Consider the following 72,089-nt stretch of genomic DNA (forward strand, 5'->3'; position numbering starts at 1 on the left):
TGCCTCACTTTCTCTGCACGTTCATACCTATCTGAAACTATCTCCAAATCCTCATCTTCACGCCCCACCAGGACACAATACACAAACAAACTCCACATCCCACGGATCAATAGAACTAAAGCTGGTGGCCTAGGCTTCCCATACATTGCTGCCAAATCATGGAATGCATTACCCTCAGACATCAGAGTGGAGATCTCACTCCCTACATTCCGTAGGAAACTAAAGATCTCACTCCTTGCACAGTCGAATGTACCATGAACAATTAGAATTTACTCTGATTCAGTTCAAAATAAGAATGTAATTGCCGCCAAAACATTAACTCTCTGCAAGGGGGTTTATTGAGTCCAACATAAGGGTCTACAGACTGTTACTCTTTATGTGATCCATGTTTAACCTGTTGGTCATACTAGAATCCTACCCCCTGCAACGTTGGCATGTGTTTATTAGAATCTCTTATCGCAAAAGATACTTGGCATCTGTTTATGACATATGCACATTGGCAGTCTCTATGTTCTAGACACTTCGATTGGTTTATTAGAACCTCGGTACATGATCATTAGAATTTCCATTGCCATAGAGACTGGGCATCCATGTATTAGATTTTGACTTCTGTCTATTAGAAATCTTTTTTTTTTTTTGTATTAATCTTTTAGATTTTAACAAAGTCAGGTGCAGTAGATCGAAAAATGCCTCTTTGTTCGTTACAGTATTAGTTCAAACAGGCTTTAACAAAAGAAGGTTGGTGTTCACGTGTTCTAAAATTTTAAATGTAGCCAGTTGCCACAAAGTTCTATCCCCCGCCATAATTTTTGCCCAGCAAACATCTTGATCACTTAATACGTGCTCTGAGAAGATTTCTTTCAAATACACTGTTCTTATTCCTCGAGTGCTGGGACACAAGAGAAGCAAAAGGCAAATTGATTCTATCACTGATGGCAGATTGCAAAAGCGACACTCCTTTGTCGTTGACTCTCCTCTAATCGCCAGAATTTCATTTGTTTGTAGAAGTTTGAATCTTGCTCTCATTATTAATTCACAGGCTGGCCTGGATGGAAACCTTTTGATGTAAGGCTGCAATTCATTAAGTTTCCTGATGTTAAGTGGTAGATGATGTATCAGTTTGTGGTTTAGTGCTGTTTCTTTTTACAATTGACAGATGCAAGTGTGATTTATGTGGCACTTTTTCCTCAGATTAGAGGTTTCAAACCACCACGAATATAAAGGTGTACTCAATGTTTTTGTGTTTTTTGTTTGTTTTCTGATTTCATGCGATTATGTTATCATTTGGTTTCCCTAGAGAACCAAACTAACTTAGGGACCACTGCATATATTTGTTACACTGTTTTGTTTACAATAACATATATTTTCTCACAATACATTTTGCTACATGTGCAAGTGCATATAAAAGGACTTTTTTGTCTTATTACAGCCAATTATATTGGGCCTCATTACGACCCTGGCGGTAAGGGGTTAACGCCAGCATTAGCTGCGCCGACCCCTTACCGCCAATTACGAGGTCCCCTAGCGCCATGGTGCTTTTAACACCTGCTTTTAGCAGGTGTTAAAATCCATGGCGCTAACGGTCCATGGAGTTAATTACGCCACCGTAATTTACGGTGGCGTAATTAACGCCTTCCCCACTCCCATTATGCCCTATGGGGCAAAAATGGGAATGGGGAATGGGGATTGGGGACTTACCGCCCCGCCTAGGTCGGAATGGGGCGGTAAGTCCGCCAACCACCATGGCGTAAACATAGTTTACGCCATGGTGGTAAAGTCACGGCCCAGGCGGTAACTTACCGCCTGGGTCGTAATGAGGCCCATTCACTATGCAGCTTTTGTTTGTGGGTTCCTTACTGGACATTACTATCAGCTACATGCTTAGGGATATATTCCACTAGTAATAATAAGGTTCCCCTAAACTTTGTCAATAAATCTCTCTTTGGAGTATAATTGTGATGGGTAGAACCCCTGTGTAGCAGCAACCCCTCCTCTGTTGTTCAATGGTTACTATTGCCCAAGTCTGCTACCAGTCACCACGGGCAAACCCACTTTTTTGATGATGTCTATACTCGAAACTGTCCTGTAAATATGTACATTATCGCCTTACATGAAACATTCCTGTATAACCTTGTATATGTAACTAAGATATGTATGTAACAAGCGCCACGATGCCCCTGGGCTGCTGCGCGCTTTACAAATCCGAATAAAATAAAATAAATAAATGAAAAATTGCGAGGGTGAATGTGACTAAATGAAGAATGAATACTGTGTGAATGGAGCGTGAATGAAGGATGAATGATGCTGTATGAATTCTGGTGCGTGTGTTTGAATGTGAGAGTGAATGAGGATGCTGAATGAATGTTTTTGCATATTTGTCGCTTCTAAACAGCGATTCCACAAACCAACCCCACTAAACAATCTCACCCCTCTGTATACACCTCTCACACTCTACACAAACACAACCAGACCTCAAAAGCACTACAAACTACACGCATTTAACTACATCACAGCAACAAAACACACAAAGCCTTGCACAACACATGTCGGCTACCAACTGAAAAGCACACCCAAGCTCAGCGAACATTGTTAACCGAACTGAGGCTGCCAACAGCACATCACAGCTCTCTTGCTCTTCTCCCGCTCAGTCCTACTAAGCCATCCCACCCTCTTTCCTTTTCAGATCCGCCAGAGCGCCAGGGGACCACTACGGTGGTGATAGTGCACGGTATAAATATCCTATAACATAACATCACATCGGCGTTCACTTACCAGTAATCTTCATTACTCCTAGTCCTAATTTTCCGCATCCCAGTACTTACTTGTGAGGCAACACTACTTCACAACTAAGTACTGGGACGTAGAAGATGGACAATGTGGTAATGTTGGTATTACTTACCAGTCATCTTTATTACAACATGTCATATTCTTCCTTGTCCCAGTACTTACCTGGGGCGTAAGGTTATCTCAAAAGTAAGTACTGGGACGAGGAAGAGGGATGTGGTGGTGATATGAGAGTGAATGAAGAATTAATGATGCTGTATGAATGCTGCTGTGTGTGTGAATGTAACAGTGAATGAAGAATGAATGATCCAGTAGGAATGCTGATGCTTGTATGAGAGTGTGAGTGTGAGAATGAATGAAGAATGAATGATGCCATATGAATGCTGATGCATGTATGTGAATGTGAGAGTGAATGAAGAATGAATGATGCCATCTGAATTCTGTGTGTGAATGCTGGATTTATCGTTAATCTTCATAACTGCTACTCCTACTCTTCCTCTTCCACGTACTTAATTGTGAGGTAAACTCCAACCTCTTACTTGTGAGGTATGTTTATCTCACAAGTAAGGACTGGGTTGAGGAAGGGGGATGTGGAAGTATTGCTGTGATTACTTAGTGGTAATCATAATTACTCCTAGACATAGGCCCTCTTTCCGAGGTTGGTGCTAGCACCAATAACGGTACCGCCATCGACTTTGTAGTTTGGGGATTTACCGGTCCAGTCCGACCTTGGCGGGACCGGTAAGTCCCCATTTGAAAAGCCATTCCCCATTCCCATTTGAGCCCACATAGGGCTCAATGGGAAGGGGGACGGCGTCAATAACGGTACCGTAAATTGCGGTACCGTTATTGACCCCGGTATCCCTTTGCGGGTCCCGCCCTTAACGCCTAGTAAAACCAAAGGGAGGGACCCGGTATCCCTTTGCGCCCAGGTCGTAATCACCCCCATAGTCTTCCTCATCTCAGTACTTACCTATGAAGTAAGGTTATCTCACAAGTAAGTACTGGGACAAAGAAGACGGATGTGGAGGTAATGTGAGATGGAAGGAAGAATCAATGATGCTCTTTGAATGCTGATGGGTATGTGAATGTGAGAGTGCACGAAGAATGAATGCCGTATGAATGATGATGCATGTGTGTGGATGGAGAGTGAATGAAGAATGAATGATGCTCTATGAAGGAATGCAGATGTGTGTGTGTGAATGTGAAAGTGAATGAAGAATGAATGATGCTGATGCATGTGTGTGAATGTGAGAGTGAAGGAAAAATTAATGCCGTATGAATGCTGACGAGTGTGTGCGAATGTGAGAGGGAATGAAGAATGAATGATGCTGATCTGTTTGTGTGTGTGAATGGAGAGTGAATGAAGATTGAAGGATGCCCTACGAATGAATGCTGATGCTTGTGTTTGAATGTGTGAAAAATGAATGATGCAGTGTGGCTGACAGGTGTGTGTGTGAATATGAGAGGGATTGAAGAATGAATGATGCTGATGCGTGTGTCTGAATGGAGAGTGAAGGAAGAATGAATGCATTATGAATGTTGATTGATGTGTGTGAATGGAGTGTAAATGAAGAGTGTTGTACGAATGCTAATTCATGTTTGTGTGTGTGTGTGAAGGTGAGATTGAATGAAGAATGAATACTGTATGAACGATTATTGATGTATGCAGATGTGTGTGCGCCGGCTGGGCAGTAAGCCTTCTATTGGGGTAAGGAAGAGGACGAGGGTAGGAGGGCAGATAGTAGCACTTTTTAAAATTATTGGTGAGTTGAATATTGGTGTGTCCAGTTTGGTCAAATATTCACAGTGGCATTGTATTTCTTTATTTGGCAACAAGCGGGATGGCAGTGTAATGAGAGTTCCTACTGGTACTGACCCCACAGGTTGACTGGTCTATAGGGAACTCTGGAGATTTCCCAGTGTGCCTCTGCACCCTGGGCCTCTTTTGTGTGGTAGTTCCAAATGTTCTCATAGGAAAAGCATTGGGCTTGCTGAACATGTGTCATATGGGGCCACTTTGAACATTATTTCCAGGGCCTCTTTTGGTCCCCAGTAATTATTTCCAGGGCCTCTTTTAGTTCCCAGTTCACCTCTGCCTGACCCACATTGGTGGGTCCAGTATGGACATATCTTCTTATTTTGGCATGGCATTTGGTACTGTAAAAGCCAACAAGTGTATGTTCTTATATCGAAATACTGGCATATATTGGTGCAGTCTCCATGGACATGTATGTGCACAGATAACCTGGAAATGCTTTTATACTTGAATATTTTGTGTACAAAGGCATCATGAACATGAGGTGGAAAATGCTCCTGTGCAATGTTGATGACTTGCATCGATTGGATTTTATCATATGTTACCCTACGAACCCCATTGCAAACTGTGGCTTTTGACCCATTTGTGCTGTTAATCAACCGGTGCTACCAGCAGGCTGCTGGCAAACTGATAATGAGGGTCAATGTATATGTCATGTTTTCCATGCAGCGATACACTGTGATACATTACAAAGCCAAGATTGAAGATCCTTCCATTAACACTTTTGATAACAACACATATTCCCACTGAGTGCAAGCATTGTGTGAATATTGGGAGACAGGATAAACCTATGAATTACTGGTAGGTTTAATAAAATTCAGTGGCAGCAGTTACAGTGACCTATGGCTGACTGAAAAAGGGGCCATTCTTTCGATACAACTGTAGCTGCACAAACAATACGCAGACACTTTGCAGACCATTTCCCTCCCAACGTCCCTGAGTAGTTGAACCACTTTTATATCTGGACACTTTTGACAAAATATGCAATGGACAATCTTTTTGGATTATGTGGCGAATCTGGACAATTCATCCCTTCGTCCCAGAGGGGAGACAGCACCGTTGAGGCAGGGGAGGTGGTAAGCCTGCTAAGCAAGTCCCTCCCTGAGGGTCTAGGCAAGTGGGACCTTGCTGGGATTGACTCCACTCTTGGGGACAAGGCTTCCCACTTCGATAAGGAAGTCCCTATCCGGAACACATTATCCACCTATTTGGGAATCAGAAAGACTGTTAACCTTGTTTTGGATTTACTGAATAATGACATTTCTACAATCTCTTTGGCTTCAAGTAATGCTGGATTCTGTCTGAACGACAGAGTCAGAGAGGAAGAACACACCCCTTTTGTTTGTGCTTGCGTGTATAAAAACACAAGGAATTATGAATCAGGGAGTCTGGGAAACTCCTACAGAGTGGGAAGAGAGAATGCTACACAGAGGCAATGCTGTTACGGAAAGTCGTCCTGGAGGGGCGGTGCAACGCTAGACCATGGAGCCAGCAGTATAATGGAGAGCAAGAAAATCACTCGTAACCGACCGGGAAGCCAAGGTCGGAAGGGAGACGGAGATGTGGAAGCAACCGTCTCATCTGGTGGTGTCACCACGAGGAAGTAGTGGGGGGCCCGGAGCCCGACAACCGATTCTGATTCCATATTGCAGAGGGGAGCCCGGAACCTCGAGCTACGCATGAGGAGGGCATTTACCGCTGAAACAAGCAACAGAAGGGAAGCAAATGCTCCCGGAGAGAGAACGCAATTGAAAGGTATGAGTATTGATAATCAAGGCTGGGAAAGTCAACAAGGTTACGGGAGCCTGATAAACCTGAGTAGAACACAGCAAGTCTATCAGTGGGCTAAAGTTCCTTGGGGTGCGTTGGGACGCCCTGAGAAGCCAAAAGATAATAATAGTCCTGATTGAAGAAGCCACAGGGTTTATGGGAGCCCGGAAAACCCAAACAGGCTGACGCCATTCCGAGAACAATGGCCAAAGGGCTTTGAGAAGCCCAAGAAACCTGAATTCTAAGACACATAATTGGGAGGAAAGCGAACCTGGCAGATTCAAACCTGTAAGAGTAAGGCAAGGTTACTATCAGTCACCAAGGAGGAAATGGTGTAGTGACATTCAAGAGCCCTTGTTTTTCGTGAGAAGAAGGAAACCTTAAGTCAGGACTTGAAAAGCTGTCACCTAGGGCCTATGGAGAGGCCTGATAACTGTATTATATGGACATATTGAACTTTACCAACATTTTGATATACTTTTCCAAGAACTCTTTGGAACTTTGTGAAACTGTTAGAAATCCTGTTTCCTGGGAAGAAGGAATCCAGGATTGATGAACTTTGTAAAACCTCCTTGGAGGAGGAATCCCAGTGTTGGGGCAGGCAGAGGTCCCAGGTAGAGGCCATGTCCTGGTGTCTTTTTTTGTTGATATTCTAAAGTGGTAGGGCCAGTTATTTAAAAAAACATTTTTTTATTTTTAAAATCAACTTTTCAAATATCATAAATAAACACTACATTCTTTAACTTCTATAAAAATGAAGAACTCATCACAATACATTTCATACCAAAATATTAATGACATAACCAGACATAACCAAAACAACGGCTCATATATCAAAACAAAAACAAACACCTAAATCTTACTTGAATCATGACAATACATCATCAGATATCGATATTTATCTCTCTGTATCAGACAGTACTACTTCAAGAAAGTGCACAATAGTTACACCCTTGTAACCCTTATGTGTGTTTTTGGGAACTTGTGTGTTGCCCACAGAGCAATGTATGGGTTGGTGGCAGCTATATGCTGATTTGACAGTGGCTCTGAGTATCCTCCATTTTGGGATACCCAGGCCCTGCGAGAGGAATTTTTGTATTCCTGACAGAAGGAAAGATGGCTAGCCAAATTCTTAATATTACCAATGGGCTAATAGGCTATTCTAGTGTGGGCAACCCTCTAGCTCATTGTAATTTGAATGCAAATATAATTTCTTAAGAATGTTTCAAACAAACTGTAAATTCAAGAATAATGATTCAGATAACCATTCAGTGATTCAAATTATAAAACATTTTAATGCGCAATTTGCCCAACGCGTTTCGAGTGTTACTCTTCATCAGGATTAATTGATTTCAATTTAATCTACAAAGGAAAGTCAAAGTAAACTTGATAGGTCTCATGTTTATACTTATGCATGACTAATACATTTGTAATACATTAGCATTAGGGTTCTGAATTAGATTACACCGCCGAAATTGTATCTCAGCTCATTGAATTTGCCCCTGCTCCCTTACCCACGGGCAATATCCTAGACAGTGCTACATCAACATGTACGTCGCAGGTATCTACACAGTCCTACTAAGGACTATCCTGGACTTGCTCTTCATTACCTCCATACCACTACCTCACAAGTTCTTTGACTCCGCTAGGACACTCATCCCTAACTATCTCCCCCTGGAGATAGGGGGACCCACAACACCCACAACATGGACACCCACAACATGGACACCCCACGCAGCACTATAATCAGAAATCGAAGACTCCGTTCCAGACTACCGAAAATATTTGAACCTCTTGCCAGGTCCATAACCAATACTAATATTAGGAACTCCCATCCACCCATCAGCCACCACCAGAACCCAGCACCCAATGCACCTCTCGAAAGCAAAATGACCACTCTGGTCCCACCACTACAACCGACAAGTAAGACAGCTCCACATCTTAAGGGTTTTAATCAGTGCCTGCTCTCTGGTGCACACGCAACAGAAATAGCTGACATTTACAATCTGAAGATTATGACTTCCTAGCCATCACAGAGTCCTGGCCCCACACGGCAGCCGGCCCAGCCATTATGTTGGCAATCCCTGAGAACTATACAATTAGAGCTGACAGAACAACGGCCAGTGGTGGAGGTTTAGCCATAATAGCTAAAACCAACCTTGCTATGCGTCCATGTTAAATCATGCAAATCTTTGACCGCCAAACTACCCATCACCGGCGCCAACACCCTCACTATCCACCTACTGTACAGGCCCCATGGGCCCCATCGGCTCATTTGAAGATGACCTAACCACCATCATCTCAGACAATTTAAAGAACTCCTCACAAGTCCTTTTACTAGGTGATTTCAACTTAGGTTTCAACGACCCTAAAGACCAGCAGGTAGAACTTATCACTGGCTCCCTCACTGAGCTAGGCTTCAGCCAAAAGGTTACTTCCCTTACTCACAACAAAGGGAGAACCCTTGATTGGGTTGCTGACCACAATTGCACAGCCACCATCATATCTACCAACCCGCAATCCTCGACTGACCACCATTTTATAGCCTTCTCACAAGAAGCCATAACACTATCCCCCAAAAACAACCCATTGGCCCTCTAACTGTATTCCCACCAGGAATAAAAAAAACATAACAGCTGAGAAATTAACACCCCTAATACTACTAACTCTCAACTCTCTTCCAGACTATGCCGACCCCTCCACCTTAGTTGAGGAATATGATAAAATAATGACCAAGGCCCTTGACACTATTGCCCCGCTAAAAACTAGAAAGTGCAAACCTAAAAAACAGCTTAATACCTGGTTCTCCCCACAACTCAAACTATTAAGATTAGAAAAAAAAGAAGCAAAGCCACTTGGAGACAATCACCAACACATGATAATAGGACTAATCTATCCAATATATCCGCCCTCTACAAGAAGAAAATTCTCATAGCTAAACACAACACCTATGACAAAAGAATCCTGCAAGCCAATTCAAGCATAAAAGAATTATTCATAATACTCAAAGAGCTTGAATCTCCAATACCTGACAAAGACACCTGTGTAAAGGACAAACTGGTGTACCAGCATTCAAGAAGCACTCTCCAATAAAGTAATAAGCCTACAAGACAAAATCACCAAAAAGCAAAACAACCGCCAGAACCTAGTCCAACAACATCGCATACCCACTCTCACTCAGAAACCTACTGATCGCTTCAACTTCACCAAAGTCGCCACACTAGAGGTTGAGAAAATCATCCTCACTCTCAAGCCCTCTAACTGTCAAGGAGACCCTTGCCCAGCCCACATTATTATAGATTCAGCTAGAGATCTATCTCCCTTTATCTCTAAGCTCATCAACGCATCATTTGGCACCAGTACCACCCCTAACAATCCTAAAGACTCCCGGGTACTCCCACTACTCAAAAAACAATCCTTAGACCCCTTCATGCCCACATATTACAGACCCATCACCGCTGTCCCCTTCCTGCTCAAAATCTTGGATAGGGTAGCATACCTCCAAATTCAAAAGTACCTCGAACAACACCACCTATTAGGAGTCCGCCAGTCAGGATTCAGACCACAACATGGGACCGAAACGGCGTTGATCGATCTTACAGTGCAGATCGATGCCCTCAGGGACAATGGCCAAACCGCCTTACTGCTCCTGCTTGATCTGTCGGCCGCCTTCGACCTGGTTGATCACAAAGTCCTCTGCAATCATTTGGACTCGGCCGCGCACTTCTCACAGGATGCTATCAAATGGGTACAATCCTTCTTGAAAGACAGGACCATGCAGGTCTTTACACCGACAGCATCCGCCGATCCCATTCCCATCACTTGCGGAGTGCCTCAGGTTTCATGTGTGTCCCCCACTATGTACAACATATTCACCAAGCCCCTTTTTGATGATCTAGATGGTCTTGGTTTCACCTACACTAACTATGCAGATGATACTCGGATCCTCTTACCTTTGACGGGAGATTGTGGCAAGGATTTGGCCTTGGTTAATGGTGTGTACTCATCCAGGCATGGATGGCCACCCACGGTCTATGCCTTAATGATGATAAAATGGAGCTTATCATCCTTGGCACCACCACCAACATCAATAAACTCAGCCACAAATACTCAAGTTTTGACATCGATAGCAACATAATCAAAGTTGCTAAAGAAGTTAAAACACTTGGCTTCTATCTAGACGGCACCCTCTCTAAACAGGTCAACTCCCTGTCCTCTGCCACGGCCTACACATTTAAGCTTACCAGAGCGGCCAAACCCTTCCTCCCAACACTTAGCTGTATTACATTGGCCAGAGCCCTGATCCTTTCAAGATTGGACTACTGCAATGCCCTATATCTGGGTGCCAACAAACAAATCATTAATAAAATCCAGATACTACAAAATAACGCCCTCAGAGTGGCATTGGGTATTTTTTAAAAAGTTCATATCTCTGTGACAAGGAGACTGAACAATTGGATCACAACTAATGACAAAATCAGTCTGAAGACAGCTTCACTCACACATAAATGCCTCAATAATGCCGCCCCGCGTTACCTCACAGAAAGATTCACGAGATAATGCTCTAACCGCCCTTCAAGACTGGCCAACTCAAACCTTTTAACAACACCCAGATTTAAATGAGCCAAAACAGGTGGGTGCAGCTTCCCAGTCAAAGCAGCCCAGCTGTGGAATGCCTTACCGCCTGCCCTTAGAACAAACCAAATCTATCCTCCCTTTCAACAGAACATCATTAATTGGTTCAAAGAAAATGGCCATTAACCTATAATGATCCACCAACGGACTTCCATGACCAGCCTGCATTGTACATAGTCAGCCATTGCTTTGTACATCATATCCTGTCTCAAATGTTGTATATTATCTCCACCTGTATATGATTTTTGCATATTATCTCGACCTGTTTATTATTCCCTATTTGTGTCTACTGTTGCACATACCTATGACTACCGCCCCATTGTATATATATGTACAGCACTGTAACCAAGCTGACAATTCTCCTGCCTTTTTCTGCGCCCTGATACCCTCAGGTCTGGCGCGCGCTATAAATAATAAAACAAACAAACATTAGTTGCTGAGTCTGGCATTCTCGAGTTGAACCCAATGCTAGTTCTTTAAAAAGGGAAGGAGAACTTAACATCAAAGATTAATAACATTTTATCAGATTCTTGTTCACAATGTTCCCCCTTTTGTCGTGTTTGTTACCTAATTTCTCGGTGAACAGTTTGTAACTGAGTACACTTAAATTGTAGACAAATGCCTATTAACCTTAAAAAAGAGAAATATATGAGTGTTTCTTTAAAACGCCGAAATGGGCTAGTAGTTATAATTGCCAGTTGAATTTTCAAACTGGTTGGTCAGTCATTCACCAACGATTTACTTTAATCTGAAAACCATTACAGTGTCCTAAAACTCAGATTATCGGTATGCGGGTCATCTTAGTTTTGATAGTGATAATATTTGTGCGGAAATCTTACCAAGACAGAGACTTGCTGTGTTAGAAGTGATCCAGTGTGTTCAATTGAAGTCAATATCAGTCTAGACAGTGGATCTGTTCTTTTTATGATGAAAGGCTATCCATAGGACTTCTAGATGCCAATAGGGCATCTGAGTAGTTCTAAAACAAATAGAATAAATGAATAAGGTTTTATTGTTGTAAGCTAAGGTTTAAGTAAAAAGGTAGAACAAGGGGACCCCAAAGATCCCTTTGAAACTTAAGTGGAATCACTGTGTAATTGGACGAAAAAATAGAGGCCTGGCAGTCCATGAATCACCAAGCTGATTGTTTTAATTTATAAAACAATTGCCGCGTTTTGTATCTCTCAGGTACTTGTGATGTCATCACGCGCATGTGCATCTGACGCTTGTGACGTCATCACGTGCATGCGCGTCTGACGTCACAGATATGCCGTGGAGTTTTTATTTATATACTACATGAAATATTTTGGGCCAGGTTCACAGAATCTGGCGCAGAAAAGGCGCAAGGGTCGCACGGCGAGAAGGTGTCTGCGCCAGCTGTGGCAGAGAGAGATCTGTGCATTGCACGCATATTCATGGATTTCCCGAGGCATCAGTAGACGTGACGTAAGTAACAGCAAGCTGCGTGAGTAACGCCCCCAACATGCCCCCACGCACAGTAAAAAGCAAGTGAAATGTCTAATACGGCGCAATCCTCCGTGCCTTCCCTGGGCCAGCATACAGACCGCCTAGCAAAATCGTGTGAAAACACCCTGTGATCCCCGGCTGCACGCCAGTGTTATCATGTGAAAACACCACACGATCCCCATCTGCACCCCAGCGTAATCGCGCGATAACCCCTCGCAATCCCCGCCTGCACCCAAGCCTAATTGTGTGAAAACACCCCATGATCCCTGTCCGCACCCTAGCATAATCGTGTAAAAATACCACACGATCCCCGCTGGCACCCCATGTAATAGTGCAAAACCCCTCACAATCCATGACCGCACCCGAGCGTAATTGTGCGAAAACACCACGCGATCCCCGTCCGCACCCCAGCATAATCGCGCAAAAACCCCATGCAATCTCTGGCCACACCCCAGTGTAATCACACCAAAACACCCCGCAATCCCGACCGCATCACAGCGCAATCGCACGAAAACCCCTCGCAATCCCCGCCCGCACCCCAGCATAATTGTGCGAAAACACCCATTGAACCCCATGCACACCCCTAGAAAACGTGTGCCCTCCCACGCAAGGCCTGTCCCACCACCAGCCAAATGGCGCACCAACACTCTCGCAATCCACGGCATGCAGCCCCCTCTAGACAGGACACCCCAGCCCCCATCACCCATGACCCCACTCAGCATGAAGCCCCCTCCACATGGGACACCCCAACCCCCACCCCAGCCAGTAAGATATCTCAGCGGGTTGAGCGCTCGCTGCTGCAATCTGAGCGTGATCTGCAGGTCGCAGGTTCAAATCCCGGCAAGGCCAACTCAGCCTTTCATCATACGAGGTCGATAAATGAGTACCAATTTCGGTTGGGTAATATTGTATGTGAAAATGTGCTCTGTAAAGCTCTTTGGATTAAGGCACTATATAAATACCACATCATTATCATTTATGACCCCACCCTGCAGGCAGCCCCCTCCCCCAGCCCCATCACCCATGACCCCACCCTGCAGGCAGCCCCCTACATATGGGACACCCCCACCCCAGCCCCATCACCCGTGACCCCACTCAGCATGCAGCCCCCTCCACATGGGACACCCCCACTCTAGCCCCATCACCCATGACCCCACCTGCAGGCAGCCCCCTATACATTGAACACCCCCACCCCAGCCTCCATCACCCATGACCCCACCCTGCAGGCAGCCACCTCCAAATGGGACACCCCAGCCCCCATCATCCATCACCCATGACCCCACCCTGCAGGCAGCCCCCTCCACATGGGACACCCTGACCCCAGCCCCCATCACCCATGACCCCACCCTGCAGGCAGCCACCTCCAAATGGGACACCCCAGCCCCCATCATCCATCACCCATGACCCCACCCTGCAAGCAGCCCCCTCCACATGGGACACCCCCACCCCAGGCCCCATCACCTGTGACGCCACCCTGCAGGCAGCTCCCTCCACATGGGACACCCCCACCCCAGGCCCCATCACCCACGCCCCCACCCTGCAGGCAGCCCCCTACACATGGGACACTCCAGCCCCCATCACCCACGCCCCCACCCTGCAGGCAGCCCCCACCACATGCGACACACCAGCCCCCATCACCCATGACCCCACCCTGCAGGCAGCCCCCTCCACATGGGAAACCCCCACCCCATCCCCCATCACCCATGACCCCACCATGCAGGCAGTCCCCTCCACATGGGACACCTCCACCCAGCCCCATCACAGAATAATGTCAAATTGCATTATACAGTCTCCCCACTTCGAATCAACTGCTTTATTGACTATTTCGTAATCCTGCCATGTTCCATCTGCGCATACTCAGTTCACGAGTACCAATCTGTCTTTAAGGGTATTCTTTCCAACAGTGTAGCAGATGCCTATGTGGTCAAAGCAGGTGGAAGACACTGAAGTCAGTCATTATCTTCAGGAGAAGTATGCATGAAAAGGACTCTCCACAAATATTTATTGAGTTATCTGACTGATAGTTTAAAGAAATACCTCTGTCCGAGTTTTGTTAATGCAATCCATGGTTTGTCATAATAGGATTGTATCTATAAAAGTAATGTTTAGTAAAATTGTAGATGTAAGTAACATTTGATTTTTCCCACTGTATTATTTGATTTTTGAGGTCTATCGTTGTTACTGAGAGACATGTTTAGGTAGTGAAGAACAATGGTGCCCCAGTGGTAATAACATGATGTTAGATTTTTGGTTTTGTTATAGCAATTTAAAAGGGAGGTTACACACTCTGGATACCCAAATGTAACCATCATTGCAATCATCACTGATGTTGTGTGGATTAGGACCCACATAGTGAACTCTTCTATCCAAGATTAGATGTCTATGAAAAACGAATTTGCCATCATACTGTTGGTTCAAATGATGTAGTGCCTTTCACATCAAAGATTGGATGGATCCAGAGGCAGATTGTTAATGGGGTGCTCTGTCTACAATAGAAAATGACTATGTTTCCTGGAGCAGGAAATCCAGTGTGAAATCTGTACAGGAATATGAAGCTTCCATGAATACAAGACAATTATTATCAATGGGACCAGGTGGAGTTTCCACCACTACTTCCGAGATACCATTCGGATCACCCACTGACGTTAAACATGTTTTTGATCCATTTGAAATGATTTGTGGGCAAGGCTTATTACAGGCAATTATTGCACAACTAATCAATCATCAGGAATTCAACTAACTGACACGCAAGTTGGTGAGTAAACACACATTGTGATACAAGAGATGGAAGGTGAAGTGATGGTATGTAACTCGCCACTTTGTCCTCTTTCTAGGTAAGTGACGACGGCTTACAGCCCACTTACTTTGGTGTGGGAGCAGGGATTAACAGATGTGCTGTGACCTGCGGGGCCATACTTGACCGCAAAATTAGGTAAGGGAACCAGCTGACATATTTTTTTTTTTTTATTTTTTATTTTTTTAAACTTTATTTTTGGTATTTAACTCACGATACAACTTCACACCCACATTAGGGTGGACTTAAACTTTGCGCCTCGACCCGGGACCCCTCAACTGTCCCTCCTCCCTCCCCCTCATAGCTCCGTCCCCCTGCAACAGTGTCCTCTTTAATTGGGATATAGCCCCCTCTAGCCATCGCTACGAGGATGTGGAGATACCCTGTCCCAGCCCTCACCGGGTGGTGTCCTCTGAGTCTGATGATGCAGATGTGGGTTCTGTCGCTTCGCCCATCAAGAACAGTGTCAAAGGCCCCCAGATGTCTGGAGGTCTGGCATGCTGAGGGAGTAATTTAATGAAGTCTGTTTCCACATCTTGGTAGTATAACAAATCTTTGCGCCAGGCGAGGACTGACGGGGGGGGCCTCTGCCCCATGCCATGGCAACCCTCCTGCGGGCCAAAGTCAACATAACCCCTGCCAATTTCCTTATTGGAGCAGAGAGCAGCCTCGTCATGCCCAACAGGGCTGCTGAATGGCTTGGTTGTACTGGTTCTCCCACAACCGCCGCTGTCGTCTTCAGAACTTGATTCCAGAAATGCGTAAGCTCGGGGCACGCCCAAGCTAGGTGAATGAAGTCCGCTGAGATGACCCCACATCTGGAGCATTTTGATTCTGTGCCTGGGTGATGTTTGTTGGTTTTCGCCGGTGTATGATATGTTTGATGGAGAAAGTTGAAGTGTATAAGTTTCAGGCGTGAATTAAGCGCCACTTTTTGAGTTTGTTTCAGACTATAGAGCCAATCTTCCTCAGAGATCTTAACCTGTAACGACTTTTCCCATCTAACCTTTGCACCTGAGATGGCGAGAGATGTGCAGGGAATGAGGGCTTTGTAGATCTGCGACACCAGCCTACCCTCGCCCCGCGCCTGGATGACGCTATGCAATAATTGCCATGTTGGTGGCTGACGTGGGAAGTCGGGCAGTAGAGCCTGCATGGTGTAGCGAGTTCTGAAGTAGAGGAATACATCTAAGGCCGTGGTTCCCCCCTTGCTTTTTGCTTGCTCTGGTGTTAAGAAACTGTCTTCTGTGAAGAGATCCCCCAACGTTTGTATGTTCAGCTTGTCGACCCACTTGTGGAACACCGTTTTCGAGGTCAGTGGGACTCCGGGAATGAACTTGACAGGCAGGAGTGGGGAGTACCGTGTCTGTACCCCCAGTTTCTGGGCCAGCGTCCTCCAGACTTTGTACGTCGTGAGCATCACGTTCATCGTGTCGTTGGGAGCTGGCATTTGACTGAGGACGACTGCAGTTAGGAAGTTAGGCGTTGCGAGGGCACGCTCAACTTGTACATGTGGTCGAATCGCTTGGGAGGCGTACCAAAAGCTGAGGAACTGTGCTTGAGCTGTCCAGTAGTATCTTTCCAGGTCTGGAAGTGCCAGCCCCCCTTTGGTTACCGGGATCGTTAACGTGGTATATGCCACTCTCGCTGGCTTACCCGCCCAGAGTAGTTCGAGGACCAAGCTTTTCAACTTTTTCCAGAAGGATTTTTGCAGCAGAATTGGGATATTGTTGAATAGGTATAATAATTTGGGTAACACCACCATCTTCACCAGGGAGATCCTACCCCAGAGGGTTAGTGGAAGAGACCTCCAGCGCGAGATCTTGTCCTGAAGTGATTTGACCACTACCTCATAGTTATCTCGGAACACCTCCTGGCGTTTCAGAGATAATTGTATCCCGAGGTATCGAACTCCGGAGCACTTCCATGTGAGTTTGAAGTCGTCTGGGAACTGTCTTGTAGCTGGTGTTAGAGGGAATACAATGGATTTTGACTGGTTGATTTTTAATCCAGACGCAGCTCCGAACCTGATGACTTCCCTCATGACAGGATTGAGATTATCTTCCGGGTTTCTGATGAATAGTGCTACGTCGTCGGCGTAGAGAGAGATGATGAGTTTGTGAGGGCCTATGATGAGTCCCCTCTGCTGTCTCTGTTCTCGCAGTCTGGAGGCTAGCGGTTCCATCACCAGAGCAAATATTAAGGCCGATAGTGGGCAGCCTTGTCTCGTGCCTCTTTGCAGAACTATTGGGGCCGACTTGGCTGTTCCGACAATAATGTTGGCACGGGGCTTGGTGTACAGTAGAGAGACCAGGTTGATAAATCGGGCTCCTGGGCCCATTCTGGTGAGCACCGCGAACAGAAATGGCCACTCGACCGAGTCAAATGCCTTTTCGGCGTCGAGAAGCCCCGCCACGGCCTGCAGAGAGGGGTCCAGAGCGGCCATGACACCGAACATTCTCCTAAGTCCAAACGTCGTGTTGCGGCCAGGAATGAAACCGGCTTGGTCCGCCAGAACAAGGGCGGGCATTAATGGCATCAACCTCCTTGCCAATACCTTGGCGAGTATTTTATTGTCTAGATTGAGGAGCGATATTGGTCGGTATGAAGAACATTCTACTGGAGATTTGCCAGGTTTGTGCAGTAGAATAATGTTTGCTTCACAGGTGGTAGGAGGCAGATGCCTTCTTTCCAGCGCTTCCGCGTATACTGCCTCCAAGAGCGGGGCCAAGGTGCCCGCGAAGGACTTTTAGAATTCTCCAGTCAGTCCATCGGGGCCCGGCGCTTTGGAGCTGGGGAGGGACTTTATGGCTTCCAAAATCTCCTCTTGCGTTATCATCTCATTTAGTGGTTCTCGGAGAGAATGCTCGACCCAGTAGAGTTCCGTGTCCTCAAGGTACTCCAGTGGAGCAGTCGACGACTTACTGAGTTTGGCACTGTATAGATCTTGGTAGAAGATCCTGAACTCCTCCGCTATCCTTTCATCGGTATAGACTGCATCACCCAAAGTAGTCCGAATCGATTCGATGTGTGTAGATCTGTTGTCGGCTCTGATTAAATTTGCTAGCAGGGCCCCGGGTTTTTGGCCTTCTCCATACTGACGAGCTTGGCAATTGCGATGAAGGAACTTGATTTCGCGGTCAGCTGCGAGATTGAATTTCGTCAATTCTTCCTTCAGGGCTGCTGATATTTTGGGATCCGCCCCACAAGTGGCTTGACGCTCAAGATCCTTTAGTTTTCCCTCGCTGCTTGTGAGCTCGCGCTTGATGAGCTTGTGGATGCCACATTCCTTGGCATGGCAGACTCCTCTTATAAAGCATTTTAATGACTCCCAAATTGTGCTTGCGGATGGAACTGAGCCAATGTTGGCATCTAGGAATACCTTGATCTCGTCCCTTAATTCGGAAGCAAACAGTTCATCCCTTAATGCGCCGTTCTTGAAGCGCCAACGCTGTAGCGGCGGCGTCGGGGTAGATGGTTTTAAGTTGAGGAAAATCGGGGAATGATCGGAGAGAGTCCTCGGATGTTTGCAGCATCGATCACCTGTCAGAGGACCGGTTGCCGAAACGAAGAGGTAGTCCATACGAGAGCTCGAGTTGTGTACAGATGAATGAAATGTGAATTCACGTGAATCACCATTCGAGACCCTCCAAATGTCTATCAGGCCGAAGGCATTACATATTTCTTTTATTTGGAGTCCAGCTTTGGTTGGAGGCAACTGAGAAGCCCTTGATCTGTCCTTCAGTGGATCAAGTACAGTGTTCATGTCTCCTCCCCAGATTATGGTTGCAGGATCCTGTTTGGACAGCTGGGTGAATACCCATCCGAAATTGTCAGGGCCGTCTGTGTTCGGGGCGTAGGAGTTGACGAAGGTCACCTTCTGACCGGCTACGATACCGCTCACTATGATTGCTCTCCCCTCTGCATCTTTCGCCATGCGTATCAAGCGGAAGCTCATCCTTCTGTGTATGAGTAGGGCGACTCCTCTGGAGTATGTTGAATAGGAGGAGTAGTATCTGTGACAGCCCCAGCTCTTAGCCCATTAGTGCTCCGTCCCTGGTAGAAGGTGGGTCTCTTGAATCATGGCCACGTCGACTTCGTGACGCCTAAGGTATTGGAGTATTTTCCTGGTTTTGGCTGGGATATTTCCGCCTATAATGTTCCATGTTAAAACATTGAATGGTTCGGATGGGGTATTCTAATTGACCATTTTCTGTTTACTGCAGCTGGCCGTGTGGAGGCCCTGAGAAGAGACTTGCTGGCCCTGTTGCTGATAGCTTTGTGACTCATTTGCTTGGACGACTTTGGTATCTGCCTAGGAGACGGAGAGTGAGGGGAGGCGCTGTGCTTTCCTGCTAAACCATGAGGGTCGCGTCTGAGGTCAAACCCCCCCAAGCCTGTGGTGTATCTCTCTTCCAGGTGGGCAACCCCCAACTGGCCCACAGAGAGAACCCACTCAAACCCTTTAAAACAATCAGCGTAACAGGTGGAGACCATGTCGCTGTAGACCTGAACCCCTGAGAAACTCAGCCACGAGACCTGTTGGTAGCCGAGTGAATCCTGGGGGGGTGAACTGGTGCTGTGCTAGGGGCGCCTGGGGCCCTCCAAGCTTCCCTACCCCGCGTTAATCTCACTGTGTGTTGAGCCTGTTTCCGATGCGTCATCTTGCGAAATTTTCCGGCTCGCCCCTGGCCGGTCCGGTTTATGGCGGAATCCTGATGTTTCTGTCTCTTTGGGGCCTAGGCCGGTTAGAATTTGGGTCTGGGCAGCCTATCCGGTCTAGAAACATACGTGCGTCCTCGGGTGATTGGAAAAAATGGACCCTTTCTCCGTGCTGTACTCTGAGTCGTGCCGGGAAGAGCATCGAATATGGTAGTTGATTGGCTCAGAGCCTTTGTTTGATGGCAGTAAATGATTTCCTCTGGGTTTGGACCGTGGGAGAGAAGTCTGGGTAAACGTGAATCTTGTCCCCATCATGCAGCAGTTCTCCTTTCTCCCTTGCCATGCGGAGGATAGTGTCCCTGTCTTTGTAGTTAAGCAGCCTGGCAATGATTGGTCTAGGTGGTGCGCCGGGGACAGGACGGGTCAACGGAATCCTGTGAGCCCTCTCCACTATGAACATTGAAGACAGTGATTCTCTACTGAAGAGTGATGTACAGAGTGATTCCACAAACTCCTCCATTCTACCATGCGGCTGCTGTTCTCTGACCCCGATGATTCTTATGTTGTTCCTTCTTGAACGACCTTCGAGGTCTTCGCATTTAGCTATTGTTGCCTTCATTTGGGTCTCGAGTTCCGAAACTTTGGATGAGAGGGATGATGTGCCATCATCTAGGTTTGACACTCTTTGCTCGACCTCGTCCAGACGTTCCGTGTGGGTATCGATGCGGTGTTGAAGGAGGTCTACCTTGGAGGCGAGGCCGTCCATTTTGTTGTTGAGATTTCCGATGCCGGCCTTCAGGTCTAACAGGATATCCTTTATTTCAAATGCATTACCCTCTGACTCAGTCGGGGGCGACCCGCCGGGGGCGGGAGCCTGGTCTTCCCGCTGAGCGGGGGCTTTTGGGGTCGCACCACCTTCGAAAGTTAACTTCCTCTGGGACTTGTCATTTTTCCCCATTGCAAGTATGGATCCGGGGGGGGGCACTTTGTGCTGGAGTCTCTGTATATTGTGGAGTGTTGCCTGGGCAGGGTATTAGATGTCCGGCTGTACGATTCTGGCAGGGTTGTTGTTCGCTAGTAGAATGGGCTGCGTTCTGATTGCCCTGGGGGGCTGAGATGGTTTGATTTAGGCGTTGGGTGATTTGCAAGGGGTGCCTGCTGCTGGCCTCCCCCAGGAGTGGTGCCGTAGTCTCAGGAGGTAGCAAGCGCTGTGCTCGGTCTGGAATGGCGCCGTAGTCTCAGGAGGTGGATGAAGTGGCATGCGACCCAGTGCTGGCCGCTCTCCCGGCAGGCAATATGGCGACCATCGAGGTGCCGAGGATTCGGAGGGGTGCAGGATCAGAATCGCCCCAGTGCGTCGGGCAGAAGCACCAGACTGAAGCAGGGGGGGGAGCGAAGGGGCCGACGCCTCCGTGTGCTGTGGAGATTCCTCTCGCCCTCCAGCTCCCCGTCGCGGCCGGGGCTGCTGCCGCGACCCGGGGCCGAAGCGGCAAGTGGACGGGGGGTGGGTCGGGCCGGGGCCAACTTCAGCGCGGCACGCGATCCCCCCCCGGTACCTGGTGCCGCCGCTGATCTTCCGGCCTCGCTCTCCCAGCGCTGGTGGCTCATCGTGGGGCCCAGCGGGGCGTCGGGCGGCTGCCGATGATGACGTGGAAGCTGGACCTCGTAGCCCGCTCACGCCCCGGGGGAGCGGCGCTCCGGATCTGGCCCTCCCGCAGGGCTCGGCTCAGGCCGAGCGGAGGGGGTCCCTCAGCGGCACGGTGTGGCCAATGTGGTCCGCTGGCTGGATGTAGGCTACGGCGCCACGCTCTTTACCCCGGCAGGTCAGATGCTCTGGGCCCGGACCTAAGGCCTCGGGGGGCTCAATCCGGCGTGGTATGGCCGATTTTCGTCCGAAAAACACTGGAAGGCAGCTGGACAGACCGGTAAGTCAGGGGGCGAGGAATTGGGGCTGAGCAATGCAGAAACAGCAGGATTATGAAGGATTGATGCGGGGTGCTTGCGGGAGCTCAGGCCAAGGCGGCCATCTTGGATGGCCCTCTAGCGCCCTCCAGCTGACATATTTAACAAGTAGCATGTTAAAACATGGAAAATAGGGCTCATTCTGTGCCTCATCTTCTCTTTTCAGGCCTCTGTAACTGATGTCTAGGAGGGCTGCGGATTCATTCCTACGCTGACACTCCCCCCAGAAAATGTATTGGTGGTGAGTGCCAGCATGCATATGCATTATGAATGTATACACATCAGTAAATTGTGTTTATTAAATTAGAGATTGGACTCACCATATGATGTTATACTGTGTTTGTTTGCAGATATATGCTAGATGACATCCCCCACCAGATGACACGCTGGGGCCAGGTCCTACCTACCCCCCATCCTGAAGAAGGTCGCCAACTACTGTGGCTTAATTAGTAGCCATCAACAGCCGACCAAAACATATGTCGATACCATCAAATAAGCAGAATGCTATTTGATTTGTTTTTGGACACCTACTGAGTGTAGACATGGGTGTTAAGAATTGGTGAATTATATGAGTTTGGCAGGGTTCTTAATTAACCCATAGAGTGTGAAGATGTATATTTATGAGTGTATGAATGAATAGTGGTATGACTGGTGGAATAGATGTGCAGATGTTGAATAAGCATTAAATATGACAAAAACTGTCAAGTTGAGTTCAAATAAATATATTTTGTGATATTAGTCACAGTGTAGTTGTTTATGCTAGAGAGTCTCCAATCTCACCTGCCGACGTCCATGTTATGTTTATTTCTTATTACAGGCAAAGACTGGTGCTAATAGTAAGTGATTTAGGTTTTCTACCTCTTTCTTGCTGCAATAGGCTTAGAACTACAAAATACTGGAAAGAGAAACTGGCGCTGCAATAGATGTGGAGGAATGGGGAAAGATTTGGGTTAGGCTACAAAAGAGCACACCATGCATTACAACAGGGAAGGAGGATATAAACACTATTACAGATACTACGTCACCCCAGCTCAACTGAATAAAACCAATCCTGAAATTCCCCCAAATTGTTGGAGAGGCTGTACATCAAGGGGCTCTCTGTTCCATCTAGTGTGATCCTGTCCAAAAGCAGATGTATACTGGAGGGAGGTGACAGACCACACTAAGGCAAATCACTGGCCTGGCAATCCAGTGGGATCCCGGAATTATACTCTTGGAGGAAACAGGGGGAGGGGAGTTCCCACTAAAGGGGCAGATTCCGCTGCTATGCACGCATCTCCTATTGGCTGCAAAAGTTGCAACAACATGGCTTTGGAAAAACACTGACGGCCCATCCATTCCACTATGGTGGTCAAAGTGTTGGGAAATTGTTGTGGCTGAAAAGATAACAGCTATCCGTACGTGAACCTTGAACTACTTCCTAAACACATGGGCGCCCTTCATGGACTACTCGGATAAATTCCCATGCCTAACCAGAAGACCTCCACTAATGTGCTGGCTCCAAGGCGAGGCAAACTAAAAGGCGGGGGAGTGGGGCGGGAGGGGTTCTGGCTTGGAGGCCCCGGAGGAAAGCCCCATGAAGCAATAGCACGGACAATTTTATGCTGCACGAACTTGTATCTGGCCATTTCTAATGGATTGTATTAAGAATGCTATACTGTGTACTTATCTATGAAAAACTCAATAAAATGTTTGGTTGAAAAAAAAGGATGTGAACCAGCCTCCTTAAATAATTTGATAGTGTGATTTATATCCAACAAGTGGAAACCAAACTATGTGAAACTTGCTAACACAGTTCAACAAATCAACAAATCCTCTGTGTGACCCTTCGGTCTCCCCAGAATTATTACAAAAAAGAAGATGCAGTTATTTCTCAATTCGAAATGTGCGTGTATATCCAAAAATTCAAATCTTATTTACTGATATTCTGATTTGTTGTAATAGTTTTACACAAACATTGCCTTGGTAGAGTTATTTGTACTTTTAAAAAGAAAGATCTTTCATTAGGACTCTTACACATCCATATCCTTGCTGCAAAAACGTTATGCAGTTGCATATATTTTTAGAAAAAATACCTTTCTTGGGTGCCAACATGTGGTTCACTTAGGATGACATTTCTAACAGTGATACTTGTAATTAAAGCCTTTGGTAAAAATTGACTTCAAATATTTGGCACTGAAATGGATTCACGTAACTAAACTAAGGCTTTTGTGCCAGAAAAATCAATTGAAAAAAAAAACCAACGGAATGAGAAGAAGATAAAATATATTGTTAAAACATAAATTTACATAAAAAAGATACTAGCACAGAGCATCAGAATCCCCAAATGTTTCATTATTGCATGCCCCAAGTTATAGTTGATTCAATGAGTGATTCATTCATACGTTTTCATATTAATGAGCGTTCTGTACTGGGATGTAGTTAACAGGAGCAAATATTGCTATTTCATCTATACTACATGCTTTTAATTATCTTCAATTTCAACTGAGCATCTTCTAAGTGCAGTGATGTACTAGTGGGAGTGGTAGTGGCCGATGATGTGGGTAATGGAGTGTGTTCTGCGGAGTTGTCTGTCATATGTTTAATGTAAATGTTGTAGTGTGTGTTGAGAATGTGGATGAGTATTCAAGATGTGCTCAGGCTGTGCGTATGGGGATTGTGTAAATCTGAATGGAATTGGCATATGAAGCAAATGGCTGTGGCATGCTTTACATCTTCCCAGTGCAGGACTTCAAAACATGACCACGCCCAAAAGTGCAAATCTCCCATAGGTACAGCCTGGCTGATAATTGTAAGCTTGCATGTAGGTGTGTGTGGTGGTTGTGCTAATGGTGAGTGTGTGAGTTGTGTCAGCATGTGTTGTGGGACTTTCAGTGGGTATGGTTCTTCTGATGTGTGAGTTTGTGTTCTTTTCACTTTTGTGCATATAGTCACATAATGTAGTATGACGATGTTTTCTTATTTACATAGACCAATTTTGCTTTGTGCGCTCTATGTTTTGAAGGCAGGTATGAGTAGTATGTAGCCCACTCCATACACCACTTTCATACAGATTTCCACCCATCCCTTCCCTTATCTGTGCAGTCCCAACTTGTGGAACTTTCATGTGGAATGAATTGGGGAGGTTTGGGCAGTGAGGTTGCATGCAGGGTGGTTGGAGCTGGATTGGAGATTGAAGAGGTTGTGCTGTATTTGGGAATTCATTATGATAACCCTCATGTTGTCAATCAATAAACCGATATTTTAGAAGTTGGAGTTGCTATATTTGTGCCAGGGCCAGATCACAATACTGGCGACAAGAGCTCTGGACTCCAGGAAACACCAACTGTGTAGCGTAAGAGAAGAGTCCAGCAACCCGTAGAGCTGCAACAATGCTGTGCCACAGAAAAGGCACAGTCTTGCTACGATGGGCGGAGCATTTGTTTGAGCAGGTCTGCTGAGGTCGCCACAGCCAGGGTGGTGCTCAATTATGCTAGAGCCATACAAGCAAGTGAAAGAGTGGCCCGTCCCAAAAACACCACTCTGAGTTGAGGAACAGCTAGATGATCTCTCAGAAATCATGCTCACAGGCAGAGTAGCAGAAGTGCCCTAAAATTCCGACAGGCATTAGAGTAAGGATCTGTGCGAACACCAACATTGAAATAAGATTATGTACAGTGGTAATGGCCATTTTAAGACAGAACCTTTGCTAAGTTCATACGGCAACTGAAACCATAGCAACGCAACTCTAGATAGGTCAACCAGCATTGTGGTTACCACAGAGCACTGTTCAGCACTTCACCGAAGCGAATTCCTTAACTGTCCAATATAAACTAGCTATATCGAAGAAAAATCACCAACCTATAAGAGAAAAGCTGGAAAGTTGAGTAATCTTCCACCGCAGTTCTTGTCATTGCTAGGGGAGCCTATAATTGAGCGGCAGACATGGAAGAAAGACGTCTACGACTATTTGTTGGCTATGCATGGTCCTACCTACAGTATAGAAAGGAAAGATGCTATTTTAATGCATTCTCTAGATTTTGAAAGAAGACAAATAATCAAAAGCCTACTTGACTACAGGGTTAGAGGGATTGTGAAGGAGAAGAAGCCACTGGTGTTGAGGCACTAAACGCATACAAGATGGTTCAAAAGAAAAGGCACCTGCACTATGAGAAAAGAGTTAATATCGTTTTAGAAAGACATTATTGAAAGGATGGAGGCACAATCCCTACGTTAATGCATTTTAATACCGCCTTCAAGTTGTACAGCAATAAATCCCCCACCCATCTGCCTGCATCTGTAACTCCAACTGTCACCTTCTACAAAGCAAAACACCTCAACATTCCACCAGAGCGTGATCCTTTCACATGCCATAACCCTTTTCCACACTCCAGATGAGGTCCACCTTGAAAACAGACCCACAAGCACAACAATGAATTGTCCACGCCCTGTCCCCATATCCACTGGACCTTATATATCCAAAGCAATCTCATTCCACACCTTTTCCGGCGTTTCCACCTTCACAACTGGCTGCAACCGTGCCACCACATTCTTTCCCGACACCTCACAATCTTGCATATTTAAGTAACTTTGGGTCTCACCCTAAGTTACTAGGGGAATCCAGACGTGGACCCCTTGTTCACTATTCTTAGAGAGGCACAGATCCACCCTACTGATGAGGTCCAATCAGACCGAAACACGTGTCTGGGGTTTCTGTTGGTACTCTTGTTCAGAGGAGAATTGCCTAGCATTTTGGTGCTGGACTGCCCCAGGGCAGAACAAAGACTGATATGTTTGGGATATTTCTTCTCTGTGTAAGATAGTGAGCTAAAGACTCTTGGTAAGTCTCTTGTAACCAGGACTAATGTCTGGCAGAGGGACTCCCAGGACCCCCTTTGTTAATTTGCATATTTAAGTAACTTTAGGTCTCACCCTAAGTTACTAGGGGAATCCAGACGTGGACCCCTTGCTCACTATTCTTACAGAGGCACAGATCCACCCTACCGATGAGGTCCAACCAGACGGAAACACGTGTCTGGGGTTTCTGTTGGTACTCTTGTTCAGAGGAGAATTGCCTAGCATTTTGGTGCTGGACTGCCCCAGGGCAGAACAAAGACTGATATGTTTGGGATATTTCTTCTCTGTGAAAGATAGTGAGCTAAAGACTCTTGGTAAGTCTCTTGTAACCAGGACTAATGGCTGGCAGAGGGACTCCCAGGACCCCATCTTGTTAATTTGCATATTTAGGTAACTTTGTGTCTCACCCTAAGTTACTAGGGGAATCCAGACGTAGACCCCTTGCTCACTATTCTTAGAGAGGCACAGATCCACCCTACTGATGAGGTCCAACCAGACCGAAACACGTGTCTGGGGTTTCTGTTGGTACTCTTGTTCAGAGGAGAATTGCGGTGCTGGACTGTGAGGGCAGGTCAAAGACTGATATGTTTGGGATATTTCTTCTCTGTGAAAGATAGTGAGCTAAAGACTCTTGGTAAGTCTCTTGTAACCAGGACTAATGTCTGGCAGAGGGATTCCCAGGACCCCCCTTGTTAATTTGCATATTTAAGTAACTTTGGGTCTCACCCTAAGTTACTAGGGGAATCCAGACGTGGACCCCTTGCTCGCTATTCTTAGAGAGGCACAGATCCACCCTACTGATGAGGTCCAACCAGACCGAAACACGTGTCTGGGGTTTCTGTTGGTACTCTTGTTCAGAGGAGAATTGCCTAGCATTTTGGTGCTGGACTGCCCCAGGGCAGGACAAAGACTGATATGTTTGGGATATTTCTTCTCTGTGAAAGATAGTGAGCTAAAGACTCTTGGTAAGTCTCTTGTAACCAGGACTAATGTCTGGCAGAGGGACTCCCAGGACCCCCCTTGTTAATTTGCATATTTGAGTAACTTTGGGTCTCACCCTTAGTTACTAGGGGAATCCAGACGTGGACCCCTTGCTCACTATTCTTAGAGAGGCACAGATCCACCCTACTGATGAGGTCCAACCAGACCGAAGCACGTGTCTGGGGTTTCTGTTGGTACTCTTGTTCAGAGGAGAATTGCCTAGCATTTCGGTGCTGGACTGCCGAGGGCAGGAAAAAGACTGATATGTTTGGGATATTTCTTCTCTGTGAAAGATAGTGAGCTAAAGACTCTTGGTTAGTCTCTTGTAACCAGGACTAATGTCTGGCAGAGGGACTCCCAGGAACCCCCTTGTTAATTTGCATATTTAAGTAACTTTGGGTCTCACCCTAAGTTACTAGGGGAATCCAGACGTGGACCCCTTGCTCGCTATTCTTAGAGAGGCACAGATCCACCCTACTGATGAGGTCCAACCAGACCGAAACACGTGTCTGGGGTTTCTGTTGGTACTCTTGTTCAGAGGAGAATTGCCTAGCATTTTGGTGCTGGACTGCCCCAGGGCAGGACAAAGACTGATATGTTTGGGATATTTCTTCTCTGTGAAAGATAGTGAGCTAAAGACTCTTGGTAAGTCTCTTGTAACCAGGACTAATGTCTGGCAGAGGGACTCCCAGGACCCCCCTTGTTAATTTGCATATTTGAGTAACTTTGGGTCTCACCCTTAGTTACTAGGGGAATCCAGACGTGGACCCCTTGCTCACTATTCTTAGAGAGGCACAGATCCACCCTACTGATGAGGTCCAACCAGACCGAAGCACGTGTCTGGGGTTTCTGTTGGTACTCTTGTTCAGAGGAGAATTGCCTAGCATTTCGGTGCTGGACTGCCGAGGGCAGGAAAAAGACTGATATGTTTGGGATATTTCTTCTCTGTGAAAGATAGTGAGCTAAAGACTCTTGGTTAGTCTCTTGTAACCAGGACTAATGTCTGGCAGAGGGACTCCCAGGAACCCCCTTGTTAATTTGCATATTTAAGTAACTTTGGGTCTCACCCTAAGTTACTAGGGGAATCCAGACGTGGACCCCTTGCTCGCTATTCTTAGAGAGGCACAGATCCACCCTACTGATGAGGTCCAACCAGACCGAAACACGTGTCTGGGGTTTCTGTTGGTACTCTTGTTCAGAGGAGAATTGCCTAGCATTTTGGTGCTGGACTGCCCCACGGCAGGACAAAGACTGATATGTTTGGGATATTTCTTCTCTGTGAAAGATAGTGAGCTAGAGACTCTTGGTAAGTCTCTTGTAACCAGGACTAATGTCTGGCAGAGGGACTCCCAGGACCCCCCTTGTTAATTTGCATATTTAAGTAACTTTGGGTCTCACCCTAAGTTACTAGGGGAATCCAGACGTGGACCCCTTGCTCACTATTCTTAGAGAGGCACAGATCCACCCTACTGATGAGGTCCAACCAGACCGAAACACGTGGCTGGGGTTTCTGTTGGTACTCTTGTTCAGAGGAGAATTGCCTAGTATTTTGGTGCTGTACTGCCCCAGGGCAGGACAAAGACTGATATGTTTGGGATATTTCTTCTCTGTGAAAGATAGTGAGCTGAAGACTCTTGGTAAGTCTCTTGTAACCAGGACTAAAGTCTGGCAGAGGGACTCCCAGGACCCCCCTTGTTAATTTGCATATTTAAGTAACTTTGGGTCTCACCCTAAATTACTAGTGGAATTCAGACGTGGACCCCTTGCTCACTATTCTTAGAGAGGCACAGATCCGCCCTACTGATGAGGTCCAACTAGACTGAAACACATGTCTGGGGTTTCTGTTGGTACTCTTGTTCAGAGGAGAATTGCCTAGCATTTCGGTGCTGGACTGCCCCAGGGCAGGACAAAGACTGATATGTTTGGGATATTTCTTCTCTGTGAAAGATAGTGAGCTAAAGACTCTTGGTAAGTCTCTTGTAACCAGGACTAATGTCTGGCAGAGGGACTCCCAGGACCCCCCTTGTTAATTTGCATATTTAAGTAACTTTGGGTCTCACCCTAAGTTACTAGGGGAATCCAGACGTGGACCCCTTGCTCACTATTCTTGGAGAGGCACAGATCCACCCTACTGATGAGGTCCAACCAGACTGAAACACGTGTCTGGGGTTTCTGTTGGTACTCTTGTTCAGATGAGAATTGCCTAGCATTTCGGTGCTGGACTGCCCCAGGGCAGGACAAAGACTGATATGTTTGGGATATTTCTTCTCTGTGAAAGATAGTGAGCTAAAGACTCTTGGTAAGTCTCTTGTAACCAGGACTAAAGTCTGGCAGAGGGACTCCCAGGACCCCCCTTGTTAATTTACCTCACAATCTATACATTTCTCCACCATCCTCTCCATGTCCCCAATCAAAAAACGGGCCACAAATACTCGCTTCTCAAAACAGCTTTGGTTTTTGTCACAACAATGTGACCTATGTGGGCAATGTCAACCAACTTCCTCCTCAAAGACCAGGGCACAACTGCCATATCTCACCTGTACAAAATACACCTCTTCACACATAGCTCAGATCTCACATCCCATAAACTCCTCTCCTCCCCACTGAGCAACCTTTTCTCTGGACAACCATCTTCCACAAACCTCATAACTCGGACAAAACCGTCTACCTCCCTCAACGTCCTCGTCCAGTCCTCACAAGTGATTACTCCATCATTAGTAACAAACACAGTGGGCCTCATTACAACTCAGGCGGTAAGGGGTTTACGGCACCGTAAACAGCGCCGACCCTTACCGCCTGAGTACGAGGTCCCTTAGCGCCATGGAGATCTTAACGGCTGCTTTTTGCAGCCGTTAAAATCCATGGCACAAAGGGACCATGGAGTTAATTACGCCACCGTAATTTACGGTGGCGTAATTAACGCCTTCCCCACACCCATTATGCCCTATGGGGCAAAAATGGGAATGGGGAAGGGTAAATGGGGATTGGGGACTTACTGCCCCGCCAAACTCGGAATGGGGCGGTAAGTCTGCCAACCACCATGGCGTAAACTACGTTTACGCCATGGTGGTAAAGGTACGACCCAGGCGGTAACTTACCGCCTGGGTCGTAATGAGGCCCAGTGTCTGTAACAACACAGTGGCCCTCATTACGACCCTGGCGTTGGACCATGGTGCTAGCAGCACCATGGTCCATGCCGGTAACTTACCGACTCCGCCATGGCGGAATGGGGAATTATCGCTCCATTCCGAGGTTGGCGGGGCGGTAATTCCCCATGCCGCCATGGCCCTTCCCCATTCCCATTTTTGCCCCATAGGGCTCAATGGGAATGGGGAAGGTGCTAAGTACGGAGCCGCAAATTGCGGCACCGTACTTAGCACCAAGATCCCTTTGCGGGTTGGTTTTTAACGCCTGCAAAAAGCAGGCGTTAAAGTCTCCAACCCACAAAGGGACCTCGTAATCAGGCATTAAGGGTTTAACGGCGCCGTCACCTTTTACGGCGCCGTTAACCCCTTAACGCCTGGGTTGTAATGAGGGCCAGTGTCTGTAACCACCTTCTCCTTGTACTACTCATCCTTACCTTCATACTCACTCAGTCTCAAAACATGATCCGCTAATACATTTTCCCTCCCAGGGATAACTTCCATGGTGAATTTGTGCCCCTGCATCCTTGTCACCCAGGTAGCCACTCTCCTCTGAACTTTCTCAAGTCCCTTCTTCACAAAAATGACTTTCAATGGTCTATGATCTGTCTTAATGACAAACTCTGCACCCCACAGAAAAGTTCTAAACTTTTCCACTCCCCAGTGACATGCAAGAGCCTCCTTCTCCAACAAAGAATAATTCTTTTCTGCTCCTCACAACATCCTAGAAGCATGTGTTGCGATCACCTTCCATCCACTCTCCTCAATCTGTGCCAAAATGGCCCGCTCCCTGAATCACTGGCATCAACCGCAATAATGCTCTTCCTCCTAGTGACAAACATAGCCAATGGTCTCGCCATATCAATCTCGCTTTTTATCATTAGAAATTCTTTCTTGCAATCATCATCCCACACAAATTCCGCATCCTTCTTGCGTAAGCTCCTCATCCTTGCAATCTTGTCCGAAAAATTGCATACAAGTTTTTGATAAAACTCGAGCACCCCTAAAAAGGATCTCAGCACTCCCTTTTTTTCAGGCGTATTAACCTTCTTGATCCCATCCACCAAATCTTTCTTGGGTTTTAGACCTTCACTAGATATCTCATGTTCAAGATACTCAACAACTTTCTTGCCGAAAACACATTTCTCTGCTTTCAACGTAATACCTCTCTTCTCTAGGATTCCCACGATCTTCCTTACATTCTCCTCATGTTTTTTCCCAACTGTCCCCACATACTAGTATGTCATCTTGAAAACAATAGACACCAGGCAGATCTTTCAACAACCTGTCCAACCTGTTAATCCTTTAGAGCGCTCATCCAACCTTATCTGATGATACGCAGATGCCATATCCAACTTTGAAAAGAACTTTGCCTTGCCTATCATTGCCAGCAACTCCGTCATATTGAGCAGCGGATCTCTCTCCGCAATCATACATTTGTTAAGTTCCCTTAAATCCACACACAATCTCTAATCTCAAATCACCACTGCTCTTCTTTACTACCACAAGGGGAGAGACCCACTCAACATGGTGCGCAGGTTCTATTATCCTGGCATCCCTTAATTTCCTCAACTCGTCCTTTACACCATTCCTCAATACCATTGGTACCGGACACAATTACGCTGCTACAGGCATACTCCCCTTCTTAAGCACAATTCTATGGACCATCCCCTTCATACAACCAATGTCCTTAGAAAACACCTTGAGGTAGCTCTCTACTATGCTAATATCTTCACTCACATGTAACACTTGCTCATCTGCATTGGGATCAAGTCTTATCCTCAGACCCTTTTGTTCTCAACACCCCAACAATGTCTCACCACTTTTAGAGACATATACATTGCCTTGAGTTTCCCTTTCTTTGAATTGTAGGTGGGCAACAAAACACCCTATAACATCAATCTTACCCAGATTGTATCCTCCAGGTTTCTTATCAGACAGTAATAACTCACTCACCCTTCCACATAGCACATTCTCATATACTTCTTGCAACATCAATGACAATTTTGCACCCAAATCAGCCATCATCCGCACATGCTTCCCATCCACACAGACATCGGCAAATGGACTGTCACAATCATCCTCACTACATATCACCATATTCACTGTTACTACCTCAACCTGTTCTTCCTCTTCACCCGAAGACTGATGAAATTCCTCATTACCATAAAACACTTTTCTCCCACTTCCCAGTGAATAGTTCTTGCAACAATTGGCATAGTGACCCCACCTCTTACACTTGCTACATGCTACTCACCTACCGGGGCACACCGGAGAACTCGCAAAGTGGTTGGCACTCGCACAGCTAAAACACAGGTTCTCATCTGGCTTCCCCCCTTTCATTTTACCACATTTACTATCCGAGGCTTCTCTTGACCTTTGATTATATGCTTTGTTGTTGTTCTTCTTCACTCTGTTAATGTCCTTTCCTGCATCGCCAACTCTTAATATTTCACTGGGTAGGTTCCTACTCTCCTTTTTGTTCCGTTTGGCGACACATGCCATAGTGTGTTCTACCCGTTTTGCAATTAACACAACCTCATCCAAACTCGGTTAATCTTTGAGACATATTTCCTCTCTTATTTTGTCGTTGCAACAGTGGATCATAAATTGGTCCCTTATATGTCCATCCAACTTATCCCCGAATTTGCAATTAAGAGACAAGTGCTGAACAGCCATTAAATACTCTTCCACGTATTCTCCTTTTGCTTGTTCTCTAATGCCGAAGTTGTATCTTTCGAGAATGGTGCTTGTTTTGACAGCGAAGTGGAGATCTAGTTTATGCAAAGCAGCATCAAATTCATGCATGTTACCCTTTTGATATAGTTCAGATGTCTCAGAGTTTCAAAAATCCTTTGCCCCTCGTGCCCTAAAAAGTGCGTAAGCAGCAACATTTTCCGTTCTGCAGATATTGTGTTGCCACAGGAAGCACTTACATAGTGCATAAATCCATTCTTCCATACTGCCCACTTAATTTTCAAAGGACCTGGTTTAGCCATGCAGATCGGGGGACCCGGTATTTGTGACATTGCCATTCTGTGGCACAAAGGAGCAACTTCCCACTGAGGTGGGTAAATATAGGTAGCAGTTCCTCTATGTTTTAGTAGTTAAACGCCACACTTCTTTTTTTTTGTGTGTTGCCCAGGATTTGTTTTCAGGTTTTCACTTCCTCAAATCACATGGATTTACATTGGATATAGCGTTGTCTGTCTCTCATTTATGGACAGTGTACCACTGAACCATATTCATTGTCTATGGTGCACACGCTTGTGCTGTGTGCATTTTGTTTCCTTAGCACAGACTTGCACTGCTTTTTAAACCTAGGAACTTCAATGCTTTGGAGGCTCCCTCCTGGGAGCCACGCTCCGATGCTGCCTGATGCGCGCTTTCTAAACTTAAACACTTAAATATTTTGGAAGCGATGTAACAATAGATATAGGAGGAAAGCGGTTGGTTAGAACAATGGGCAGAATATTGACCCCTACCAACTAGGCACAATTCTGTGTGGAGATCCCCCCCCCCGGGCAACCTGTAAATTAAAGATATATCACAAGCCCAGTCCATATATTGTTCTATAAGTCTCATTTCCTTCTATAAGGTTTCTACCCCCCCAATGTACTTGGTAGAGCAGAGTTCTTCGATGAGGCGTCGATGGATCCATCTTGAGTGACTCCCTTTAAAGCAGGAGCCATGGATCGTCAAGAGGCATTGGAGAAGGTGAACTTGGCATCGACGTCCTGCGAGGATGAGGTGTGCAGGGCACCTCGGTGTTTGATAGTTCAGGACCACAAAGAGTTTCTGAAGAACTGTGGCCCGACAAGGGCGTTGAGTCGTCAAAGTCTTTTTGGTCTTCGGGTGGCGGGAAACCCACCGGCTGATGCGCCTCAGCGCGTCAATGGCCTGGCCTTCTCTGGTGGGATAAGGTGGGCGGCAGTGCGGACGAGCGCATCCATGAATCAAAGGTCTTAGGCAAAGGAGCGTGCAGCTCCGGTCGTCGGCGGCACGGCATCAAGCGGTCCCCTCTTCTGGGCAACCCGACTTCGACGGGCCTCCAGAAGAGGCGATACTCCAAACCCTGGTCGACGGCAATGGACTTCGACGGCGTCAATGTCCGGGTGCTTTACTTTGTTCTCCTCGGCGGTCCCCATCTCTGGTCGGCAGACTTTCGAAGGTTTGACTTCCAGGGAGCTTCGGTGAAGGTTAGCGGTGCTCGATGGTCCATTGGAACGCACGGGAAGAGGGTGCCTAACCGGGTACTCTCTCGGATCAGTCCTTGATGAACTCGACAGCTTTCGGATTGGGTCGAAACAAATGCTGCAGCAGTTCTTCTTCTTATAGCTGGGTGTCAAGGATAAGCAGTTCCAGTTACTCTTCAAGTGTCAACTCAGCTTCTGAACAATTTCCAGTGGGGAGAGGTCCCCAGATATACTAATCTGTCTCTCATTCACACTGCTGGGTCATACTCAGCAGTCAATCATACAGAAGGGCATTCATGCAGTCAGTCAGCTAATCAGAGGCATACAGTGCATTCAGGCCATACACCTCCCTCTCAGACATTCACAACAAAGTATGTGTATTGGGACAAGTACCCAGCCATTCAACACTACACACTGCATTCATACCAGTTTTGGGCAGGGCTATCTCAGTCATTGTGTCATACACCAGAAACCAGACATCCACAACAAGAAGTGCATATTGGTCACACACTCCATTCACCCAGGTCCCACCCACAGGGTGTACCCACAACATACAGTCACTGGGAAGGCTCCAGCCAGTCTGGCCTGGACTTCACTACAACACCATATTTGGAACTTCCACCCAACAGCCAGTCAGGGGGAATGGACAGAGTCAGGGCTTCGCAGGACTTTGGGAAAACAAGGTAACAGGCAATAGAAAGCAAGAGGCCACAGAGGCCATCTTGTTTCCTATCAGGAATCAACTGATTCCAATGGCAGGGCCTGGATATCCCAAAATGGAGGATACTCAGAGCACCTATCAAATTCAGCATGGAGCTGCCACCAGCCCATGCCATGCGCTGTCGGCCACACACAGGTGCCCAAAAACATACACTAGGGGCACAGGGTTGCACCCCCATCCATGGGTGCCATAAGGGTATCCCATGGGTCTGTACACCAAACCAAAAACAGAAAGAGCTGCACTGCCAGGAGTCCCATATGGACTCCTGGGCAGAAAACAATACAGAACACAAATGAAAAAGGACTACAGGACAAGGACAGGGAGGCCCTGTCCCTCCAATGCATTTCCAGTATCACAAGCGACCCTCCTGGAGCCGCGCTCCAATGCTGTCTGATGCGTATGCTGGCCCTTGATGCGCTGCCTGACTTCCTGGATGTATTGTGCCCTTAATGCGCTGCCTGACTTCCTGGATGCGCTGCCTGACTTCCGCCTGATTGTATCTAGCTCGTTTTACACGCGCGTGGGTGTACAAATATTTTCAGACCAGTGCAAAGTTCGTACAGACCCTCCCCAACCCCACCCTCAAAGCTCCGAACCTCGAGGGGAGCACAGAGCTGACTGTGACGTCTGGGGCTACTTCCAGGCATTGACACCAAATCGCACTGGTCCCTCTTCAGCGGATGTACGGTGTGACAGCCGTGTTTGGGGATCGGCAGAGTTAGCCTCACATCTCATCTTGCAGGGGCACAATACTGCAGCACAGGGACAGCGCCATTGGTGGGGGTTGGCTGTCCTCGTCGCCAGTAAAAGGATGAAGGCACATGGTCTTGCAGGTACACTAATGCATTTTAATACAGCCTTCAAGTTGTACAGCAATACATCCCCCACCCATCTGCTTGCATCTGTAACTCCAACTGTCACCTTCTACAAAGCAAAACACCTCAACATTCCACCAGAGCGTGATCCCGCCACATTCAATAACCCTCCTCCACACGCCAGATGAGGTCACATCATAACAATCATTTTCGGATGCGCAAGCTGAGACCTGCTGAATCGATTGAGGACTATACACTGGCTTGAGGAAACAGGTGAACAAATGCAATTTTGGAGACTCAAATGACAAGCACATACATTAGCAGTTTATGCGCAAGGTAAAAGAACGTAACATTTGGGAGGAAATTTGGAGCAAAGGAGACCCCAGAATGGAAAAAGTGATAGATCTTGCCAAGAAGATGAAACACGTGATGACATGTGTGAAGGAATTAGACAGGAAGGAAGGAAGGGAGGTTGTAAGAAAGGAATGTACAGGGTCAAAGGGGGAAGTGAAAGGAGCATATGCAAATGTGCAGTTACAGGAGGCAAGAGAGATGTTGTCAGATGTTCTGTTCCCGGGCCTGCATGCAAAAGTCAAGGGCTTAACAAACAGGCCAGTGGGAAGTTTGAGAAGAGGCAGGAGGAGAATAGAATCCTAGGGAACCGGTATATAGGTGTGGAAGTAACATCGCCAGCACCCCAGTGTTTCCCCCGGAATGGATGCTGAGTGCAGGGAACATGGTAAAAAAGGTCCTTTTGCTTGCTGTTGGGGCATCAGAGAGATTTTCGGAGGCAGTAACGAAGAGTGTGTACGATATGACAACAAAGGTGTGGTTTTCTCAGTTACTGAAGTGAGACACAGGCACAGCAGGGCTAAGAAACTGCATGTTGATCTATCAATTAACAGCAAAGAAGTATCTACGTTGGTTGATAGACTCTGTGGCTCTGATTATAACATAACTGACTGGAGAACGTGAGAAGAAAAAGTCAAGTGTGCTGGCATCCCTTTAGGCAAAACAGACATTCAGACCAGCGCCTATGTGGAGGATGTACATGGACATTTTAGAGACTTTCCCGGCAATTCTGGAGTTCATGAGTCGAAAAACCAGGGCAAAGGTTTATGAGTCAAAGGCTGGGGGGTGTCTACTTGACTGGTATGAGCAAAGTGGCGTTCTAGATCCCAGTGTATCAGGCCATATTTCTATACTTAATGGTAGCCATGCCAAGAGAGTAGAGGACAAATACTCGGGTGTCTTTGCAGACAGTTTGGGGGTTTCACTATGCGATGAAAGTAAGAAGCCAACTGTGAGCCAGTGGCTGCACGCGTCAGGAAGATTCTCTGTAAGGAATTTCTAGTGGTGCTAAGCAAGTTGGAAAGTCAAGGGATAATCGAACCGGTGGAGGAATCTGAATGGACCTCACCTATCGTCTGAGTGTGCAAAACCATGGGGCAGGTGCATGTCAACCGCAATGAGAAAGTGTATGGCGAAAGACAGATTTCGTCTAGCGAGAAACGCCAACGTTTTTTTTTTAGCACTTTGGGCCTTGCTTCTGCCTACCACCAGCTAAAGCTCCTTTTACCCTCATGTGCATTCACCACTTTCATTATACCTGAAGGTACTTTCCAGTGTACAAGGAAGCCTATCAGGCCTGTTTCCATGGATCCAGAGTTCCAAAGGATAATGCCCTTCCTTTGGAAGGTTAAAAGGTGTATCTTACCTCCAGGGTGACATTCAGCTGGCATGGAATACTGTAAAAGAACATGATGAGAGATTGGGACCAGTACCGAGAATACTAAGCGGCAGGCTTGACTTTGAAGAAGGAAAAGGGCCGGTTTAGGGTGAGTTCTATAGACTACCTATAATATAGATTGAGTGGTGAGGGCTTGGAGACCAAGACATTTCTTGTTAGCTCATTTGAGGAGCTCTCTGTACCCCAAGGTCACCAGGGGGTGATGGCTTTTCTTGGGTTGGTCAAGTACTACTCAATGTTTGTGCCTCGTTTTGCTGCCAGGTGGTGGAACCTTCGCCATTTGTGCAAGAAGGATGTAAAATGGGTATGGTCATAGGAGTGTGAATGTGAGGTCAAAGACATTACGCTTTTTACAGTCCAATCATTGGCCTTGGCCCATTTCGATACACAGGGTGGGCTGTGTTGTTATGACAGATGCAATTGAAACTGGTTTAGGTGCCATTCTGTTGCAGGACCAAAATGATATGGAGAAGGTTGTCGCTTTTGCCTCCTGCATATTAAAGGATAGTTCCGGGACTTTTTTTTTATTGTCCCTACGGTTCGGCCATGTGTTTTTAAGCATAAATCGGTAGATCGTAGAAAACTTTCCTATGGACCTTACCCGACTTTTCGTCCATTAACGCACTCGAAATCAGCCGCCCTTTTCTGATAATCCTATCATTTCCCCCCCATCGCCCTGGCTCACCTGCTTTTGCGGCACTAAATCAAATCCCCCGCCCCTGAGCCTGACATCAGCAGACGCGTACCGCCCATTTCCCAACGCCAAAGCACGTTTCGTGTCAACAATCGCTGCGCCTCAGCTAATGAAGTGTCGCCATGGAAATGGCAGGACGCCTCTTTCCTCTATAAGTATAAACACACCGTTTCACAACACACAGCAGCAGATTTTTGATTCCATTACTCTCTCTGTGTTACTTTGAGTATTCTGTGACTCGTTTCTGTGCTCTGGTCAGCTACCTTCGCCGCTTCTAGGCCTTGTGAACACCTGTACCATCTCTGTAAATTATTTTACTTTCTTTACCACACAATGGCTACAATAATGCCGTATATGTACGAGCCCGAGTACACCGAGCAAGAACTACTGGAAAGGCAAGCATGCGAAAACGATGGGGATTCGGACGGCAGTTGGGAGGACCAGTCAACGGATGAAGAGCCTGGACCATGTCACATGGACGGCGTCTCCACCTGGTGCACGTACAATCGGTGCAAGCTAATGCCAACTGAGGAGGAGAACTGCTGCTGCCGTGAAAATTCCAGGTGCTTGGCCTACATTTCGGAAGGCGAGCCAAGTCCGCAATACATCACCGAGCTGCCAGAGTTCAGGGAAGCCTGCCTCTCACGGACCGTGTTGAGGATGATGATGGTGCTTATGCACAAACTTCGCGGCACTGTTCGTCCGCGTAATCCGAGTAACGAGTAAGTATACTCTGGTTGTGATGTCAGTGATGCCACTACTATTTCATGGTCGTCTCCCACATATAAAATTACATCTACATATCATTCGAATGCATGTAAATTGGTTCCATATTGTGCATTTTCTAGATAGAATTTTTTTCAAAGCAGAATGACATTTTTTACCTGAATCGACAGTGATAAGAAAGTTTTGTCATTTTAATACAGTTTGCATCTTTCATTTTCACAGGTGGTACAGGCTGGTGGCCTATCGTTGCTTCACTTGGTGGCTTCACGGGAGGCTCGGACACCGCATTCGGAGAGTAATACCTGCCTGTGCGGTACTTGCCATTAGACAACATTTCCCCAGCGACAGTGGACAATACCGCGGATTTTCCCTGGATGTGCTGCAACCGGAACTTTACAATGTGTAATGTTTATTATTTATGTTCAATTGAAATTAAGATCTAAAATAAAACCCAACATATATTTTAACAATGGTTGTTTTGATTTTTTAAATGAATCTAGTGTGTCTCCATTGAATAGTCTTCCTGTGCCTTGTCTTGTCACACCACATGTCTCCGGCCAGCATCCTCCCTCACGCTGGCCGCCCACCTTCAATCCACATAACCGTTGAACCCATATGCAGCAGACATACATATGTTATTTTGCGGGTTGGCATCAAGCCTCCCGGCCTTGCCTCCTCCCCCAAAAATACTTACCACACCACTTTGTTCAAGCGTTGGATTTTAAAAGGAAGGCCGTTGGATTTTATTGATACAAAACATGGTTATAGGTAAATAATCCATATGGTTGATCGTAATAAATCATCCTTTTGGGCACCGGGTACAGAGATGACCCCCTCTGGCCCGTGCCGCCTTGCTACCACAGGCCAGCCTGCTGCTGATTAACTGCCTAGGCATCCAGGGTCTCCAGGGTGCACTGCACCCATATATTCTCCTGGGAGGGTGAGATATTTATAAACTCACACCCCTGCCTTCCATGTACTAGATCCTGCAGCCTGCCTCTTACATGCAGTTAGATGGCCTCTCCTTTGTGAGGCCCTGCGGCAAACAAGTCTTGTCTGCACGACCACCGCCCCAATCCACCCCCCCCGCCCTATCAAAGGCAGTTCGCACCGGGGTACTTGTGCTGGCAAGTGGAGCTGTCAGGGAGCGATAAAGGCCAAGAGGTGCCAAAGACCATGTACACTTCAAAGTGGTCTATAGAGCATGGGTTGTTGTTCCCATGTCTACCTCCAGACCCCGTGTCTCCTGCCAGGCAACCCCCCTCACGCTGGACGGCCCCCTGCAATCCACATAAGTGTGTCTCCATTCACGAGTCTTCCTGTGTCTTGTCTGCACGACCACCGCCCCAATCCACCCCCCCCCCGCCCTATCAAAGGCAGTTCGCACCGGGGTACTTGTGCTGGCAAGTGGAGCTGTCAGGGAGCGATAAAGGCCAAGAGGTGCCAAAGACCATGTACACTTCAAAGTGGTCTATAGAGCATGGGTTGTTGTTCCCATGTCTACCTCCAGACCCCGTGTATCCTGCCAAGCATCCCCCCTCACGCTGGACGGCCCCCTGCAAACCGCATAATGCCACGACATATACATGTCATTCATTCACAAAGACACCCCTGTTTCGAATTCTTTATAACCCACTTCATATTCTAATGAGAACTTCTTTGCGCTTTGCTAGTCAACCCACGAAGGTGCTGGTTATCTGCTCTTCGTCTCTGTGAACTTCCGTGACCACTTTGAGGAAACTCGTCAGTTTGCAACCTGTGAACTGCTCCCTGTTCTACGACAAGAAACTACTCTGATCCCTGCATCTAACTGTTTGTTCGTCAAGGTAAGGCCATGTACCATAATCATTTTGCGTCCAATTTCTTTTCGTTCAAGACAGTACATGCAAGGAACTAGTCACATGTTCTGAGTTTAGTCAAATTATCTTTCTATTTTTTTTAAAGTTATTCAAATACTTATCCGCATGTGAATAACGTGTATAGTTCCAAGAACCAAAACAAACCTTGCATTGAACCTTTTATGTGTCATTTAATTTTTTAACACATTGGTATTCATAGAGAATTGTTGATCTTTACTTTTCAGAACTTTCCACAATGCCTGCCTGTTCCATTGGCGGTTGCCCTTCCAAGACCCATAATAAATCTGAAGGTACTATAATGCATGTTTTCCCTAAAACAATAGATCAGATAAGAGAATGGGTCCGATATTGCGGATATCCACCGTCTGAGCTTGAAAGTAGAGTCCTAGAAGTCTTTGCGGACAAGAGGGGTGATCGATACCGCATCTGCAGCAGGCACTTTAGCTCAGACATGTACTCCACATCATTGCTAATAAAGAAGAACACACCGCGAGCGAGGCGAAAATTGCTCTCAACCGCTATTCCCACTCTATTCGTCCACATCGCTCCACTGGTGAGTCAAGTTTACGTATTTATCTCTCGGCCTTGCGGTAGTGTGTAGCATTAGCTAACAATAATTTCGCCATTTATGTATCCACTCAATATGAAGTTGGAAGATTCTCCATCCGTGTCGTTATTGCAGTCATCAGCCACTTCAAGCGCCTATCGGGTAATCTTACTTAGCTATTCTGCCACTGACTTGTTTTAGGCATGTAAATCAATAGTTTTAATTTATCGTGTGATTATTTTACCTAATGGTACACCCTTGTACTCGTCCTCTAGTCTTTGTTTTCAGTTATAATTATTGTTATCCAAAATAATGCAAGTATTGTCTTTCAGGGAGATGCTGAGGAGTCCAACGTATTGACGACAACCGTTGATGTCACTCAGATGCTCGAGGTACGTTTCCGGACAGTTCCATCGGTGGAGATCATCAGATCTTGCATTCTTGTAGCGTGATTGTTACACACAATGTTTCTTTCGTTTTTAGCCATTGATATGTCCTTCTGTCGTCGCCCTCCTATGTGTCTTCTTTTTTCAATATTGTGTTCATTACTAATGAAAGTCCTATGTTTCAGGGAGTCGATGGAGCATTAGTCCAAGAAGAAGGGGGAGCATGCAGTTACGGGTCGGCGCAACAGCTTGCAGAAGTGTGCACCGCAGTTACATCGTCCCTTGATGTTCTTATGCATTTCGAGGTATGGATACTGACAGTTCGATCAAGCGAAATCATATGACGTGATTACATCCGCTATACTTCCTTCTTTATTAACGCAAGTACTATGTTTCAGGGAGATGACGGAACTTCTTCTACAAGAACATCACCCCTAGTAGTTGATGCAGATATCTGGGTGGTGACACTTCCAACGATCGAGCAAATCGAATCATATTTAGATATCCATTATTTATTTTAAACAACTGATCATTTGTGCAGGTCTATTTAGATGAGCCGTTGACGCCTGCACAAAGTGTATGTTCTTTTTAACAAAATAGAAAACTATACTAATGCAATTACTGTGTTTCAGGGAGTTACTGAAGCATCATCTTCAATAATATCATCAATGGAAGTCTATGAGGAGCCCGAGGTATGGATCTTGACAGTTCCATCTAACTAGATCAATAATGCATGAATAATTGTCGTTTGAATGTTCTACACAAAGTGTTCATTCGTGTTTTGCTATTGATATGTACGTGGGTATTGGTCCCCAAGTACATTTTGTGTTTTCAATATTATTATACATACTAATGAAAGTTCTATGTTTCAGGGAGTCGATGGAGCGTCAGTGCGTGATGGATGTGCTTATCATGAAAATATAGTCGTTGCAGCGCAAGAGGAAGTGGAGACATGCACACACGAGTCGGAGCAACAGCGTCCCGATGTTGAAGTTCGAGGCAAGAAAGTTTCAAAGAAAAGAAAGCAAAAGAAGGTTAGTGTCCTGGTCACTATATTATGTTGTTTTTCACTGTTACTAGTTCAATACTGTAAGTTGTGTTTAAACTGAACATCCCTTTTCCAATCTGTCCTCTAGTTGCGAGTGGGTGTACGAACTAGATCTACACAGACAGTGAAGCGAACGAGAGATGTTGCTTGTCAAACCTTTTGGCAGGGACTTGAGACTGGAGATGCATCGTGCCAATGGGAAGAATATGAAGTGATTGACAACGGAGCTATACCACATCCAGCCATTGATAGTGAATGTCCTCCTGGTAGTTCGGATGCAGTCGGAGATCAAGTCACAGAATCCACACCGCAAAAACTAAGACCGCAAGAAAGTTGAAGAAATTGTTTTATTCACCCATCGCCGGAGAAGGAACAGATGTTGCAATGGAAGAGAATGAAGTGGACGACAATGAAACACCATCAATATCACTGAACATAGCGGAAGACGATATCAGAGATTCTACCTTTCATGTGAGTGACATGTCCTCAACGTTACAGGCCGAACCAGCTGGGATGCAGAGTGACAGTGACTAATTCATTTATGCAGAGTGACAGTATAAGGAAAGAGGCCAAATTCATTGTATTCGATAGTTGTTTGATTGATATTATTATTCGGACGAAATGTGGGCATTCGGTTGGTGGGGAAGTATGTGGGGAGCCATTGATTAATGTGACTCATGCAATTCGAGGCACTAACCTTAAAATACATGCCACCTGTACAAAATACCATCCTTTCTCATGGTCTGCACAACCCATGCTGGGGCAACTGCCAGCAGGCAATCTACTTTGTGCAGCGGCTGCACTTTTTAGTGGTTCAAGTTTTAAAAAGTTAGAGTCTTTCTTTCAGTTTGTGGGAATCCATTTCATTGCGAAAACTCAGTTCTACAAATACCAAACCGATTATCTATTTCCAGCCATTAGCGAAGCTTGGAGAATGGAAAAAATGTCTATTGATAGTACATTTGCGGGCAAACGGTTCAGGCTAGCCGGTGATGGACAGTGCGACAACCCAGGATTTTCAGCCAAGTACTGCACCTACCACTTTCAGGACATGGAAAGTAAGAAAATTGTGAGTTCGGTGGTCGTGCAGGTGTCACAAAGTACATCCTCAGTGGCCATGGAGAAAGTTGGCTTTGTAGCATCATTGCAAGAACTACAATCGCGGGGAATGGTGATCGACCTGATAGCCACGGACAGACACGTTTCAATTGCCAAGACAATGAGAGAAGAGTACAAAAATATAAATCACCAATTTGACGTTTGGCATCTTGCAAAAACAATCAATAAAAAAATGTCGGCTGCGGGTAAAAAAGAAGATATGCAAGGTATTTCACAGTGGTCCAAGTCAATCAGCAACCATCTTTGGTGGAGCTCAAAAACATGTGGAGGGTCGTTGGAAATTCTACTGGAAAAATGGCGGTCAGTAATGTTACACTGTAGCAACGTTCACCGCTGGACCACAAACCAACATTTCCACAATTGTGAACATGGCCATTTGTCCACAGAGGAGGCACGGAAGAAGAAGTGGTTGATTCCTTCATCACCCACTCACAAAGCCATTGAAAAGATTGTATTTGATAAAACTATAACAAGAGATTTGAGGGGACTCACGGAATTCTGCCACACAGGAGATTTGGAGGTGTTCCACAATATGTGCCTAAAGTACAGGCCAAAACGATTGCATTTTGGCATGGAGGGCATGATAAATCGGACTCTTCTAGCGGTCTTGGCACATAACCATAATGTTGGCCGTCAACAAAGTAGGACGACCGGAACTTTAGGGACGCTTCGCTACAATAAGGCCTTCACAAAAAGAAGTAAACAATGGGTTATCAAACCAGTGTTTGAGGATATGCAATATGACTTTATTGAGAGACTTATTGTTGATGTCCTAGATAGGCACATACATGGAGTTGTGAACGAACCTGTGCAGGGGACAACTGCATTGCCACCCAACATTGCCTCTGTTCCATGTCCACCTAAAGAAGAGCTCATTGAGAAATACACATCACGGTTTAAATGATTGTAATTTGATTGTCTGTTCTCTCGAGTCTCCTCATGTCGCAGGCCCATTGAATATGTGTAGCTATGTATTGTGTAAATAAAAGTGATTGCTCTGTGAGTCCTGTGAGATGGCTTTGCACTGAATGTAGCTAACTAGGAATGTGTGCTCGTTCAAAGTGAAGGTCAGCTGCTTTGATTTTTTGCTCGGGTGCCGGAATGGCCCACGACTCAGTATAAGGTTCTATTGTTATTTGACCTTGACAGGCCGGGACCATCCCGAAAGACTTCTTTTTGGGGGTGTGGGGCAATAACGTAAGAAACGATAATGAATATAATTTCAGAAACGAAAGCCATTTAATGTTCGTTCATTAGAAGAAATAACGTCGGCATAGAAGGAGTGGTATTTCGGGGCTGCCCTACGCACAGACACAATGGAAAATGCAAATATAATGTAAATAACTCTTTAGATGAGTTTATACCGCAATTTAATTACTATACAGTAGCTTTAAAGACGGGTTAAGTTGTACTTGTTCGTTCTATGTGGCATATTGTTTTGTACCGCGCACTATCTTGAGGAGAACCATCTCCTTTTACGGAAGCACCTCAAAACCTTCCTCTTTGCTTCTGCTTTCTCTCTCCCTCTCCCCTACTACAACTGGTCCACTGTCTGCGACCTCGGTCCTGGGCCCTTCCACTCTCCACCTGCACTGCCTCCCTGTCAACCCCTGCACTGGGGGACTGTCTCAGTATCCTACAGCCCGCCCTTGACTGTAAATACCCAGTTGCACTGTCCTAGCTATGAAATAATTTCCCGACCTAATATATAAAATGAATAATTTTAATAAAGATCTGATGGTGAGACTAATTTCATTTTTTATGTTTTTAAAACAGGTACATCCTTCATTATTGTATGTGTCACGAGTACCAGACACCGGCGGATGGCTTTTTCAACCGCCAGTTGCTTCTCCGCATGAACAACGTTACCACCCTGACCATTTTATGGGACGATCGCCAAGTACAAGTATGCCCTTACGCGGTACTAACGGCTAGATGCAACATACAGACCGTTGTGGTGGCCTAGTGCCTCGTTGTTGGAACAGCCATGCGATTATTAGTGCGACCGAAGAGCTTATTTTATCGTAAACCAACACCCTGTGTACTGCACACGAACATCGCTTGCCTCAAGACGAACTATTTTGGATCGAGAGCAAAGAAAAATGCAAATCGCAGAATATTCTCTAAACATTTGATGTCCAATAAATGTACTTTGCCAAATGGACAATCTTGCCGTTTGCTTTTAAACCACAGTTTCATATTGCGAATTGTGGCGCTGTATTGTGAGATGATCTAAGACCCTGTGTACAGCAAAGGAACATCGCGTGCCTCAAAACGAACTTTTTGGAACGTGAGCAAATAAAAATGCAAATCGCTGAATATTCTCTAAACATTTGATGTCAAATAAATGTACTTTACCAAATTTACAATCTTGCGGTTTGATTTAAAAGTACAGTTTCATATTCCCAATTGTGGCGCGCTGTGTTGTGAGCTGATCTGTGTTGGTTTCCGGGTTCTGTGTGTAGTCGCGTAGAAGACGCCTGGGTGCGTTTGCCTACGCAGCACAGTCACGTCACGGATAGAGGCGGGGAATATGAATGTTTTGATAAAGTCTGTTTCAGGGGCAGGGGATTTTATTTAGTGCCGCAAAAGCAGGTGAGCCAGGGCGATGGGGGGAAATGATAGGATTATCAGAAAATGGCGGCTGATTTCGAGTGCGTTAATGGACGAAAAGTCGGGTAAGGTTCATAGGAAAGTTTTCTACGATCTACCGATTTATGCTTAAAAACACATGGCCGAACCGTAGGGACAATAAAAAAAAAGTCCCGGAACTATCCTTTAAAGATGGCAAAGGTAAAATACTTGCTAATTGAGAAGGAGGCTCTCCACGTAGTTTCGGGCAGTGAATACATTCCAACCATTCATGTGGTGACGTAAATTAGCATTTTGCACTGGTAATACACCCCTTATAGGAGTATTTTCCGACAAGGGCCCAGAGGGTACTTCACACAGAATAATGATATGGGGCTGTGTTGCTACGGCATGAGATGCTGGTAGAGCATGTTCCAGGTAAAGAGAATCTGATAGCTGATTTTTTGTCCAGGCAAATGGTAATGAAGTTGGACGAAGGGGAAGCAGAGGAAGACCTAGGAGATGGTAACCAAGTGTTTCAAGTGGGGGGACTCATTATCAGAGAGCAAGAATGGAACAGAGCTCTGTGAGGGTGAAGTGCTGGGAGAGCTCAGGGGTAGGGTAGACACAGCATAGAGAGAGGCCCCCGTGAGAGGTACTGCATGTGGATGCTGGTTTTATTTGCAAAGGGGACAAGATGTTCCCCCTTTTGGGGATAAGAGTAGGATTTTAGAAGCAAGTCACAAAGGATATTTGGGAAGGACAACGACTAAGGGAAGCCTTTGAGCAAACGATTAGTGGCCGGGTTGATAATGATGTTGAGAGACTAGTGAAGAGTGTGAGAGATGTAGGATAGAGACAACATTCTGAATTTACAGGTTCAGCCCCCCAGACCAGCTGATTTGCCCAGCATGGCGTGGGAATTTGTGGCGTTAGATGTATTGGTGCCATTATTTGGGCCAAGCGGAAGGAAGAATTATAAGAAGTATGTTCCGATTCTGATGAATCTGCACGCTAAATGGCTTCACACGCTGGTAGGCAATGACGCTGACTCCAGACCTGGAGCCAGTTTCCTCAATAGGGTATTTCAACACCATGGAGACTTTCCTTCAACAGACAAGAGTGCGCCACGTTAAAACGTCACTTCATCATTCCAAGACTAATGGGGCGGTAGAGAGATTAAACTGCACGCTAGTGGTGGCGGATTGCATGGCAACTGGTGCAGGAAAGAATTGGGAGAAGGAGGTGAAAAAGAAGGTTGTGGGGTATAGGTTGGCTCCCTAAGCCACAACTTGCCTGGTTCCATTTGAGGTTCTCAGAAGGAGGCAGTCTAGTACATCAGTGTGCCCATCGTGGATGGCCAGGAAAGATATGTAGATTCAGACACTGAGAGTCTCAGACAGAGGGTGATAAAAAGGCAATGAAAATTAAAGATAGATTTTATCAAATTAAGTGCTGGAAGGAGAGAGACTTCAAAGTAGTGGATGAAGTGCATGTGAGGAAATGTAGTCTGGATCCCAAGGGGTCAAGTAGATTTTGGGGACCATAGATGGTAGCATGAGTATTTCAGGATGCAGTAACCACTGATGATGGGAGGATCTCAAACAAAGGGAAAGGTAATTTACACATGTGTGAGGACAAAGGTGTGTAGTACATAGCCCACTCTATACACCACTGTCATACTGATTTCCCCTCCCCTAACCCGTTCAGCCGTGACCTGTGGAACTTCCATGTGGAATGGATCTTGATGTATTGGGGGCAGAGGTTCCATGAAGAACGAATGAAGCTGGCTTGTAGATTGGAGAGTTTGGGTTGTACTTGGTGGTGTTTTACAGCACATCTTGTTACCCAAGAAAATGTTATTGGAGAATTGCAGAAGTTCATCTTGGAATTGCAGATTTTTGTGCCAGAGCCTGACCACAATAATATGATTGTATCTGTTGCATATTTGTTTAATTTATTGTTGGGGTGACCCACTAAAGGGTCACTTTTGTAAAAAATCTCTATATGTTTTTTGCAGATGTTTGCCCTGATGAACGACCAGGATTGTCCGAAATGCATTGGACATTACCTTCTGTCTCCAGTGCTACCCTTGACTTGGGTCTGACACATTAAAGCTTTTCTAAACAACTGGATGATCATAGAGTTTATCTCCATACTAGAATAAAGTGTTTTGAAACATAATCTTGCTAAAATGTAAGCAGCACTGTCTATGTCTGAACACTGTGAGAAACCTGAAGGTGTCTCACTCCCTAGTCCCCGGGTATCTGTCATCCAGGTGGCCAGGACACAGCCATCGCTATTGGATCCAGTTCCTGGGGGTGGACCAGTGTGGGAGGATCACCTGGATGAGAGGTCCTCGGGGAGTGGAAGTGGGACACCGAAGAGTGAGACGCAGTATCCCCTTACTTATGAGAACTTTTGACCATACTACCCAGTTGGATACTTAGAAACTGTAGCCCCACCCCCTTTTCCAACACAAACACTTTCTCACAGCATGAAGACTAATACCCGAGCCGTTTATCTGACATGTCCCAATACAAGGGTCATCCAGAGTCAGGCAATTGCTGACAACTGCACACACCTGATTACCCTTTCCCTTCCCCATAGGGATAAAAGGCGGAACACAAGTGCACACTCCGAGCAAGGCCAAACGCTTGAGGAAGCAGCTATTCCAGGACGGCAGTTCAAATGGAGGAGAAAGGCGGCGAGACGGAAAAAGAACTTCAAGGAGGGACTTGCCCTGGCCCTTTTCAAACCAGACCCACGAAGCCTCTGATGAAAGAAACATAAGACCGGGAATCGCAGCTGACAGGTGGTGTGATGGATGACAGCGGTACATGGCACCCCCATGCACTGACAGCCAGGGCGGGGAAATGAGGTTGCCATTGTGGTACCGTCCCTGACTCCAGGGGCAAAGGAACCACCAATGAGTTCAGCACAGACGGTGAGTCAGAAGAAGCTGATAGTCGACCAGACTGTGTTAGGCTCAAGGTTGCAGTGGCAACGTTAAGAAGATAAACAGACAAGAGGTGTTTTGTGAACAAACTTGGTACCAGAGATAGAGTGGTCCGGCGCCATGTGGGCACTCAGTCGAAGGTCTCTTTGATATTGTGAAACAGGTGTTTGCGTCTGGCTGAGGGAAACGCTGTGCAAACTGTAATGTTGTGAACTCGTATTTTCCATAGGTCAACAGAGTGACCCAGCGAGACGTGACCGCCCTTCGGAAGTCTCTGTTTAAACTTGGCAACGTGTTTTGGAGGTCTGAGCATGGACGAGGGGGACCTAATGTGAACATTGTGCGATTGTTTAAAAAGACATTAAGACTTATGACATTTGTAAGAGGATTCAATTCAACACTACAGCTAAGTCAACGCCTGGTCTATAATACTGAATGAAAACCCTTATTGATATATCTTTATGTCCAGTTCATGCGTTCTGGATGACTACCCCTAAATAACACCCCTCTCTTGGAATCCCCCTGACCCCACTGAGCCAAGAAGTAGTTCTGTTTTGCGAGTTAAAAGGTTTATTTGATAAATTAAACAATAGATATAGATATCCCACTTTATAATAAATTAATAATTGAATAGCACACTTAATCTGATATGATAAAGATCAACAACGGAGAATCTGGCACTAGCACACTTCTTTATAATCACTAATGAGTTGACATGAAATGGATAAGGTAGCACACTGGTAAATAGGAACAAAAGAAGAAGGTGGTACAAAATGCTTATAGAGTTCAAATGGATGCAAGGTTGAATGAATGAAATGCAGTATAGAAATACTCAATATGATTTCAACCAAACAATGTAATCACTTTTCTCTGGCAATCCCCTCCCCCCCCTGATGCAAGGCAAGGAAATGGAAGGAAAACACACAGTTCTCAGAAATGCAATCAAATGTGATTCAGTTCACCCCAGCAAGCTTAGACAACAGAAGTTTAAAAACACAGGCCCAAATTGCTTTGATATGTGCTGGCAATGAATTGAAAAGTATGCTAAAATACTTTTAATTCCCTTTCAGAGGTTCAGGGTGAGTGGTATTTAGTTAATATTAGTCCCGGCTCACACTAGCAATGATGCAGGGATAGTTAGCAGGTTAAACGAATTTCTGGCAAATGGAAGGCAAGCAGCAGCAGTTTTTACATGTGAAGAAATTTGCAAATCGCTGTAAAATTCGCGGATGCGCCGAGCGCTATTACAGAGGAACCACAAGGACTATCTCTATCGTTTTGGGGTCTTAGGAAAGCCTAGGATCTCAGCTTCCAAATGAAAGTTACTGCAAGTCTCTAGCACAAACGGTTGCGGAGATATGAGCGATTGAATAAAGGTCGTTTTTCAGATTTGAAATTTTAAACGCACACTTTTTCAGCTTTAAAAATGATGGCAGAATAACACAATTGCTAAGCTGCAGTTCTACTTAAGTTAAAAATGGATTGAATTATATTATTTTAACTAAGAGATGTGTTCTGAGTTTTGCTATGTACTCACACTATATTCTTGAATTAAATGGGCCTCATCACGGATCTGGTCAGGGTTTTGGACTGGGCTCTGGTCTCTCTCTGGGCACAGCACTGCTTTCTCTCTGCTCTGGATAGATGAAGTCTCTAGTTTGGCTTTCTGGAGGTTGATGAATTTGAAGTTTGGATCTCTGGATGTTGTATGGTCCGGCAGAGCGCGTTGCAGCAAATGGAATTGAAGGTCCCTATCTGTCCTGTCTGTCTGCTTTTATGTGTTTAGAATGTGGGTGTGTTCTAGCATCACTGACCCTACCTCTCTCTCAGCTTCTAATTGGTCAAACTTCCATTTATCATTTGATTGGGGAATGAACTGTGAGTCAGAGGGATGTCATTTTATGGCTTGCAGATAGGACACTCCTCTGTCAGATTGCACACATTCTATATTTGATAATAAAAGACATATTTCAGAGTTACACAGTTGTTTGAAATTACATATACGTGGTGTGGCTGAATTTAGCCATGTCTCTGTCCAAATCTGCTCTTTCTAGGAGCTTGCATTCAGAGATGGCACATAATGGACTTTTTAACTGATTTTTCAATTTCTGACATTGACCCAACTTTACATACATGTGTGCAGGGAGTAGGGACATTAACTGATGAAGTTTCAGATTTTTAACATGCACACATTTAGAGTAATATCCACTTTTTCGCTAAAACCCCCCTGAACATGCCACCGGGTCGAAAAACCTCTTAAAATGTGGGCAGAAAAATCACAAGAATTATGGTATCATTTATAAAATTTTCACATGTCCGCTCTATGAGTTATTCATCTTTTTAAAGTTATGTTCTGGCTCCAAAGGGGTGTGGTTTACCCTCAGCACAAGGTTGAATACTGGTTTTTCCAGTTCTGCCAAGCCAGCTTGCTCTCACAGGCAGTGCCCCTCCCCTTTCCTCAGGAGGAAGCCACTTTTTACGACCATTTACGACTCCTGCCAATAAAACCTTTGCCTGAGCCAGGACAGGGCTTTGTTCACTTTCCTGCAGAGCACAGGTAATTCAATTATCAGATAGATGGCATATCCTTAGTGTGAGCAGCAAAAGGAAGGTTGGCCTGGGAACACAGTGGTGACTCAAGTTTCACTCCTGATGGGGGTAGCTGCCAAGCAAAATCAAGTTCCTTAAGCCAGACCTTCAGCTAACTGGCAGGTTTTTTGTTGCTTTTTAACTTAACTTGCAATTTTACACATGCAGCTAGGATGCTGAGTCTAAGTGCAAAACTATGACATTTCAACAGTTACAAAGGTATGTGATACCAACATAGGTCACTCATTTAATCTAAACATTTTCGATTTTAGTGTCTTTAATCCAGTGCAACTTAAACTGCTGCAATCCACAGCTCAGCCAGTCTTGTTATAAACCTTCAAGTCACTTCAGAATATCACTTTACATTGTATCCACCTCTCAGTAAGTCTTTCTTTGGCATGTTTTGGGTTCATTTATTCAGTTTTCTACAAAAAAAGTAAAATCTGGTGTTGTTTTAAATTGCCGGCTTTTGGATAGTGGTGAGTACTGGTACTGCACCCATTTTTGGGATTGAAGAATGAATTCCCCACAATTCTAGGTTGCATTTGGCAATCAGTATTGCCATTCCCAATGGTTTCAGACTACTGTGCGGGTAGTCCAATGGTGGTTTTAGGCAGTGTCCTTCTGTGCCCATAACATCGGCAAAAATGGGTGGCAGCCTATTCTTTCTGCATTTCCCTGTGCATTTTCTGGGAAGCTCTGGCCATCATGATGTTTTCCATGTCAGTACTGCACAGTTTTGAGGTAGGGCTCGGATGCATGGGTAAATACATCCCACAAGCCCCCCTCTTGCGATGGCCATTCTATTTCACGAATGGGACTCGCAAGACCTGGGATGTTTCCTCATCTTCTTCCAATAGATGGCACAGTTCAGCATCTTTTCCTCCATCCGGTACTGATCGATCGGTTCTCCTCGCCGGTCCTAATGGGAATATTGGGCGGTCCACTGGGCCCATTGGATCTTCGTTCCCGGTCTCCGGATCGCCCTCCTTGGCCCGTCTCCAGGTTTTCTTTCTCCTAGGACGACAAAGGAAGAGCGGCAATACCTATTCATGGACATTTCTTCCACCACTGTTGAGATAGTGGGGCAGCATATGCATTTCATCATAACGAAACATTATATTCTTATTTTGAAAAAAAAAACAGTATAACTAAGAGACAGTTTCATGCAAATCACAATATTTTAGAGACTAGATGTGGTATGTTTTATGATTGGAACTGAATTAGTCTGATACAGTACCCGCTAGGATTCCAGAGGATTCCTCCAGTTGTTGCAGAGCGTGCCTGGGATGGCAACATTTCAACTGGTTTATGTGGACCCACTTGTCTTCTCCCTCTGTCAAAGGACCTTTGGGGATGTGGATTTTGTAGGCCACAGGGGAGATTTTGTCGAGGATCTCAAAGGGTCCTTTCCATGTAGGCAAAAATTTGCGCTGCTTGGCCTGGTTCCTTTGGAAGTTGTATAGATAGACCCGGTCTCCCACCTGATATTCCTTCCTGGAAGTTTTCAGGTCATAATGGGTCTTCATGCTATCAGCTGATCTTTCTAGATTCCGCTGAGCATAAGCAAAAGCATGTTGGAGGTGTTTCCTTAAATTCTCTACATACTCATGAGTAGTGGAGGCATTTATCAGTATCTGCTCTTGGGTCCTGTAGAGCAAATGCTGAGGAAGCACCATCTTGCGCCCAGTCATCAACTCAAATGGTGACATTTTGGTTGCAGATGAAGGGGTAGATCTGATGGCCATTAGGACCAGAGGTAATCGGATATCCCAACTTGGCCCAGAATCTGCCACAAACTTCTTTAATATGCTCACAATTGTCCGGTTATATCTCTCTACTGCCCCAGAAGAAGCTGGCCTATAAGCAATATGCAGCTTTCTCTTGACCCCCAGTATCTCCCACATCTTTGTCATTACTTCACTGGTGAAGTGGCTACCTCTGTCTGACTCAATCCTTTGAGGTAGACCAAAACGGGAAAAGATGTGGTTAATCATCAAGGCAGCTGCAGTTTCTGCCTTGCAATTTGGGGCTGGGAGACATTCCACCCACTTGGTAAACAATCATGTCACAGTCAACATGTACTTATTCCCCCTAGCCGAGCGAATCACAGGGCCTACAAAGTCGATTTGTAAATCTGACCATGGCAGTGTCATTCCCCTCTTTTGGAGAGGCGCACGGTGCGTGAGGGATGATGGCTGAAATTGTGCACACACAAGACAACCCTTCAAATATTGGTTGAGGTCCTGGCCCATGTGTGGCCAGTATGCAACCTCTCTTAAGATTTCCAGTGTTGTGTGAAACCCCCTATGACCGGCGGTGGCCGCATCATGGCCGTGACTTAACATCAGACTTCGGAATGAGGTAGGAACCACCCACTGATCGTGGCCAGCTTTGGATTTCCTTACCAGCAAACCGTCTTGGATTCGGAACATTTTTGGACATTTCATCAACACTCTTAGGTCCTCTTTCCCAATGTAATCGGTATCCGTCAGGGGAAAGTTCTCAGGGTCCTCAAGGTGCTGGTAAAATTTACCAATAATTGGATCCCCCTTCTGAGCAGTGATCAAATCAGCATCAGGGGTCTCCTTACTCCATTGTGCAATTGAAAGGTCGTTGTGAGCATTTGTCTGGGACCTAGTGATGGCAGTGACCTGGATTTCCCCCAACAGGGACTCAATCTCAATTAGATCCCCTTGGATGGCCCCGGTTTTGGCCAGCTGATCAGCTAAGTCATTTCCAGTTTTGTCTGGTCCCTCTACTTTGGAATGACCCTTGATCTTTTTCCAATAGATGGTCATCTCATTCGATGTGACCAGATCATCAATGTTTTGGATCAACTTCCCATGTTTCAAGGGTTTGTTGTTAGCACATAACATGCCTCTGGTTTTCCAATTAACCAGGTGCTCCACGAACCCGTTCCGTACATAATCCGAATCTGTGATTATGACCAGTTCGTGGAGTTGATGCTGGACAGCAGTGAGGATGGCCTGATGCACAGCCATCAATTCTGCCACCTGACTACTTCGGGGACCAATTTTGTATCCAGCGGAGGGTTCTGGGGACTCATTCACCCATGCATTCCCTACGCCAGCCACCAGTTCTTTCTCCCCGTCGTTGTCAACATGGTAAGAGCATCCATCCACATACACTGTGGGCATTCCCTCACACTTGTCTTCTTCAAAGACTTTGTGGGGGGAATTAAGGTATGCCTCCATGTTGTCCTTTATTTTTAGACTTTCGTCCTCGAGACAGTTTTCTCTGGCACAATCATGCAAGTCAGCCAGACCTTGCGCGAGGGGACTCTTCTTGTTTTGGCCATATCTGACCTCCACAGGAAAGCCTTGCATTGACAGAATCCAGGAAGTAATTCGGGAATTACTCACATTTCCAGCCCGGATTCTGTCACTTTGGAGATATTGAAGAGGCTGGTGTGGAGTCTCCACTATAATGTGTTCCCCCTGGATAAACGGGCGGTAATTCTTCAATGCCCACACCGTTGCCAGGAGTGCCTTCTCACAATCGTTGAATTTCTCCTCCACAGAGGATAAAGTTTTGCTCGCATAGGAGATTACTTTATTGACCTTGTCATGCTTTTGGTATAATACTGCCGTCAAGCACGTATTAGAGAACCCTGTCTCCAGGAAGAACTCCTTGTTTCTGACAGGGTAAGCTAGGCAAGGCGCTTGTGAGAGGCTTCTTTTGAGTTGTTTTACCGCCTCGGCTTGTTCTGGACCCCATTCCCACTTGACCCCCCCCCTTCAGGAGATAAATCAGGGGTCTGGTGATCTCTGCGTAGCCCTCAATGAACTTTCTGCTGTAATTAGTCAGTCCAAGGAGGCTCCTTAGTTCCCGCAGAGTTGTGGGGTCTTTCAGTTTCTGAAGTGCTTCCACTTTCTTTTCCTGGGGACAAAGACCCTGAGGAGTAATCTCATGCCCCAAGAAGTTAACACGGGTTTTACACCACTGTGCTTTCTGAAAGGAAAGTTTTGCTCCGGCGGCCCTCAACTGTGTCAGAACATAACGGATCTCCGCTATGTGTTCCTCAACAGTTGAGCTTTTGATGAGGACATCATCTACATAAGCCAGGTTACCCCTTGCACCCAAGTCAGGCATGGCCTTGTGTAGAAAAATGTTGAATTCATTGCCGGAGTTGAGGTATCCGAAGGGAGTCCGGGTCCAGGTGTACTGCTGGCCCCCAAAGGTAAAAGCCAGCTTGTATTGGTCCTCCCTACTGACAGGCACAGTCCAGTATCCATTGGTCAGGTCTATTGCAGTGAATACCTGTGACCCCTGAATCTGGGCCAGCCCTTGGTCAATGTAGGGCAGAGGCCATCGGGAAGTATGGACCCGTTTGTTGAGCTCCCTGAGGTCGGCACAGAGTCTCCACTGGCCGTTTGGCTTCAATATTCCCAGCACCGGATTATTGAAGGTGCTGTGGACTGGACGGATTATTCCCCGGGACTCAAGGTTCTTAATTATTTCAGTAAGGGACTCCATGGATGCGAGAGGCAAACGATATTGCTTCACAAACACTGGAGTCATGCCAGGGTCCGTGGGGATTGTTGTTGTGTGGATGTCAGTGCGACCACAGTCATATGAGTCTACCGCAAAGAGATCTTGGAAATCCAAGAAAACTTGTTTCAACTTTTGCTTTTGTTCCAGAGTCACACAGGCATCAGCTAGATTGACTCTCTCTTCCACCATCTGCCTGAAGCCTGGAAAGACTTCTGGTTTGGCTATCTCCGCGGCCTCCTCCAGCTGGGTGGAGAAGTCCCTGGTCAGAGTGCTGATTTGGACCGGAGGCTTCAGGTGGGCAAGGCAGCCTTCATGGACCTGGAAAATCACCTCATCCGTCCTGAAGTCACAAGTCACATCTTCCTTACCATAAGGGCAGGAAGTGTACACCAGGAAGTTCCCCCCATGCCGGGTAAAAATCCTGTCTGGTGTTGTATTGTCCTCACTGTCACTGTCAAAACAGTCCTTGGGGATTGGTCCTAACAGTTCATTTACTAAGTCGATGGAAAAATGTCGGTCATCAACCGCCATTCCAATAATGGTGCCTGCGGCTAGAGTAATACTCTTTAAGTCGCTGTTATCCACCTCTATTGGAATGGTGTCATGTTCTATGTTGACTAATGGTGTTGGGTTTACCCCTAACCCTTGCAGTTGGAGAGAAGCATTTAGATGTATGTAAGCATCAGGGTTTTGCAAATATTGTCCTCTTTTAACTTTCACTTCCAGGGAGAATTGTCGGGTCCTTTCTGGGATGGTGACTTCCTCTTTGATCTGAATTTCAACTGCATAAGGTAGCAATTGAGCTGACCTAAATGCTTTTTCTGGATCATCAAAGCCCATGGGATTATCCGCTAATCGGGACCAAGCTTTGAAGTTTATTAGGTCCAAACTAATGGCAAAGCGATTGAGAATGTCACTGCCTAAGTAAAAGGCGGCAGGGACGTCTCGCACGACCCAACAATTGTGGACTATGCTCTTGTTGCCAATGGAGATTTTGAGCATACACCTGCTTGGCAGGAGATGTTTGGAATTAGGTGCTTCCAGGTCCATTTCCCATTTGTCTATCAGTTTGAAGGTGGGAATGGCTGGATCTTTTGGGAGTTGGCGAAACATGGCTTCGCTGATGAAGCTCTTACCGTTGTTCACACACACTCGAGCGAGAACAGAGTCCTTCCCATCATTTAACTGAACAGGGATGAACAACTGCTCTCCAATTTGCTGAATATCAGCCAGGCTCTGAGCTGATTTCACATCTTTCTGGACTATAGGAGTGGGAGTTTCAGATTGTGGATTGGTAAAGAATTTCAGAGTGTTTCCTTCCAGCGTGGAATACCACCTTAAACTGGAAGGAAGGTTGATTTTCAGAAATAGAGAGGACCCCCCATCACCAGTCTGTTGTCCTACTGCTATTACTGTCACGTCTGGAATCTGGTTATTCTGGAAGTGAAATTCTACTTTGTCAGATTTTTGTTCAACCATGTGGCATGTGCCGTTTAAACTAACATGGTTGACACTCTGTTTTAATTTTATCGGTCGGCTAGTCTGGGTCCAGAGGACCTTGTTTACACAATCTATTAGGGGTGACAACCTTCTCAGGAGGTCATTCCCTAGTAAACAAGGGGTGCCCTCTGGGGTCACAACTATGACCGGGTGTTTCAACTTATGTCGCCCAATTTTAATGTCCAAATCTGCAGTCCCCTCAACGGGAATTTCCTTCCCGTCAAAGTTCTGTAGTTGTCCCGGAAGAGAGGTGAGAGGAATTTGGTAATTCTCTCCCCTTCCTGCATTCAGTTCGTCAAAGGCCCTTCTGGACAGAAGGGTAGCTTGAGATCCAGTGTCCACCAGTGCTGAGATTGGACCCTGCCCCTGTACTTGTACCGGGGCATAATATCTTCCCTCCTTCTCCTCAAGGGGGCACAGGTAATGTCCATTTTTGGACAACTGGTGGGCTAATTTTCTGGTTTTGGACATTGCTAGCGAAGAGATTTGGGCAGAATTCTGTGGAGAGTCTTGGGAATCTGAAAGAAAAATTTGGCAACTGGAGATCAGAGCCATTGTGGGTTCCCCTGGTTCCGGTTCTGGGCTGCCCCCCCCTTTTTGGAGGCAGTCACCAGGATGGGTTTGAACCAGGGGATTTTCTTGCTGTTGGTTCTGGGATGAGATGGTGGGCGGCGGTAGCTCAGTCTCCACATCTCCCCAGTCTGGATTTGCATCCCTAGGGACCCATTTTTCTTTGGGAGGAGTTCCCCCCTCTCTGAAGGAGAAGATCCTTTTCCCAGGATCCTCTGAGGATCCCTCTCCCTCAAATTGGAAGATCTGTACCTCCTCCTCAAACTGAGTCTGTTTGGGTCTTTTGTTTCTCCTACCCCCCCTCTGCTCCTTAGGAGGCAGACTTTCAGGGGCAAGAGATTTTGTTTCCGGTTCCTGGGTTTCCATGGGCTGTTTACAAGTGAGGAAGGAAGCTTCCTCCAAGGCTTTACACCCCCCTTCCCCTTGTGCCTCCTCCCTGGGAACCGGTGAGTTATCGGGGTGCTGCCCCCGTCATTGTTCTGGAGCACCAGGTCCAAAGTTGGGTGCGTTCTGCGGCGGCAGGCCCATCTGAGGGTTCTGCTGAGCCCTCAGTATGTGACCCAGGTCCCGCGCCATGTTTTGAACCTGGCGCTCTAACTGGGAAACCCGCTCAGGCTGATACGGGGCCCTGTTTTCTCCCCTGGGCTGATCCCGGGAAGGGTAGCTGTCCCTCCTCTGGTAATACCCCGGGTTGGGAAGATTTGGGTACCCCTCCACCCTTGGCCTCCCCTCTCCCGGATTCAGTGGTCTGGGCTCAGGGAATTGGGGAAAGAAGGATGGATGGTTTTGGGGCTGGAAGTCGGGTGGATATCTGGGGAAAAAGTTCTGCCCAGGGTTTGGTAAATTTCTGCCCTCCTGTGGGAAGTTTGGAGGGAAGTTCCCTGGGTTAGGTGCTTGGCTGGATCCCCCCCCTTGGGCTGGAGGAGTCCACACATAACCCAGGATGGGTCGATTTCCCTTGTAACGGGGACTTACATAATCAGGAGAGCGAGGGACCCCATTTGTGGGGCTGCCTCCCTGGCTCCCTGTCTGTGACTGGCCCGAGGACCTTCTGGGCCTAGCATTATTAGGTGCAGGTAGGTTTTTAGGCCCCCCCATCTCCAAATCCAAAACGGGGGTGACCTTTACCTCTGCCACCTTGGCAGCAGCAGGGGTGCTGTTGGCTTTGGGGTTTTTCTGGGCATTACTTTTGCTATCTACCGGTTTCTGCACCTCATAGATCCGGGTAGCATGTTCAATGACCCAGTCTAAAGATCTTTTCTCGTGAAAATCCCTCACGAGCTGGGTCATGATATATTTGGGCAAGGCATGGAAAAACGTATTAATAAATTCCCTGCTATCCGTGCGCACCCTTCTTGTGGTCTGTGCAAAAGCACGCTTTAACTCCTGCACAAATTCTTGTGGGGCCTGATCCTCCCCACATTGCAAATTGTAGGCTGCCTTGCGAGCCTCTTGAGGATTTCTGTGAACAGAAAAATGTTTCAAGATGGCCGCCTTATAGGTGGACCATCTTGAATGATTTTGGTCCTCCAGCCCCGCAAAGAAACTGGAGTATTCCGGGGAGAAGGTCCACTTTACATATTGAATACAGCTTTGGCTGTCCTTCAAATGGAAAGTCTCCATCATTTGTTCAAACAACTCTAAGTGCTCCCAAACAGAATACTTAGCGTTCTTATGGTAAGGCGTGATGACGCTCCTGATCGCCTTAATCTGCTTTAAGGGGTCCTTAAGCAAGGCCCTTTTTGCCTTATTGGCCTTTTTGGTTCGGGTAACCCTTGTCCATTCTTCCTCGGACTCAGAGGCACTGCTCCCAGAGGTTCCCGTCTGTTCTTCCAGGTTTTCCCGGATTCTGCGAGCCTGGGAATGGCTGGCAGAATGTGGGGACCTGGTCTCCTGTGTCCTGCGCAGTTCAGAGGAGTCTTCAGATTCCTCCTTGCTGCCAGGATTTGATGGGTACCCCCTCCACTGACCTAACTGGGCAGAGGTTTTCAGGATGCCCTTAATGGGCCTACTCTCCTGGGGTTCCCCATTGAACTGTACTGTACTTGGGTGCCCATACCCGGATGCCCACCCCTCCATTCCTGAGTGGTTCTGGCCTATGAGCCCCATACTCTTAGCTGGATAGTAATCTGCCATCCCTGTGGCCCTGTGCTCATGTGCGCCAGGGAACATGGGGGTGGCAGAGTCCAGGGACTGAGAGGTATGAGGGCCTCTGGTACTAGGGCTCCTGAGGTTACGCTCCGGAGTTTCCCTTTCCCAGCGAACCTCATCTCTATCCGCCCCTGCTCCCTGTTGCAATGCAAGAGCCTGCATTTGTGCCTTCAGTTCTTCAGTTAAGGCCTTACTGGACTCTATCAGTCTCTCCTGCATCGCTACCTGTTGTTGGAGCCTATCATTGTGTTCACAGAGGGCCTCGTTTTCCCTCTGTGCTTCCTGGTTGGTCCTGGAGAACTGGGCCAGTCTTTGCTGCAGGAGGGTTACCTCCTGAGCTGTGTCCCTATTGGCCTGCTCCTTTCTTGCTAGAGCATCCTCCACCCTCCTGGTGTGCTCTAACAAGTTCTGGTGTTCTTTTTGGAGATCACCCAGTCCCTGGTGGGCCAGGTGATTTTCTTCCATTTTTCTTTTTAAATGGCAGACTTCCTGGCCTAAGACGTCTCTTTCCTGACTAAGAGCCTGCATTTGTGCCGCCAGGTCGTCCCTCTGCCTTTGAAGGGCACCAGCTTTCTGCCGTTCTTCATCAAACTCTGCCTGGGTATCCAGGTCTTTCAAACTCAGCTTGTTGCTCTCTACCTTCACTCTATCTAGATGACTTTGCAGGGTGGCTACCTGCTCCGTGCATGCCCTGTTAAAGTCTAATTGTTGCTCCAGCTTTTTCTGGTTTTGCAGTAGGGAGTCCAAACCTTCTTGGTATTCCTTCTGCAAGGCCAGAAATCTGGTATCCTGTTCTACCTTTTCCTGTTGCAGCACATCCATATCCTTCTTTATTTTAATGATGTGCTGCCTACTATCATCTTCTGACTCCTGGCTCCTCTGCAGCCTCTGCTCAGAAGAGACCAGGTCAGATTGGACCTTCTCTAACGCCATCTGTTGCCTATTTGCCAGATTTTGGCTTTCAGCACATCTATCCTGCATGTCTCCCATATATAGGTACAGGTATGCTGCTATCCTGGCAATCTTATTGTGTTCCTCTTCGGCTTTAGGAGCCATATATAGTTCACTCAGGGCCACATGTAATGGACCCTGATCTCTCAATAAGTCTGACCCTGTTTCAGTGACCTGTCGTGTGATGGCCTGCAACCAGGCATCCTGGCCCTGCTCAGCCCATTCACCTCTCACAAATAGTTTATGTAAGAAGTGCTCTCTGGCTATTTTCATATCTACCAAGGTCGTCATTCTAGAGATTGGTCTCTGTCCTGACTTACAGGAGTTAGTATTTTATTTTTGCAGAACAGAACTTTTCTTGGAGTGTCCCTTTTGAGGAATGCTTCACAGCGTAATGCAGCGTGGTGATCCAACCGGATGTATGTATCCCGTCAGTTAGCGCACTGTATTAAGCTGCACAAATGGTAAATCTAACCCAACGTCTCGGCTCGAGCCCCCAATTTGTAAGAGGATTCAATTCAACACTACAGCTAAGTCAACGCCTGGTCTATAATACTGAATGAAAACCCTTATTGATATATCTTTATGTCCAGTTCATGCGTTCTGGATGACTACCCCTATATAACACCCCTCTCTTGGAATCCCCCTGACCCCACTGAGCCAAGAAGTAGTTCTGTTTTGCGAGTTAAAAGGTTTATTTGATAAATTAAACAATAGATATAGATATCCCACTTTATAATAAATTAATAATTGAATAGCACACTTAATCTGATATGATAAAGATCAACAACGGAGAATCTGGCACTAGCACACTTCTTTATAATCACTAATGAGTTGACATGAAATGGATAAGGTAGCACACTGGTAAATAGGAACAAAAGAAGAAGGTGGTACAAAATGCTTATAGAGTTCAAATGGATGCAAGGTTGAATGAATGAAATGCAGTATAGAAATACTCAATATGATTTCAACCAAACAATGTAATCACTTTTCTCTGGCAATCCCCTCCCCCCCCTGATGCAAGGCAAGGAAATGGAAGGAAAACACACAGTTCTCAGAAATGCAATCAAATGTGATTCAGTTCACCCCAGCAAGCTTAGAAAACAGAAGTTTAAAAACACAGGCCCAAATTGCTTTGATATGTGCTGGCAATGAATTGAAAAGTATGCTAAAATACTTTTAATTCCCTTTCAGAGGTTCAGGGTGAGTGGTATTTAGTTAATATTAGTCCCGGCTCACACTAGCAATGATGCAGGGATAGTTAGCAGGTTAAACGAATTTCTGGCAAATGGAAGGCAAGCAGCAGCAGTTTTTACATGTGAAGAAATTTGCAAATCGCGGTAAAATTCGCGGATGCGCCGAGCGCTATTACAGAGGAACCACAAGGACTATCTCAAAATGAAAGTTACTGCAAGTCTCTAGCACAAACGGTTGCGGAGATATGAGCGATTGAATAAAGGTCGTTTTTCAGATTTGAAATTTTAAACGCACACTTTTTCAGCTTTAAAAATGATGGCAGAATAACACAATTGCTAAGCTGCAGTTCTACTTAAGTTAAAAAATGGATTGAATTATATTATTTTAACTAAGAGATGTGTTCTGAGTTTTGCTATGTACTCACACTATATTCTTGAATTAAATGGGCCTCATCACGGATCTGGTCAGGGTTTTGGACTGGGCTCTGGTCTCTCTCTGGGCACAGCACTGCTTTCTCTCTGCTCTGGATAGATTGAAGTCTCTAGTTTGGCTTTCTGGAGGTTGATGAATTTGAAGTTTGGATCTCTGGATGTTGTATGGTCCGGCAGAGCGCGTTGCAGCAAATGGAATTGAAGGTCCCTATCTGTCCTGTCTGTCTGCTTTTATGTGTTTAGAATGTGGGTGTGTTCTAGCATCACTGACCCTACCTCTCTCTCAGCTTCTAATTGGTCAAACTTCCATTTATCATTTGATTGGGGAATGAACTGTGAGTCAGAGGGATGTCATTTTATGGCTTGCAGATAGGACACTCCTCTGTCAGATTGCACACATTCTATATTTGATAATAAAAGACATATTTCAGAGTTACACAGTTGTTTGAAATTACATATACGTGGTGTGGCTGAATTTAGCCATGTCTCTGTTCAAATCTGCTCTTTCTAGGAGCTTGCATTCAGAGATGGCACATAATGGACTTTTTAACTGATTTTTCAATTTCTGACATTGACCCAACTTTACATACATGTGTGCAGGGAGTAGGGACATTAACTGATGAAGTTTCAGATTTTTAACATGCACACATTTAGAGTAATATCCACTTTTTCGCTAAAACCCCCCCGAACATGCCACCGGGTCGAAAAACCTCTTAAAATGTGGGCAGAAAAATCACAAGAATTATGGTATCATTTATAAAATTTTCACATGTCCGCTCTATGAGTTATTCATCTTTTCAAAGTTATGTTCTGGCTCCAAAGGGGTGTGGTTTACCCTCAGCACAAGGTTGAATACTGTTTTTTCCAGTTCTGCCAAGCCAGCTTGCTCTCACAGGCAGTGCCCCTCCCCTTTCCTCAGGAGGAAGCCACTTTTTACGACCATTTACGACTCCTGCCAATAAAACCTTTGCCTGAGCCAGGACAGGGCTTTGTTCACTTTCCTGCAGAGCACAGGTAATTCAATTATCAGATAGATGGCATATCCTTAGTGTGAGCAGCAAAAGGAAGGTTGGCCTGGGAACACAGTGGTGACTCAAGTTTCACTCCTGATGGGGGTAGCTGCCAAGCAAAATCAAGTTCCTTAAGCCAGACCTTCAGCTAACTGGCAGGTTTTTTGTTGCTTTTTAACTTAACTTGCAATTTTACACATGCAGCTAGGATGCTGAGTCTAAGTGCAAAACTATGACATTTCAACAGTTACAAAGGCATGTGATACCAACATAGGTCACTCATTTAATCTAAACATTTTCGATTTTAGTGTCTTTAATCCAGTGCAACTTAAACTGCTGCAATCCACAGCTCAGCCAGTCTTGTTATAAACCTTCAAGTCACTTCAGAATATCACTTTACATTGTATCCACCTCTCAGTAAGTCTTTCTTTGGCATGTTTTGGGTTCATTTATTCAGTTTTCTACAAAAAAAATAAAATCTGGTGTTGTTTTAAATTGCCGGCTTTTGGATAGTGGTGAGTACTGGTACTGCACCCATTTTTGGGATTGAAGAATGAATTCCCCACAATTCTAGGTTGCATTTGGCAATCAGCATTGCCATTCCCAATGGTTTCAGACTACTGTGCGGGTAGTCCAATGGTGGTTTTAGGCAGTGTCCTTCTGTGCCCATAACATCGGCAAAAATGGGTGGCAGCCTATTCTTTCTGCATTTCCCTGTGCATTTTCTGGGAAGCTCTGGCCATCATGATGTTTTCCATGTCAGTACTGCACAGTTTTGAGGTAGGGCTCGGATGCATGGGTAAATACATCCCACACTATTATATATAAGAAGAGAAAGCTAAGCAAAGTGAACTGTGTTACTAGGGCAAATGTGAACCCGACTGAGGGATGCCAGGAGAAAGACAAGGGAAGTGAATCCTGCAGGGTGTTAAAACACCTGTGAACATTGTGATGACAAGTGTGAACACGACTGAGGGATGTCCACAGTGAGTGGTTGGTCTGAACCCGACCAATGATTGAGATAAGGATCGTAGCCCGGGTGATGGGGATCCAAGGGTGAAGGGTAATCACCCAACACGAAGATTACCAGAAGGAACTTCTGTTTTGTTGTTTTGCATATCATGCCCTCGAAAGCAAGAGTCTTTGTATGAAAAGAGACTTGGACACAGAAGGCCTTGATATAGAGAAAAGGAACTGTAAGCTCGTGCCGGAGAAGCTCAGGATTGTGCTGTGCTTGAGAGTCCCGCCATTTCCCGTGATAAAACGTGGAAAAGGGAGACCCCGACCATAACATCCTGACTGACTCATTTTGTGAACACTTCTTTCTTTTCTTGTTAACATTATCAGACACTCTTTTGTAGCGTAGCAGTAAGGATTGGCAATAGTTTTTTTAGTATAGGCCCTTTTTATTTCACTAGACTCCACGAGGATTATATTATTAGTATTACTTGATGGTCGTAGCTTTCTCCCATCTTAAGAGTTAGGTTTAGCTTAGGCGTTTATCTCACCCATTTTACAGTTTAATAAACACCCTTGAACTGTGATCACTTGTGTCTGTCTTACTTTGATGCCATGACTTCCTTACAGCAGCCAACACAAAGGACTGGTGCCCCTGCCTGTTTGTGGGTTATTGGATTCCACAATATAAACATGTAAACAAAATAGAACTAAAGAAAATACATCACCATAAACCGCACTCCAGTGGAACCGTAGAAAATATGTCATGTGGCATAGCACACTGCCTTGCTCAACAGACTTCCAATGGGGAAACCGAGGAAGGCAGATGCATCCTAAAGATGGCTGATGGTGGGCCTGGGGTGGTATTGGGAGGATTCCCTGGCTAACCACACTTAGTACCTGTCCATTTAAGGAAATTGGGTAATGGCGATTCCACAGAACTAGCATAGCCTGCAAGCTCGTCTCCCTTTCCGCAGATGTAGGAATCCCATATAAGCCTACATAGTTAAAGAAAATGCCTGATTAGGATGGAAAACACAACAGTCAGTCAGAGATCCAAAACACAAGGCCTCCACTCTCATACAGTCAAGAACAGATATGCTAAAGGAGTCCACCCCAGGGGAAGATCTGACAAACAGAAAGAGGACCGTCCAAGAGATTGACTAGTCAGCCCCAAGTCCCACATAAAAAATGGAGGCCAACCACCTGAGGTAGAGGGGTACCAAACAATCCCTACATCAGCTAACTGAAGAGACACATTTGAGTTCTCTTACCCTGGAGAAAGGCTAGAAGACAGGCCGGGGTGTGGCAGGCAGAGAAATAACTACCTAAGGGGTTGGATGAGTCAATGCCAAATCCCACATCAGTGCTGTAAACCATCCTCAGGGGCAGAGCCCAACAGCTAATCCTCTTACCAGTTAATACACTTGAGTTGCTGTTCACCAGGTAGTGGCTGGAAGTTGGGGCCAAAGCCATATAAAAGCCCACAAGTTTAGTCTGGCATTGAGCGTGTTTGGAGCAGGATCTGGAGACTAGAGATGGGAGTTCATTTAGGAAAGGTTTTAGGAAAAAGCAAGAGATTCAGCAAGACCATGGAGACTGGAGGAGAGCTCCAGGAGTCTAGCTGAGAAGGTTGGAGGAGAAAGCAAGATATTGAGCAAGACCATGGAGTCTGGAGTGTGGAGACAGGAGTTCATGTAGAGATGGATGGAGAAAAAAGCAAGAGATTGTGCAAATCCATGGAGACTGGAGGAGTGCTCCAGAAGGTTGGTTGAGGCCAGGCACAGGAGAGGCGGATAAAGACCCAGAAGGTCGTTGTAAGGAAGGCATGGTGTCAAACAGTAAGACAGATACAAGTGATCACACTTCAGGGTGTCCATTGAACTTCCATTGGGTTTGAAAACGCCGATCTAGTCCTAAATCTAAAGATGGGAGCAAGCAACAACCATCAAATAATAATAACGCATCCTAGCTGAGTTTGTCAAAAATACAAGGGCCTATACTAATAAATCTATTGCCAATCCTTACTTCTAAATACAAATAGTGTGGGAAACAATGGTATGCAAAAGAAAAGTGTTCAAGAAATGATATGTCAGGATAGTCAAGCTGTTGGCTTCCCTTCCCCACGCTTACAGCACGGGACAATGCAGCACACTCAAGCTTAGCACAGTCTCTGGCTTATCTAGCACGAGGATGCAATTCCGAACTTTAACATCATGGCCTTCTGTGCCAAAGTCTCTTTGCCATTCAAAGTCTCCTATTTTCAGAGGGCCTGACAACAAACATCAAAGTTCCTTTCTTCTTAGGATTTCACATGTACACATTCTCGGGTGATATTCTGTTCACCTCAGGTCTCCCTCTGCTGGGCTCGGACCCACGATAACAGAAAGCTTTCAATTGATCTCCCTCTGCCAGGCTCAGACCAACTTTATCCACATTGTCAAACTTTCTTTACTCCAAAAATCAAAGACTTTCACCTGTGTGGGGGATTTTGCTCAACCCGTCGCAGGACCACTTCGATTCACAAGTACTTTTTTTCGTCTCGATATAACTTCTTTCTCACTTTCACTTTTGCCACTTCTCAGCTGAATACATTACAGAGACCTTCGATTGAGCACCCACACTCTGTCAAAGGTATTGTTTCTTGCTTTAAAAGTTCAATCACTCACCGGCAGTTCAACTTTACTTGCGTCTTTTATCACACGCGTTTTAACAATGTTCGTTCAAGAGCTCACTATACAATGTTACTGCTTGCAACCTTGGCTTCAACACAGACCAGTCTTGTATTGGTCTCCCCAACTGACCAGCTGTGTTGATTTCACTGACACGGCTTTGTTCTGGGAGCCGAGGACAGTACCACGTCGGCTGGTGAATCTCCCTGGCCTTGATTATTGACGCGGGAGGGCCCCAGGTATCTCTGACAGACAATGCAGGATTCTTCAGCCTGGTTTCCTGGTCTTACGCTTTCTATTCTCGAGGGCTCATGAACGTAACAGTTCCTTGTCGAAAAGGTCAAGGGAATTGCGATCCCCTTCTGTTTTGCCGTCTTTCTTCTCTCGTTAAACTGCCCTCTCGGAACTGCTGTTGCCTTGTGTGCTTTGCATCGCTCAGAGTGTGCTCTTTTATCCGTGTGGGGAAGCTTAATGAAAGTCAAGTGTGTGTGATGGTAAGTAATTGCCTGCCCTCGCCTGACCATTGTTTTGGAGCACGTCAGGTATAGGGCTCGGGTGTTCTCTCATGGCGCACAGTCCGTGAGAAGGTTTTCATGTCATAAAAGGGGCAGAGGGATAAAGTTAATAAATATCCTACCTGGTAGGATGGGGTAAAAGTGTTATAGGGAAGGGGATACCATGTCTCACCATCCAGTGTCACACTCCCACTCCCAGAAGACCCCTCCCCCAGGTTATCCTCCTGCACTGATCCACCCCCAGGAACTGAATCCAAAAACGATGGCCATGTCCTGGCAACCTGGATGACAGATCCCCGGGGACTAGTGGGTGAGACACCTTCTGGATTCTCACACTGTGGTCAAGGTGGCTGGGTGAGGCCAGACCCGTGAGATCTGGATCTGGATAGAGACCCAGGAAGCTGGAAGAGAGAGCTGTGAGGCCACCCAGGAGGGGGCAATTCTGGATGAAGACCTGTAAAGCTATAAGGGAGATCGAGAGACTAGTGAGCTAGCGATCAGAGGGAAAGAAGGTGATCCCCAAAGGGTTGAAGAAGGTTCCCAGAAGTTTGAAGAGTCTACACGAGAGCAGGAAGTTGTTGAAATTGAAAGTAGAGTGCACGAGGGTGTTCCACAAAGGAGCAAAGAAGGGAAGTGTCATGATGCCTACCTCCAAGGAGCCAGGTCCGACCCGGCAACCCCAGAGGCAGGCATCATTCCCCCCAGGAATGTTGGACCCCTGTCCTGGCGCCTTAGGTGCCAGGTTCATAAAGCTAGACGTGTCTTCAAGTGTTTTAATGCGCACTTACCTGATGCAGACCATGCTGCTACATCCAGGCCCTCTTGAGCCCTGAATGGAACTACTTTACCTGTGGGACTACTTTCCACCTGGGTGTGGTCGGGGAAGGATACATACCTGATCGGTGGAAGGATACATACCTGGAACTTCTTCCAAAGCTATTTAAACCACGCCCGATCAGCAACTCACGCTTAGCGTTGTTCTGCTCCTCGCAGCTGGACGCTCACCGTGTCAGCTCCTGCATCTGGACTTCAGCCACGCCTGTCAGCATCCTGGGTCACCTGCAAAGGAAGATAAGAGAGAATTGGGAAGAAAGAAGACCTTACCTGCTAAAGCTGTATCACGGAGACATCACACCGACGATCCTGAAAGGGAAGACATCATTTTTAAAAGCATTTCGCTTCGATCGCTGCAGTGCTGCATTTCACTCACGTTTCCTGGGCACCTCCATCTTCAGCAGCGATCATCCGGATCCGCAGCCACTTCCCAGAGCCTAGAGAGAAAAAGACAAGAACACAAGGTGAGAGAAGGAAGGGAATAGGAAAAGCTCTGTTTCCTTCTAAGACTTACCTGTTGGGTCATTCCCATTTCATTTCGGGTCCTGCCGCTTCCTGGCATTCCGGACCCCGGCCCATATGGGGAAAAAAGACAAAGACAATGAATGAGCGAATGCAAAGACATTACCCGAACGCTCATCCAGAACTTACCTGTCATTTATTGGAACTGCACGTTTCACTTCGGGTCGGCGCCATATCTCCGAACCCCGGCCCCTAAGGGGAAAAAGACATAAGCGTTAGCGCTTGCTGCAATAAGACAATGAATATTATTATTAAGCTTGAACTTTTGAACTTGCAACAGAACTCTTACAGCGCCTTACCTGAATAGTCAAGCTTATTTGAACTTCCATAAAACCTCAATCCAGTGAAGTAACTGGGTTTCAACGCGCCCCTGCATCAGAAGCAGGATGGAGAACTCATCCTTCCAGACCCTAAGGGGAATATTCCTACGAGCCAGAGAAGCCAGAGTAGAGGGGCCCTACCTGTCCATCTTCAGAGTCCTGCGCTTCACCATTGAAGAAGCATCAGCACTCGAAGCCAGACCTGCGCCTCCGTGGGAATCAGGTGAGCGTGACAGAACGCAAAGCCTACCCACAATTTCCCAACCGGGCGCTATGGAGACTTCCGAGACAGATCAGCTGGCCCAGCTTTTGGGGGAATTACGGGCAGAAGTGCACTCAGCCCGCCATGAGACTAACGCTCTCAAAAGAGAACTGATCCTATCCAAGGAAAGAACAGATGACCTGGCCAAAAGGTTATTGCAGGCCCAGGCAGGGCACACTCCTTTACCTAATTAAGGAGGTACTTCCACATCAATGGGTTTGAATAACCCGGTACAAATCAATCTACCTGGACACATGCCTTTGGCCCCGCCTGAACGTTTTGCGGGGGATCCCAAGAAATATGCCGTCTTTATGAACCAATGTCGTTTACACTTTCTATGCAGACCCGGGGCCTTCCCTAACGACCAGACCAAGGTAGCCTTTATACTATCTTACCTCAGTGGTAGTGCTGCCGATTGGTCTATTCCATTGGTAAATCAGGATGATCCCATTCTCCAGAATTTTCAGGGTTTCCAGGCCAGCATTGAAAGATTGTTTGCTCGACACTCTCAAGGACAGGCCCTTGATAACAAACTGCTATCCTTACGACAAGGTAATCAGGATCTCTTGTCCTACTTTGCCATCTTTAATAGACTGGTTGTGGAAACTGGATGGCCAGAAAACAAAAGGAACACATTGTTTCATCGAGGCCTGCGCGGAGAGCTTAAGGATGTTCTAGCTCAGATAGTAGATCCACCCCAGGTCTGTGCAGACTACATAGACTTGGTGGTTCAACTTGATCACAGACTTCAAAATAGAAAAGCAGATCGGTTCAAGTACGAAACCCGAGTACCGATCAAAACCCACGCCAACTTTAAGAGTACCGACGTATCCGAACCTATGCAAA

Source organism: Ambystoma mexicanum, chromosome 10 (genome assembly GCF_040938575.1).
Source record: "Ambystoma mexicanum isolate Mex_15411 chromosome 10, UKY_AmexF1_1, whole genome shotgun sequence".
Taxonomy (NCBI): Eukaryota; Metazoa; Chordata; class Amphibia; order Caudata; family Ambystomatidae; genus Ambystoma; species Ambystoma mexicanum.